At 40.3% G+C, this 70,984-nt stretch overlaps 8 protein-coding genes across 8 annotated transcripts in view; 3 read left to right on the top strand and 5 right to left on the bottom strand.

The window, feature by feature from the left end:
• The window catches only part of vps37ba (VPS37B subunit of ESCRT-I a), a 19,876-nt gene extending 6,363 nt beyond the window's left edge, over nt 1-13,513 (bottom strand). The window contains exons 1-3 of the mRNA XM_083910929.1: nt 13,302-13,513; nt 6,948-7,119; nt 1-22 (exon numbers count right to left, since the gene is read on the bottom strand). The exon at nt 1-22 is cut by the window's left edge and continues 61 nt beyond it. Of these exons, the coding sequence (XP_083767055.1) occupies nt 1-22; nt 6,948-7,119; nt 13,302-13,406 (299 nt within the window). The 5' untranslated portion in view covers nt 13,407-13,513. The remainder of the gene's footprint in view (nt 23-6,947; nt 7,120-13,301) is intronic.
• Nucleotides 13,514-15,438: 1,925 nt separating this feature from the next.
• On the bottom strand, nt 15,439-23,377 carry abcb9 (ATP-binding cassette, sub-family B (MDR/TAP), member 9; the record flags this gene model as incomplete). Its single annotated transcript, XM_083910931.1, has 11 exons — nt 15,439-15,798; nt 16,582-16,718; nt 17,314-17,473; nt 17,856-18,029; nt 18,175-18,363; nt 18,473-18,601; nt 20,086-20,283; nt 20,375-20,580; nt 21,172-21,302; nt 21,493-21,607; nt 22,705-23,377. 11 exons carry the CDS (start codon nt 23,375-23,377, stop codon nt 15,481-15,483), a joined length of 2,430 nt encoding a protein of 809 aa, XP_083767057.1. The 3' UTR covers nt 15,439-15,480.
• Nucleotides 23,378-25,245: 1,868 nt separating this feature from the next.
• LOC310944099 (gypsy retrotransposon integrase-like protein 1) lies at nt 25,246-30,825 on the bottom strand. The gene is made up of 8 exons (XM_083910930.1): nt 30,550-30,825; nt 29,608-29,801; nt 29,053-29,164; nt 28,821-28,959; nt 27,320-27,374; nt 26,980-27,237; nt 26,774-26,890; nt 25,246-25,744 (listed from the first exon to the last, which is right to left on the bottom strand). The coding sequence occupies exons 1-8, from the start codon at nt 30,716-30,718 to the stop codon at nt 25,484-25,486; spliced, it is 1,305 nt and encodes a 434-aa protein (XP_083767056.1). The 5' UTR covers nt 30,719-30,825; the 3' UTR covers nt 25,246-25,483.
• A 1,017-nt stretch (nt 30,826-31,842) lies between these two features.
• Nucleotides 31,843-36,357, top strand: ogfod2 (2-oxoglutarate and iron-dependent oxygenase domain containing 2). Its single transcript, XM_083910924.1, has 7 exons — nt 31,843-32,030; nt 32,155-32,211; nt 33,233-33,343; nt 33,447-33,546; nt 34,564-34,688; nt 34,767-35,024; nt 35,635-36,357. Exons 1-7 carry the CDS (start codon nt 31,893-31,895, stop codon nt 35,965-35,967), a joined length of 1,122 nt encoding a protein of 373 aa, XP_083767050.1. The 5' UTR covers nt 31,843-31,892; the 3' UTR covers nt 35,968-36,357.
• Nucleotides 36,358-36,738: 381 nt separating this feature from the next.
• On the bottom strand, nt 36,739-45,199 carry ppm1f (protein phosphatase, Mg2+/Mn2+ dependent, 1F). The gene is made up of 8 exons (XM_083910934.1): nt 45,187-45,199; nt 41,640-41,834; nt 40,287-40,417; nt 38,856-39,058; nt 38,570-38,758; nt 38,280-38,423; nt 37,357-37,450; nt 36,739-37,242 (listed from the first exon to the last, which is right to left on the bottom strand). Exons 2-8 carry the CDS (start codon nt 41,801-41,803, stop codon nt 36,839-36,841), a joined length of 1,329 nt encoding a protein of 442 aa, XP_083767060.1. The 5' UTR covers nt 41,804-41,834; nt 45,187-45,199; the 3' UTR covers nt 36,739-36,838.
• Nucleotides 45,200-45,825: 626 nt separating this feature from the next.
• On the bottom strand, nt 45,826-60,019 carry top3b (DNA topoisomerase III beta). The gene is made up of 18 exons (XM_083910926.1): nt 59,782-60,019; nt 55,467-55,598; nt 54,641-54,747; nt 54,365-54,439; nt 54,037-54,233; nt 52,842-52,998; nt 52,633-52,746; nt 52,188-52,278; nt 51,962-52,116; nt 51,740-51,845; nt 50,898-51,044; nt 50,637-50,810; nt 50,319-50,447; nt 49,659-49,808; nt 49,352-49,452; nt 47,345-47,546; nt 47,084-47,271; nt 45,826-46,201 (listed from the first exon to the last, which is right to left on the bottom strand). Exons 1-18 carry the CDS (start codon nt 59,849-59,851, stop codon nt 45,923-45,925), a joined length of 2,574 nt encoding a protein of 857 aa, XP_083767052.1. The 5' UTR covers nt 59,852-60,019; the 3' UTR covers nt 45,826-45,922.
• Nucleotides 56,239-58,551, top strand: LOC310944094 (interleukin-25; the record flags this gene model as incomplete). The annotated part of the gene is made up of 3 exons (XM_083910925.1): nt 56,239-56,253; nt 56,915-57,090; nt 58,338-58,551. The coding sequence occupies 3 exons, from the start codon at nt 56,239-56,241 to the stop codon at nt 58,549-58,551; spliced, it is 405 nt and encodes a 134-aa protein (XP_083767051.1).
• Nucleotides 60,020-70,430: 10,411 nt separating the features above from the next.
• The window catches only part of LOC310944097 (dual specificity protein phosphatase 18-like), a 905-nt gene continuing 351 nt past the window's right edge, over nt 70,431-70,984 (top strand). The window contains exon 1 of the mRNA XM_083910928.1: nt 70,431-70,984. This exon is cut by the window's right edge and continues 351 nt beyond it. Within this exon, the coding sequence (XP_083767054.1) occupies nt 70,474-70,984 (511 nt within the window). The 5' untranslated portion in view covers nt 70,431-70,473.

Below are 70,984 nucleotides of genomic sequence, written 5' to 3'. Positions count from 1 at the left end.
GATGAGTTCCCCGAGTTATGGTCTGTAAAAAAACACAACAATATTATTATTATTCTGTATGAAATCACTGCTGGCATTCAACGTCACACAATAAACAAATTTGACCCACTTTTAAGAACAACGTGCATTGATTTATAAGCAACGAGTGTGCCGCATGCTACGCTAAAGCTAGCGTTATTTTGCGGGTTTTGCATTAGCTTTTCCTACGATACGATTTTGAATAATAACCGTATGCTACACAGAATTTATTGACCTTCAACTGCAGGAACTATGGACGCGTTTGAGATCGGTGTCACAATGCGTCAATCTAACTCTGCTGCCACCCAGTGGTTTTGTACCACACTGCACCACTTGATTCAGTAACATGAGTGTGAATTTCTGGGTCAAACAACAGTATTTATAATAATTTATCCACTACACGAAACTGATTTCTATTTAAGTTGTTCTTTTGTAGCAGGGACACAAAGACCATCTCTTCACACGACCCCACAATCTTCGAATAATCACAAATCTAATCATATAATTCTCATTTTCTCATTCCATGACTGACTCACTTTATTCTCAGTGAATGTCATCTTATTTGGACATTTGTAAGCCAAAAAAAGTGATTCCATTGGCTATTTTACAAAATAATTTCAGCACATCGCGTACCACGTATAAACTTGTGAAAACAGCACGCGGATGTAATCCAGATTAAGTGCAACCCATGTGTATAAAGTCAACAAAAAGCTCATTTGCTACAGGGAAAAGAGCTTAAATGAATGTGTGACTAATAACAGGTTTTAAAGAGCCCGTCACACGGAGCTGAGGCGGCGATGAGGGAAAACCTTCCAGTCATCGACATGAACGCCTCTGTGTTTGCTGTGAACCTGCAGAGCCTGACTGAGTCAACTGAAACCAAACCGGTGTCTCCGAGGAGGAGGAGGAGGAGGAAGTGTGTATTGTTGGTGATCATAAGCAGGACAGAAAAGTCAAACACACTCGTGCTGACGCTGAAACCAGACACTCAACTACAGCGCTGTCATCGGCCCTAAACCAAACGCCACACAACAGCAGAGAAGATCTCTAATTACAGTCCAACGTGATTTGATATTCTTGGCGTCTTCTCATACATGGCAACCCAGTAAACAAAGACCTGGAACCGTGCATTTACACAAGGGGACATGGGTTGAATACAGGTCAGCCTAGATCTTTACCACTGGCTTAAAAAAAACAGGGAAAGAATTAAAATGCGTGTCTATTGTCATGATTTAAAGAGACTGAGAGTGTGATGAAATATTTTAACACCCTTTTCTTGACAATTTTCACACTGAACTGAAGCTAATAATAATGAAATAAGAAAAAGATTATGTTCTTTTCTCAAGTCAGGTCTTTAACAGTAAAATGTCCATTTATCGCATCATGACCAAGAGCAAAATTGGAATTAAAAGTCACTTTTGTGTGAAAAGAGTGTCGTATGATGAAATTTTGGAGCCCAAAAATCTGTAATCTTGAAAATTCTGTATTTGTTTCCTCAAGAAAATGGCAGTAAAGATGCAAAAATGAGTCAAACCAATTATGAAACGTACTGCGATGGCAAAAACGATCTGGTGAGGTTTTTGGGCACATAATTCTTGTGGTTCTGGTCCAAACGGAAACACAACTTTCCCCGTACAATCTTTATCTTTTTATTAGTTCTTAAAACAGTTTGTCAGAGGCTAACGCTGCCACAGAAATGAACCACAAACGGAGATAAAGACGTCCAAACACAAGCACAATGACGTCTACCTGGATTAGAGACGTGGGCGGCGATGAAATCTTAGTTGTACACAATAATGCAAAGCTGGTGTTTGCAGATTTTTTTTTCCACTCCGGGACTCATTTACCATTTTTTAGGGCTCCCAAAATGCCAGTTCAACAATGCCAGTACTTAGCTTCATGTCATAATCAAGAATAGCCTCCATTGTATCAGGAGACAACGCCACGTCACCATCATTCATTTTTAATGCTGCAACATCTTCCGTTACAAATGACTCAGAAACGACTGTGACGACTGCTCCTCCAACACACTTTCTATATTGGTGATGATGTGTGTGTGTGTGTGTGTGTGTGTGTGTGAAAGACAAACAATAAATACATTTTTAAAAAGGTGTTGACAAAAGGTTCGGCCCGAGTCTCACGACGTTTCCTACAAACGCCAACGCTCAGTGCCGTTTCCCAGCTGTGCCTCCACATGCCCCTACACCACCGCGACTGTTAAGGATCACACAGGTAGCGTTTCACACACCTTTGTCGTGCTGTAGAAACAGCTTCACAGAAAGGCAACAACAACAGTGTGTGTGTGGGGGGGGGATTCTGAAAACAAGACTGAAAATGTCTTGTTTTGGTCGATTCAGTGGTGATTTATCTGTGAATTCTTGACTCTAGTTTGACACATGAGCTGAAAACCCTGTAAAGACTGCAGCGTCACTCTCTCTCTCAGAGTGGACTCTCATTCCTCGATGTCTCCTCGCCTTCTTTCCATAACAGGGCGGACTGTCAGGCTTATCAGCGACACAAGGCAACACAAAGCTAGGATTCTCTGACGCACACAACACAACACACCACACACACACTCGGACTCAGAGGCCTGGAGATCATGAGACGGCCATTTAGTAAACGAATCCACGTTGATCTCCGATGTGACACAGAGGACTCTTAAAAAAATGTCAAATTTTGGACGACATAGTATTAGTATGATGTTTTTGTCAAATTTTGGGCCAATTTTTTTTTTTCACATTTTGGACGACATAGTATAGTATGATGTTTTTGTCAAATTTCGGACCAAATTTATTTATTTTTTTAATTGTCAAATTTTGGACGACATAGTATAGTATGATGATTTTGTCAAATCTAGGGCCAAATTTTTTTTTTTTTTTTTTTTCACATGTTGGACGACATAGCATAGTATGATTTTGTCAAATTTTGGGCCCAAATTCTTTTCCCCAAAAAATTGTCAAATTATGAAGGACATAGTATAGTATGATGTTTTTGTCAAATTTTGGGCCAAATTTTTTTTGCCATTTTTTTCACATGTTGGACGACATAGCACAGTATGATGTTTTTGTCAAATTTTGGGTCCAAATTTTTTTTTCAAAAAAATTCTCAAATTATGGACTACATAGTATAGTATGACGTTTTAGTCAAATACCGAGGACTTTAACACAAACAGAACGTTTACTACGCGACCTTTTAGTTTTCTTTACGTTCTCGAAAAGTTCGTAAACACGGAATCTTCATACACCAGGGCCTGCGTGTGGCGCTGTAACACTGCCACAAAAACACACCAGGTTATGAAAGAGATTTCTTTAATCTGGTGCATAATTAAAAAATACTATTATTGATATAAATAAAATGACCCCAACGTAGTTACATTAATGTAATTTGTATTTATATGACAAAACAGTGCAATTCTTACGTACAGTTAGAGAAGATAATTCAAAAATAATCATCGTAAAATCAACTCAAAATCAACCCAACTAAAGACACCAAGTGTCATTCCTACTAAAGACACCAAGTGTCTTTAGTAGGAATGAAGTAATCTGCAGATGTTCACCAGCGTCACTGGAACTCAGAGCTATCGCAGTATGAAGTCTCGCGTGAATTCATTCGCAAAAGTTACAGAAAACAGGAAATTGTACATATTACAAGATGGCAGATTGATGATTTTTTAAAAAAAATCATACGTCGTACACAAGAAATAAATGAGGACAAAGATGGCGACAGTAAATCGAAAAGAGCATGAGAGAGGAGGAGCTATGACATCATCGTTTTTTCTATATGCTAAAACACAAGGGCAGCATTTGGAGATTTGGGACCCGTTTTTTAAAGGATCCCAAAACATCGGCGGATGAAATAAAAACTTTTGCGGATTCTACTAAACTTGTTGTTGTGTGTACAGGCTTTGAGGGGGAAAAAGAGGTTTTTTGGCCTGGTCACTCCCTCACTCCCTCCCTCACTCCCTCCCTCACTCCCTCCCTAACTCCGGCTGTTATACAGCAGCTTGCCTGGCAGCACAATGGCCCACTGTGGTGCTGCTGTTCTCAGAGTCAGTGGGTGGAGGTGGTGGAGGAGGTGGTGTCGTTCCACTCTGGCCTCCAGAGCCTAATGGACAGTGAAGGGTAATGCAGAGGTCCTCATGTTTCCCATAAGAAGGATGGAGCAGAGAGGTGGAGGGGTGGGTGTAAACAGCCGCACACTAAGCTACTACACTCTCATGTTAACGTCCTCTATCTGGGTCAAACGTCTACGTTTCCCCCCTCAGCTCAACTCTTCCCCAGCTGATCTACAACACATAATACACAAGTGCACAGAAGCCAGAGGGAGGAGGGGCAAAAACACTGGGTAACCTACATTTGACAAAAGCCACCGTTTGCTGACCACAAACAAAACAACACACACACAGAGACTTCATGTCCACTGATTCACCGACACGACAACAAGCTGCTTTCACTCTGACAAAGTATTTTAATGTGTCCGTTTAAAATAAAATTGGGATTAGGGATTAGCTGGATGCAGAGTAGTACCATTTATATTACGCACTGACTGGAAAACTACATTAAATGTTCATTTATAATGGTACGTATTCAAATTAAATTACAGTATTTCCGAATTTTTGTGTTCTTGCATCTTATTTAGGGATGTATTTGTGTAAATTTATGGTCCAAATACATGTGAAAATGTTGTATACGTTGAACGTGAAAAGCACTGATTGATTTTTATACGTTTGTGTCCCCAAAATACTTTAAATACTTAAATTCTGATTATTTTCTTCATTTATTTACACAAAAATTAAGAAAGACGTTTACATCAATCTCCACAAAGAAGTGCATTTCTTTAATCAATAATAATTTGTGAATTCCTCTGTGAGATGAATAAAGTATCCATCTATCTATCTAATTATTATTATTACAATTAATATTATTATTTATTGACTTCATAACCCTACACATACTGTTTATTGTATGTTTTAAAAAGCCCAGAGGAGAAACTCTGTTATTCTTATTCTCTTATTTTTTTGTTTAAGAACGAGATTTTCTTTAGATTTATAGAAAAAGAATATTTTTATCCAACTTAATGCTCACTTTTCTTGTTGCTCTAGAACCATCATTACGAATGCGAGTGTGTAAACGATGTGTTGTCATCGCTGCGTCTTGTTTTCTTGGCGTCTTACAAGGACACGCTTAAAAATAAACAGATCAATGTACAATTTAAATTTGTTTTGAAGTTCAAGAACAAGCTGCTCTCAGATTCCTCGATCCTTGTGATGAAAAGAGTCAAAGTCAAACTTTTTTTTATCAGCGTAGCCGAGTCGCGAATATCTCTTGTTGCTATTTTGAGAGAGGGTTGCTTAGCAACCGGCGCGTCAACAAGGTCACGCGCATCGTCACCGCGTCGTTCTTCACACACTGTAAGTACAGTGAAGGTGTGTCACAGAGACAGGAGATCTGAACCCAAGAAGCTTCTTCTTCTGCTGCAGCGACACCATGACGAGCGTAACCATGACAGGGTGTTTGGTAACACGACCGCTGCAGGCTTTTGACGGGAAATGTGGGAACTGGTGAAACAGGTCTCTGCAGCAGCAGAACAATGTGGGGAAGTGCACGACACTGACACACTGTTCAGACAACATAAACACTTTAACTTTAACCATAACCACAACTCAAATCTGAGTCCTAGTTCCTCAGAAATTAGGTCCTGACAAGGTCACTGTTTATGAAGAGGATCACTATAAACTGAACTCTTTTATCTCAGTGCACTTAACAATGCACTAGACGGGATTATGACATTTTCATTTACGCAATTGAATTAAATATATATATATATAAGTTTATTTTTGCTACTAGAGACATGGTTAAACTCCCTGACATGTTGCTTTAATTATGACACGCACTAAGACTAGTTTCATTATCAGTTATTATAGTAGTAGTACTAGATAGTGTCAACTGTTTTTCAGTGACATTACACACACAGTATATACACAGTTAATTGTGCAATTAATTTAATAGCTGTGTCAGTGGATAAAATTACACTTAATTGCAATTACTGTTCAGCCTTTATGTTTATGGTGTGAAATTAAGGCGACACCTATGCTTATTTACACATAATTATTATTCAACAATTGTGTGTGTATAATATACACACACACACGTATATATATATATACACACACACACACACACACACACACACACGTGTATATATATATATATATATACATACAAACACACACACACGTGTGTATATATATACACACACACACACACACACACACACACACACACACACACACACGTGTATATATATATACACACACCCCATGGAGAAATTTAACTTTAGAATGATAATGAAAATCAATGTGTCACAAATGCACATTATCAAGGGTAAAGAGTGTATTCTTCTTCTTCTTCTGCCAATCACACGCTTGTGGCATCAAAAGAAGCTCCATGTTCACTGTTTCATGACGCCGTGAAAGAAGCCAAAGGTGTTTTTAACCAAAGCAACCAAAACCTGGGAGCTGCTAGGACGACTGAAGTTGTAACAGCTGATTGAGAAGCTGCGTTGCGGATGAAAGAAGGTTTCAAATCTCATTTCAGAGTCGACAAAGACCAGTTTGAGCCACTTCTTTAGCTCAGGTTTAAAAAAACAACACAAAAACACAGTGTAAGCTCTCGCTGCTTTGGATTAAAGTGAGATTCTTTCATGTTAGTGTGATGGTGTTGACAGATGTGTTTCCCCGAGACCGCCAGGACTGATAATACCGTTAGACTTCCTCGCAAACCGCAGACTGCAGCTGCAGTGACACTTTAATATTCACTTTCTCGCGTATCAGTTGTCGTCAATGACTTCATACGTGTTCAAATTTCTCAAAGAGCCGACAAACATTAAACATTCAAGACGAGAGCGGTCAATAAAACATGCTGCCGTACCGAGCGTGGACTTGCGGAGCTGGTAGGACTCGAAGCGCTCCTGCAGGCAGCTGTAGTGCTTGGTCAGCTGCTCCTTCTTGTGCTCCAGTCTGGGCTGAAGGTCCAGGTTCTTCTCGGCCAGGGTCCGGTTGTTGGCGAGTGTCATGTCTTTGCTCTGCTGGACGCCCTGCATCTGTGGAAGACAACGAGGAGAAGTGAGGAGTGTCCAAAAAACGTCAAACAAAAACTTTTATCAGGACTGATTACAGTGTGTGGACTCAAATTGAAGAAATAATTCTGTGCGTGTGACTCATTCAGAATCATTTAAAACACCGGAAACACTTAAAGGTTACTGAATATAATCCATGAATCATTAAGCTTAATTTGCCAGTTTTCACATGACGCCCACAGTCGTCTTTAGAAAGACAGTCATCTTCTCGTTACACCGCCAAAATAAAAGAAACCTTCATCACTGAAGCAAAAGAAACCATTTGTACTTTATTCAAATTAAAAAATAGGGATGGATGTAGGGCTGCAACGTCCATTTTTTCATTAATTGCTAACTAATTTAATCACTTACTGTCTTGAGAACGATCGTTAAAAAAGGTGTTTTTTTCAGCTTCTTAAATGTGAATATTTAGAGTTTTCTTTGCTCCATACGACAAAGAAATTACTAAAGCAAATACATTTTGGTCTGCCTAAAAACAGATTTGCCTGTTTCAAACCAATATTCACCAAAATTGCCATTGGTTGTTGAGCAATTCATTCACAATCGAGAGTTACTGATAAGAAGTAGAAATATGAAGAAACATGGACGACAGTGGAGGTTATTTTGACGATCAAAGAAGTTTAGCTTAATTTTTTTCATTGTGCAGATAAAAGAAACAAAGCCAGGCTGCGCGATTTATTGCAAAATACAAATCGGAATGATTTGATAAGTTTGTCGCGCTGCGGGAATTCTGCAAACCCCAAAATCGACCTCTTCAAGTAAGAAAATGTCAAGTTATAGTGATTTAAAAAAAAAATATATATATATATATATATATATATATATATATTTTTTTTTCAATGAAAATAACGGTTAATTTGGACCAGTTATGAAAATAAACACCTGTCCAAATAATAATTAAAATAACTGCATATGAACCATGGCGCCAAAAAAAAAAAACAGCCTCGATATTCTTACACGTTTTTTTTTGCAGAGAAACAAAATCCAGTAAAACTTCCAATAAAAATTAGAGAGACTTTGTGGTTTTTTTCCCGAAAGACAACCTCGACTTTGAAAGATTACACTGAGGCTAATTTTCCCCCATAATTAAGAGAATTTTCTCGTAAAAAACAAACAAACAAACCAGTAGTCCTTCTTGTCTTTGGTGAGGAATGACAGGGTTTAAACAAAGACAATAAAACAAAGGTGTGAGGAACAACGAGCGACTGTGAGAACAGGGAGAAGAGGATTGACATAAAAATGATAATAAGTCACTCTGTCATTTTCCACGACATGTTGTCAGTGAAAACATGAGCAGGAAAGAGGGCGAGAACGTGTGGGAAAAACCCTATAAATACACTATAGTGTAGCTGATGATGATGGAGTATTCTTTAAGTGACACTGTGGTGGTCGTCAGACTGAAATTATACTGCACTCAGAAGCATCATATCCTGGGGTAACCTCTTCATCATGGGCCGCTGAGGAAGCAAACGTGAAAACAGCGTCCATGACCGCAGGCTGCTGCTGCTGCTGCTGCTGCTGCTGCTGCTGCTGCTGCTGCTGCTGCTGCTGCTGCTGTCAAAGCAAACACTTCATTGTTTGCTGCTATGCTAGGTCTTCACTGTCTGTGGAATAATGACAGGAATGTACAGTAGGTTCTGAGCTCTGCAGACGTCTGGAAACGCGATAAAAGTAATAAAACCACAATTAGACGCAGGTGTCTGGAAACGTTGGCTTTTAGTCTCCACTTTTCTTATTATTTTCTTAAAAATAAGTCTGGAATCATGTCTGTGTGCATCGTAAGGGTCAGAGAATGTTGAAATACGCTGATGTTTGTGTTCCGTAAACCTGAAAAACATCGTACATGTCAGGTTCACTGATTTGTTGCTCGCTCTCTCTGGTTTTCATGTATGCAGAAAATTCTTAAAAACGCTTGAATTCTTTAAAACCGGCACCGGCGCTTGTTTAATTTATTAGAAGCTGCCGACATGGAGGCGTGAGAGGAAAACTGAGTCACAAAACATCCAGGGATCAATAAAAGAGTTTGTCTGCCTCTGCCGTTTGGGGACACTTTTGGCCATTTTACTAACACAATCAATACACTAACACACTTATGGGGGGGGAGTACATTAAATTTTTGCCTTCTAACAGTGACACACTGGACCTTTTGTCGACTGTAGAAGTTTCAGGGTCAGTTCTTCAGACATGGACGCACAGAATGCAAACAAATCCATGGAAGCACTATTTGCATTATTTAAAAAGGCCAACACATGGGTGTGTTTTGCTAAATGAGATCATCGTTGCCCCGCGGCAAAGCACGAGCGATGCCGTCTGTGTTCAACACACACACAACAGCTGTAAACTCAGCGCTTCTCAGCACTCTTGGGTTTCACCCACTTTGCCTTTTGTCGCCGTTGTCAGAGCGTTATTAAGACGGAGAGAGTTCCACCTTTGGCTCAGACAGACGTGTCTCGATTTGTCCTCCATCTCCTGACGCAAACCTTGTGACCAAGTTAAAGTCAACAACTGCTGTGTCATGACGATAAACAAGCCTCTCCCTCTCTCTCTCTCTCTCTCTGTGTAACTTATGGGAAGAGGAAAACGAAACCATGGAGACAATCAGACATGGGTGTGGAGCAAAAACACAGAGCTGACAACACAACAGGCTGCAGCCTCACAGCCATGCATTCATCCAGAAAGACTAAAAATATCATAGTGTGTTGTTGCTTTTGTGAGGAGGAAATGGACGCAGCGCAAATACAGTAGCGTACGGTTTCCTCACTCGGTCTGAAAAAGGGCTTTTTTCCCCCTGCTGTAATTTATCTTCCTCACTATTGTCCATTAAAAACCACAGCACCATGACAGCAGAAAGTGTGTTTAATGTTTGTAATTACTGATCTGAAGACGAGAGTGTGTCCCAATGAGTTTGCACTCTGCAGTAAAAGCAAACATCAGGGCTGTGGACAGGCTCATCCGTCCAGGACGACATGAAGACACACTAAAGTTGGGTTTTCTTCAAGCGGAACGGTTCATTATTTTGGAGGGGGTTACCATGAGGGAACAGCACCAGAATAACTAGCCAACTACCAGCACCCAAAGGGAAGGGTGCCAAAAGATTGCACCCTCGAAACAATGCCGTGTTTTCAGAAACCTCTTAAGAACAAAAAAGATCATATAGGGTTTCATAAAAACCTAAACGACTAAGATTTCTGATCGTTTTAGCTTCTTAAATGTGAATATTTTCTTTGTTTTTCTTTGCTCCACATAACAAAGAAATCATTAAATCTGAATCACTTTGGTTTGTGGACAAAAACAAAGACATTCGAGAACGTCGTCATTTTCCAGGTTTGACAAACACTGATCGACGTTTTTCAGCATATTCTGACATTTAATGAAACAAACGATTAATCGATTATGAAAATAATTAATAGTTGCAGCTGTACTGTAGCATACATAGGCCTGTATGTGGCGCTTTAACGCTGCTACGTTGACCATAAACTGCATTTCCCACAATGCATGGCGATTGCGTTACCCACAAAGTGACAGCACTGCCACTAGATCGCAGTGTATCATTGTATATGCATCATGCGACGAGTGAAACTGAATAAGTAATAAATACATAAGGTTATTTAGCAATATGTTACCTTTATTTTTACATTATATTTGGTTACATTTAGTTACATTTATTCTGTATGACAGTTACATCTGGACATTTGAGGGTAACCATTATGCTGATGTGGCCCTCAGTGAAAAGGAGTTCGACACCGCTGGCGTAGAGCTAGCATAGAGCTAGCGTAGAGCTAGGGTAGAGCTAGCATGCCGTGTACAAACTCAAAACACAAGAACAAACAGACAACAACAAAGATGGCGACAGCAAATGAAAAAGCAAGGGGTGGAGCTATGACATCACAATTTTCCCCAAAGTTGCATATTGATCGTATATATACAAAATTAGCATTTCAGGGCTGCGGGAAAAAAACATTGAATCCATGAGGATAAAAAGTCTAGATTGTAAAATGACTATTTTGGACAGCGCAGCCTCATGGGAAATAATCACAAGCACAAATAAAATCCTCTGTTACTTTCGCGTCCAAACGTCTTGATTATCGCGGGAGTCGGACTCGTAATCGCTGTGTGTGCGGAAAAAGTGAGGCTTATCGTCAGGTGCTTATCAGGACTTATGACGCAGTGAGAAGCAGGTACACATTAATTGCGGAGTCCTTGTGGATCTGGAGCGAAGCCACGGTCAGAGAACCTGAGCCAACGCCACGAGTGTGTGTGTGTGTGTGTGTGTGTGTGTGTGTGTGTGTGTGTGTGTGTGTGTGTGTGTGTGTGTGTGTGTGTGTGAGTGTGTGTCAGTCCACGTTTCTGTGCCAACTGGCTCTGAAAACACGCAGCATAGTCCGACAACAGCTCTGCATTTATTTAGTTATTTATCTAGCAGGTGTAGATCATGAACTGTTTCCTCCACAACACTTTGCTGCATTGAAGTTAAAGTTCCAAATGTGTGAATCTATGCAGAAAAACACACTTTTTTTTATCTTCCAACTGTTTCACGACAACAAACAACGCAAAAAACAATGTATAAACATAATATTAAATACATTAAGCAGGTCATCGAAACAAAGTTTTAGTGACTTAATGGCGTTAAACATGTTTCTGGGATTTGATCAACAGTCATTTTGTAATAACTGGCTGATTGTTAAATAATCTGACAACGCAGATTATTTAAAAAATGGCTAACAGTGTATTCTCCCTTTGACTTTGACCAGTATTGAGCAAACACCAAGTATCAGATGAGCTCTTCCAAAGTGCTGATGCCGTGAAATAGTCTTGGGAGTTGAATCAACATTTATCCGAGTATTGACAGAAGAATAAAGAACGAGCAGAACATGTTGGTTAATTTAAGAAGCATCTCGAGTCAACCGTGTTGTTCTCAATATTTCTCTATATGTAAAACAGAGTGGTGCTTTTTTTTGAATGATTTTCAGACAGCACACCTCCATCTCAGCCAAAAATGTTGTTGTTTTCAGTATTTTTCTGTGAACAAATAAAGCTTGAATAGCAAATAAATAATACTAAAAAGGTCATGTGTGGGAGACTTTGGGATACGCCGCTGCAATAAACCAAAAATTACGGCAAAAATGAAAATAAATAGCAGTAACAACACTTTGGACGCAGAATAATTGTCGCGATGGTGGAGGATTACGCTTTTAAAATGGCGGCTAAGTGGTTAGCTCAAATAGCAGCAATCGGTATCGAAATGTTTCTGCCATTAGCCCACGGGCCGCACTTTGAGAACCAATGCTTTAAAAGCTGCTGTTTAAGGCTTGGTGTTCATTAAAGATTAGGAAATAAACGTGTAATTATATTATTGTGACTCATTTATAAACACACCACGTTTTCTGACGCATCATTAACGATTATATAATCGAATCGTCACCCTGTCAATCACAATTGAACCGAATCGTGAGACTTGTGAAGATTCTCACCCGCGCAGGTGTAAATTATGAATTAGACACAGGTTTTTGTCCGCATTACAAAACATAGTGCGTTTAATTAAACGCTATTTTTGTCACTCGGTTGCGTGTGAAGTCTTCGGCTGGTCGTGTTTGCTGAGCCGGTGAAAGAGGCCCGTTAACCGGGGCTGTTAAGTTGTGTTTTCCTCGGAAGCGGCCGTTCGTGTCCACTGTGAACTCGGCCGTAAATTGGTGGATTTGTGAGTGAAGTTTGGTCAGAGACGACCTGACTGTGACTGAGGGAGTGTGAGCTAAAGGCCGGTCAGTACTTGGGTTGTTCTTTTTAACAAAGACTCAGCATTAAAGAACGCCATTATTAACACACAAACGAGCCTGTTGTGTTGAAGAAGAAGAAGGAAAACGGGGCAACGAATGTCGTAAATTGTGGGGGGGGGGGTAAAAAAACAAACCCTGTGGTAAAACTTAAGACAACGCTTTTCCAAGCGCTCCGTGTCGAGATTAACGATTTAAAAAAAGACGGTTTAATACTTCGAAGATGTTTATCATCGAAATGCTAACCACGAAGACAGTTAAATGTTCTCTTAACGTTAGCTAAGGTAACGTTCAGGAATGGACAACAAAGGGCTGACGGGAAACACACAAACACACACACACAGTGGACCACAAAAGCCCAACGGCTTCACGTACCTCGTCCATTTCCTGGATCATTTTCGTCAGTTTCTCGTCGTCCTCGAGGAATTCGTTGAGCTGCGTCATCGTGTGAGCGATGAACTTGTTGTTGAAATTAGACATTTTCGCTGTGAGTGTGTGTGTGTGTGTGTGTGTGTGTGTGTGTGTGTGTGTTGTTCTCTCTCTCTCAGACTGTGACAGCTGACTGAACTGAACTGAGCTTCAGCTTCAGCTTCGTCGTCTTCTTCTTCTTCTTCTTCTTCTTCCTTCACAGTCAGGAACTACTCACAGGCTGAAGGCCCAGTGCTGCGTTCACGGGCATCACGGAAACCCCGCAATTATCATCGACACTCACTCAGAGCAGAGCGACGTCACGTGTGCGGCTGCTTTTGTGTGGAATAAATCGTCACAATTATTGTCTTTGGTAATAATACATTCAATTCAATTATTTTATTATTGATTCATTTTTTTATTATTATTTTTTTATTATTTTTTACAAAAGTTGAAACATTACAAAAAAATATCATAATAAAATAAAATATATATATATATTTTTTTTTTTTTTAAAGACAAAAGTTGAAACATTATATTTTTGGAAAAAATATATATTATTATTATTATCTAAGAAGTTGAAACATTCAAAAATTAACAAAAGGTTAAATATAACTTTTAAAAAAATACAAAAAAATTGACCAAAGTTGAAACAATTTTTTTTTTTTTCATGTGGCCCCCAGGTTTCAAGTCTGGTCGGTAGGGGGCAGTCAAGTGAAGAAAAGTGGGCCATGCTAGCTTAAAATGATATCACATTAGTCCATCGTGATATAACAACAACATTTGTGACAATATTTTGCATAATTTCAAAGTAAAAGGTGTTTGTTTTGATACACAAACACACAATATTCACAATTAAAAACCTATTGGTGATGTAAAATATGTAAATAATGAATATGTAAATATCAAAAACAAAGATTTAAGTGGCGGGCCACATGAAATCGATGGAAGGGCCGCGAGTTTGAGACCACTGACTAACTTGTCAATAAGTTTTCTTACGTATTTTTATTATGTAAAAATTATGTATATGTGTTCTTATTCTGTCCTGATTGTTTGTTTGCACATGCAAAAACTCTTTTGTCTCTATTAAATGAATATATATTAAATAATACATTAAGAAATTATGTTTTTTTAGCAGTGTACTATTTTATCATACAGTATATAAGTTCATACCTTTGAAATTCCGACTACAAATGGAATGCACTAAATAAAATGAGCCAAAAGAAGATTAATTAGTTTTATAGTTTTGAGCTAATGTCACATTTTGGTGTAAGTTGCAAAATTTAAGCCATAAATAATCAGTTTTAGAGATTTCTTTTGTGTTATATGGAGCAAATAAACCAGAAAATATTCACATTTAAGAAGCTGAGAAATCAGAAAACCTGTTTTAATAAAACAAATAAATAAATAAAAACTTTCCATTCGATTGCACCTAAACATTGTCAAAATGAATAAAATTTGTTGATCCCGTTTCTGTAGTTGCACCCAAATGCTATTCGCCATCACAGTTAATTAAAGCGTAACATAGTTAATTATTAAATTATATGATTAAACAGAAATGTTTCATCGTTTACCAGGAGACAGTGAACGCAGCACGAGGCTTTAATGCAGCATGTTTGTAACCATGACAGACAACAGACATAAACTTCATATTATATACAGTAGATTGTTCATTTTACAGGAATGATGATACAGTTACTTTGGACATGTAGTGACATTAAATGATTCTGAATCTTCATGAGTAACAATCATAGATCTCTGTATTGTGCAAGAAATAAATAAATAAATAAAACAACAAGCAAACAAACCAATGAGTTATTAAACGGTACAACCATATTTATATATCCCTTGTCTCATCCAGGTGTGAGGCTCCATAAACATTCAGTAAAATCTCTACAGTATATACATATATATATACACATATGTACATATACATACATAAATATATATATATATACATACATATACATATATATACACATTTCCAATTTACAAATAATCATAATTTCACCATTCGTTAAAAAAATATAATTGTGATTTCCTCTTTTTTTGCACAGTATACATACAGTAGATACCCAGCACCCTCACCACCCACAGGGTTCCCACTACTTGGTCGACATGAATTTCAAGGACTCGCCGTTCCTTCTCAGTACCGAGCTTTGAACTCCGACTCGCTGCCACCGCTGCCGCTGCCGCTGCTGCTGCTTCTTCTTCTTTGTCTCCTCCACTGCTGACGCTCAGGTGGGTTCAGGAGCTCCGCCCCCGTCTGGACGCCCAGGACCTGCCTTTGCACCAGTCTGGAGTAGAGCCCCCCGCTGGCCATGAGCTGAGTGTGCGGGCCCTGTTCAGCCACATGGCCCCCGTCGATCACCACGATGTTGTCGGCCTTCTCCACCGTGCTGAGGCGGTGGGCGATCACCAGCACCGTGTGCTCCTGCAGGATGTTGTTCAGAGCCTGCTGAACCTACATTAAAGAACAAAATCATCACATTACTTGAAGAAAGTCTTAATATTACGAGAAAAAACTCTGGCTGCACGCAGAGCGTCTTGTGAGGTTCTACTTTTGGTTTGGTTCTTCACAAACAAAAAGGAAATACTTCATTTTTAATCAAAAAGACTGTGTTAGAAACAGAGTCTCTTCTGGAGAAAGGACCGCACAGGGTTAGGGTTAGGGTTAACCCTACCGCTGGTTACATCTGTACCCTTTTCACAGAGGTTTCATAGTTTCTCGAACAGTTTCGGTGAGTCACTGGGACCACTCGAAGGACTCGCATTTCACAGAGTTCTGTTTACGTTAAAGCTTTCGAAAAGTGGAATTTTAAAGTAGTTTTCCTGCCATTTTAACGTCAAACTTGGCCACGTCTTTTGACATAGAGAAAATAATAATTATAATAATTTTAATAACCTTTCATCAGTAACTTGTCTAGAACACATGGTCAGAGTTTGACGCGGCTAGCTCAAAACCTGCTAGCACGGGTTTGTTCAAATACGTAGATTTTAGATTTTCCAAAATGGCCGACTTCTGGGTGGGCGGAGCTAATGGAAGTACATAAGACATTTGTTTGGAATCATGAGAGCAACGAGTGTTAAGTTTGCTTAACATCGGAACAACTATGCGCGACTTAGACACGATAGACCAAATCGTAGGAATTTAGCATTTTCCGCAATTTTATCCACGTTCTCTAGCGCCAAAAAATTCCTCTTGAAACTTTGGAGTGAGCCTGACAACCTAACGCCGTTTACTCACAGTGTGCTCGCTCTCTGCGTCCAGAGCGCTGGTCGCCTCGTCCAGAATAAGAACGCGAGGGTTGCGGACGAGAGCCCTCGCGATGGCCACTCTTTGTTTCTGGCCCCCGGACAACTGAGTTCCCTTCTCTCCAACATCTGGAGGAGGTGGAAAAGTAGAGATGATTAAAGAGTTATCACACATGCAGGAACCTGCTGGACCTTTTCATTTTCTACTGAGACGATTGGTCATTCAGGATATGACGGATTATATCGACAATATAGTCTGGGATTAAAAAAGTCCTGTTAAGATACAGGAAAAGTTTTTCCCATGTTTACACTTTTCAGTCACGGAAAAGGTAAAGAATAATAACATCTATGTTCTTTATATACAATATAAAAATATGGATTATAAGAATAAAACAAAAATAGAATATGCTGAAAACAGACTTCTTCAGACTGTGATCAGTCCAAGGAAGTTTGGTTCAGATTGGAACAGGATTTGCAAAGTTATAACAGTTTGGTTTTTTGCACAGTAAATGGCATAGTCTGCCGTCACCAGGGGGCGCTGTTTTGGACATTGAATATTGTTATATAGACTTCTCCAGGGCATCAATCCAGGGAAGGACATTGGATCCTCCATCGCAAAGTTATAAGCGTTTCGTTGTCTGTTTTTACAAATCAGAATGTTTGCCAACTTTGGCGCCCCCTATCTCGTATGCCATGCGACATTTTTAAATATAATAATAATGACCTGTGTGGTAGCCTTCGGGGAGGCTGCTGATGAAGTCGTGAGCGTTGGCTTTGGTGGCAGCCTGAACCACCGTCTCCATGGAAACGCCGCTCAGGCCGTACGTGACGTTTTCCTCGACCGAGCGAGCAAACAGCGCCGGCTCCTGCCCCACGAGAGCCACCTGCAGCCACACACAGGTGTGATAGTGTTATTATTAGTGATATAAGTCCATTATTATTACAGTTATTAGTGTTACACTCTTTAGCAGACGGGATTAACGTTGTGGTTTTGTTTATTTTCTATCTCTTTTGACAATAAAACCACACAAACCTGGACATTAAGTTTCTTTCGCCTGCATAAAAATTCATACCATACGGTGTAAGAGTCGTCCTTAGATTAGGTTTAGTTTGACTTTCAAGTCCAGTTGTAAAATAAACATTTATTTTGAAAGTATTTACAGACGTATTAACACTTTGTCGGTTTGCAGAAAAGGTAAAAATAACACGTCCGTCTCCTCTAAATGAATAAATATAAATATATATGTATATATAATATATACAGACCCTGGAGTGGAGGTAGTGGTGCTGAAGGGTGTGAACAGGTTTTCCGTCCAGAAGCACCTGACCCTGCTGAGGGAGGTAGAAGTTTTCCAGCAGACTCACACAGGAGCTCTTTCCACTGCCTGAGGGACCCACGAGAGCAGTGACCTCTCCTGGCCGCAGAGTGAACGACACGCCCTATACAAAAAAAGAAGGGAACCAATTCAAGTGAGGTCATATAATATTCTTCACACGTTTACACAAAATCTGTTGAACATGCAGCCACAGTCACAGTCGGATAGAAAGAAGAAGATGCTTCAGAAGAAGATGCTTCAGAACAAACCTTGAGAACATCAGTGTCAGGTCGCGTTGGATAAGCAAACGTCACGTCTTTAAACTCCACCAGACCGGTGCACGTGTCCGGAGCCTCCGTGCCGTCAGCGGGGTGTTTGGGTTCCCTTTCCAGATACTCAAACACCTTCTCCGCGGCTCCCACTCCCTGCATTAATCCAGTGTACACTGACGCAATGTTCTGCAAGACAAACAAAAACGTCACACCTAAGCATCGCCGTCTCTCGTCGTCGTTTTTTGAACACTTATAATAACATGATAAAAAGAAATCTACAAAACTGATGACACACCTCGAGACATTCACCCAGCTCGAGCATGTAAATGAATATAGATATCAAGTTACCGCTCGTCAGCTGACGGGTAATTACGAGGTGACCCCCGTAATAGAGGACGGAGACCTCCAGAACGAGCTCTGAAATCTGAAACGCAAACACACACAGGTACTGTGACACACAGCTACAGATTTGACAAGAAATAACAGTGTAAACGTTCACTAATTTAATGGAGAACAAGTAAAAATACATAAAGCGTCATTCTGCAAATACCTGTGACTACTGGGTTTTTATTAGTCGTATTTAAAAATCATTCTCATGCTGTGCAGGCAGCCTCTGTAAAGCATGGCCCTCGTCTAAACTACAAATAAATGGCTACATTTAAGGTGAAGAAAAGAAAACAATTTATATTTTCATCTGGTTTAAATCATGTGTTTTCCTCCTCTGAACCACAGTCTAAATACATTAGGAGGTAAAAAATGTCATAAATATGCAAGTAAACTGTTTTTCTGAGTACATTTATGAACGTCTGTGAAGGTCTGTGAAACATCTATGAACGTCTGTGAAGGTCTGTGAAACATCTATGAACGTCTGTGAAGGTCTGTGAAACATCTATGAACGTCTGTGAAACATCTGTGAAACATCTATGAACGTCTGTGAAGGTCTGTGAAACATCTATGAACGTCTGTGAAGGTCTGTGAAACATCTATGAACGTCTGTGAAACATCTGTGAAACATCTATGAAGGTCTGTGAAACATCTTTGAACATCTATGAACATCTATGAACGTCTGTGAAACTTCTATGAACGTCTGTGAAACATCTGTGAAACATCTATGAACGTCTGTGAAGGTCTGTGAAACATCTATGAACGTCTGTGAAACATCTATGAACGTCTGTGAAACATTTATGAACGTCTGTGAAACATCTATGAACGTCTGTGAAACATCTGTGAAACATCTATGAACGTCTGTGAAGGTCTGTGAAACATCTATGAACGTTTGTGAAACATCTATGAACGTCTGTGAAACATCTATGAACGTCTGTGAAACATCTGTGAAACATCTATGAACGTCTGTGAACGTCTATGAAACATCTATGAACGTCTGTGAAACATCTATGAACGTCTATGAACGTCTATGAAACATCTATGAACGTCTGTGAAACATCTATGAACGTCTATGAACGTCTGTGAAACATCTATGAACGTCTATGAACGTCTGTGAAACTTCTATGAACGTCTGTGAAACATCTATGAACGTCTGTGAACGTCTGTGAAACATCTAAGAATGTCTGTGAAGGTCTATAAAACATCTATGAACGTCTGTGAACGTCTGTGAAACATCTGTGAACGTCTGTTAACATCTATGAACGTCTGTGAACGTCTGTGAAACATCTATGAACGTCTGTGAAACATCTGTGAACGTCTGTTAACATCTATGAACGTCTGTGAACGTCTGTGAAACATCTATGAACGTCTGTGAAACATCTGTGAACGTCTGTTAACATCTATGAACGTCCGTGAAACATCTGTGAACGTCTGTGAAACATCTATGAACGTCAGTGAACGTCAAAATCATGGCACGGATCCTAAACGTGTCGATGTGTTGTCGAGGTGAACGTGGACACCTACCTTACTGGACCACATGTAGCAGGCGTAGGCCAGCGCCTCCTTCTTGTTGATCTGGTACATTGCTAAGAGCTTGGCGTAGTACGAGGCGTCCTCCCCACACTCGTTTGCAAAGCTCCTCACTGTCCTCATGGACGAAATGGTCTCTTCTGCAACTTTGTTGGCCTCTGCCAGTGTGGTCTGGACTTGTTTGGACAATTTCTGGAACAAACAAAAACAGAGAATTTGTTCATTTGTCTCACAATCACTTGGAGACCTGCGCTGTTAGCACACACACACACACACTCTATACCTTGTAATAATCTCCGTAGAGTTGCGAGACGAGGCCGATGAAAGGGAAGCCCATGATGGCCACGAGGCTGAGCTTCCACGAGATACCGAACATGAAGAAGAGGACGCCGGTGGCCTTGACCGTGCTCCGCAAGAAGACGTTGACGTTCTGGTTGATGAGGTCACTCACCTGCATGGTGTCGGCTGACAGACGGGACATGATGTCACCTACAGGGTGATGAAGACGGGGAGAAAAACATGAGAGGGACAGTGACCACTGAGTCTCTAAATCAAGATATTATCATCAAGTATTGCGATAAAAAGCCCTCAAAGTAAGTTGAGTGTAGTAAAAATGCCATTATTGTCATAATCGCGATCAAAATCACTCGTCACACACGCCTTTATTTTGAAGGGCTACACAGGGGAGCCGCCGTCTTTCCTGTCATTCCAGGACCAAATCTATAGAAAATTCTCATTGTGTGTTTCGGGAAACTGAAGTTTGTATATTCACTCACTCTCCCACACCAAAGTCCACAGAGGGACACAGGAGCTGTTGGTTTACTGCTGCCTCGTGTGGTCACTTTGTGTCACTGACGTCACAAAATAAGACATTTGCAGCAGTGGATCAACAACTCCTGTGTGACGTAAAATCACAGATTTTCTCTACAGTTTTAACTTTAAAACCTTTTTAACTTTTTCCGAAGAATATAGGAACCACGTGAAGGTATGGACAAAAGTCTATTATAGCATATTATAACATTAGCCAAAAACCACCTGCTCGCAGACGTTTTAAATAAAGTCCTGATACACATGTGATACCTGTGTGGTTTTCATCAAAAAAGCCAATCTCCTGCCTCATCAGAGTTCTGAAGAGCTGGCTCCTGAGTCGAAGGTTAAAACGAGAAAACGTCAGGGTGAAGATGCCGCCGCGCATTCCCATCGCTAATGAACTGAGGCACAAAAAAACACACAAAATCCGCCATAACGTTATCATTTCTTTTTGTTTTCAGAAGACACAGATGCTGTTTTGTCAAACGTCACTAACTATATCACCAAATAACATACTATAATACCTACTTTCATATATTCAAACACCTGTGAGACTTTACATTTTACTGTTAGTGTAATTATGTCACTCACCTGACGAGCGCCAACACTCCCAGGATAATGACTGGTTGTGCAAAGTGCTCCATGCTCTTGTAGCTCACAATGCTGTCGATGGCTCTGCCATAGTAGAGCGGTATGAAGGCTTCACCTGGAGGAACACACACACAGATTGTGATTTATATACAGTATAATTCAGTATAAATAGACGTTTCACGTTCTAATTTCTGACCAAATGGTTCCTTTGAGAAAACATCGAGCAGATTAATCTATAATCAATATTCTGACCTTGAGTCTGATGATGAATTATAACAATAATCATTAACTAAAGCTCTTTGTCAGAAGGTGACGCATTCATGGTAAAATTACACATAAATAGAGACTTTAGACTTTAGAAGCTTGTTACATGAGTCACTAATGTACATAAACATGACACAGAGAGTGTTCATGATTCAGCAGGTCGTTATTTAGCTCATGAAAAAAGATAAATGTGTTGTATAACGTGCAACGAGTGACACAGTCTTCACTTCAAGGCAAGACCTTGCAAGAGTGACGCAATCTGGTGTAAGAGGGTGACTGTACAGGTTCACCTCACTGTGTTAAAGGGTGAGTCAGGAGAGGATCTAGTTCATTGGTTCTCAAAGTGGGGTTTTGGCCCACAGAAACATTTCTGGTGGCCCCGCAATGAATTACAGTTGATAGTTTTAATCCAGGAGCGACTAAGCTTGTTAAATGTTTATTGGACATCACTGGATACAGACCAATTAGTGTAAACAAAAATACTGGGTATTTACATGGTTTCTATATGGTGAATTTTAGTGTATTATTGTGTTATAAGCTGGTAATAAGCAGGTAGCTACAGCCCCCAATTACTAGCTATTTACCCAGTAAATATATGGTAACAGAAATGTGTTACTTGGTATTAACCTGTAATTAGAAGGTAAGAACAATGGCCAAAATACTGGGTAATTACCCAGTAAATTATAAAGCGTTATTATATTAACGCTTAAATTTCATTATATTAACGCTTATATTACTTAACGCTAAACTGTAGAACTGTAATCTGGTCATAAAGTTATTACAAATGGGATTTCCTTCTGTGTTTTTTTTTTTTTTTTTCTTTGGCGGCCCTCAGTCCAATGTTGGGTTCCTAAATTGGCCTCAGGTATCAAAACTTTGAGAACCCCTGATCTAGTTAGAACATCTAGATACCTTTATGGGGTTCATCTACACTTGAAGTTCACTCACACACAGCTGAGATGACGAGGAAGAAGAAAGCCACACACAGCAGACCAGCGTCTTTCCTGGAGAAGCTCATCAAACGTCCCACTGTAGCTCCAGAGCTGTTCATCTCCTTCTCTTTCTTCTTCTCCCTCTCACATCCCACCTCCTCCTCCTCCTCCTCCTCCTCATCACCAGCTGTCGCCAACAGGTTCTCAGTCTCCTCACAGCTTCCTTCCCCTCGGTCGTATCTCCTACGTTGACTTTTCTCCGGGCTGGACTCCTTCCCCAGCAGACTCCACAGGAGCGTGACGCCCACGGAGGAGGCAAAAGTCCAGCAGATGAGACTGAGGAGCCAGGGCTGCTGCGTCAGAGGCTTCACCTCGGTCAGCATGAGCATTTTAGCCAGGGAGTAAGTGATGACGACGAGGCAGATGAAGATAATGAGGCTGGTGAGCGCCGAGACCCTCCGCGGGCCGTGCTTCTTGTTCCACGACACGCCTACGGAGGCTCCGAGCAGAAGGGCGGCTCGCAGCAGGCCGAGCCCCCAGAGGTCCATCGCTGAGTGGAGGATGTTAAAGTTCAGGACATCTTCACCGAACGTGTCCAAGTGTGACCCGTGTGCGTAAAGGACAGTGGTGAGGACAACGTCCAGGAGTGTAAACAACACACTCGTGCTCACGCTCACTTTGATGCCCATGCTGGTGATCAGGGAAGAGAAACAGGAAGTTAAAACATCAATATCAGGATCAGGAGAGAGAGAAAATTCAATTTGAAAACCCTAAATATCAATAAATAACAACATTATTATTATTATGTTATTATGATAAACAATTCATCTGTCGATTATTTTCCTGATTAATCGAGTACTTGTTTGGTCTGTAAAAGGTTGATCTGTGTTGTGTTGTTTAAAATGATAATGATGTTATTCAAATGTCTCGTTTTGTCCACAAACCAAAAGTTATTCACTTTTAATGATTTTTATGTTATCTGGAGTAAATAAACCAGAACAATCAGAGAAACTTGTTTTAATTACTTGGGAAAAACACTCAAACCAATTAATCAACTGTCATTAATTTAGTCATCAATTAATCGAATATTCAACAACAAATCTGGTCAGAACTTAAAATTCATACGCACTGCACTGTTATATGGCCACAATTAGTTTAGATGTTAACGTTTATTGGCTCATAAGAGAATATTATAGATTATACTTACTTTTATTTTGAAGGAGTGCTCTTCCGGACAAGTACTTGGATGAAAAAGAAAACGTGAGTTAGTAATTTATCTTTAGCAGTCTTATTAATGTGTAAACGCGAAATAAATGATATAACAGTGACTGCAACACTCGTTTACTAAGAGATGACAAAAAAGTTAGCCGTTAGCAGGCTAAAAGAGTGGAGTGGCGTCAGGTTACATGTGCGTCCATGATACGTTACGTCCAAAACGTAGTGTAGAGGTAGGTCTCCGCAGAAAGCGTAAATCATTTACCATAGTGTTTGTATAATGACTGTTAAAATTGCACAGTCATGCTGCGTAAAACAGCAAAAGTACAGAATAGCGTACTTGCTAACTCGAAGACAAATAATCCACAAACTGAGCTTCCGTAGCGAAGTGAAGGCACCGGTGTCAAAGATCGTCTATGTCACAGACGACTCACACGCTTGTCAGACAGGCGCTGTCTTCTGCCACAAACACGCGAAATCGCAAACTCAAACGTAAAGAAAACACAATCACAATCTGAACCACACAATTAAGTTTAACATTGTTATCATTATACGACGCTGTCAAAACGCGCCTACCTTCACCCAGCGGTGGTTTAGAGGCTCGGAAAAGGCGGCTGATTGATACATCTGTCCGTTTTCATCCCATCTTGACGTAAGGCAGAGATTCCGGAAGTCTGCGTGGCCACGCCCACTAACACCAAATTAGGAGAGAGGTCTTCCTCACCAAGTCTTGGGACAAAACAACGATTTTTAATCTCACGATTTTTTTCTCGATTAATCGAGTAACTGCGTGATCTTTAAAATTTCAAAAAGTGTCAATCAGTGTGTTTTGAACATTGGAACAACATGGAAATTAGGAAAAATTATATATTTGTTATATAGAGCAACGAATCCAGGAAATATTCACATTTAAGAAGCTGAAAAATCACAGAAACGTTTAAACGTTTTAATTACGGATTAACAGAGTAATTGTTTCAGCCCTAGGAAGCTGAATGGAACTCAGCCATTAGTCATTCCATTATTTACACCTTCGTTAAAGATTATAGCTTAAACAATTACTACGTTGATCGATTATTAAATGCATCGTCAACTATTTTGATAATCATTGAATCAGTTTGAGTATTTTATCAATAATCAAACCAAGTTTCTGGGTTTTTTTCAGCTTCTTAAATGTGAATATTTTCTGCATTCTTTGCTCCATATCACAAAGAAATCATTCAAACTGAATATTTATCAAGTTTCCGAGAACAAAATATCAACTTATGATATAATAATCGGCCTGATTTATTAAATAACAATGAGGTTATTGTATTAAAAAAAGTCATCTTTCATGTAACGGCTGCTCACGAGGCTTCACAACTGAAACAATACCTTTTATTTCTAAGTATTGCAGGCAGCTCAATGAATGTGTTTTATGACAAAGTGAAAATGAATAAGTTAAGAACGTTTTTTTTATGAGGAAAATGAGTCGATGTTTTTTTTCCACTGGATTTCCAGCGTCTTCTGTCCAAGACAAAGGTTCAGACACCTCAGTGAGACGCCGCCGTGCTCCGTCTGTGTGTGTTGACGTCTCAGTGAACTCAGTCCGACTCGGGCAGGTGATACACCAGCTCGGTCTTGATGTCGTCGGAGCCGCTCTGCTCGGCGGACAGCACCGTGTCCACGGGGAAAGACAAGTACAAACTCTCGCTCTTGACTTTCTTTGGCGAGGGCGAGTCTCTGTCGTCGAACAGAGGATCCTCCATTTTAAAAGTCATTGAGGACGCGTTGGACGTCCTGTGCTTGGCCTTTTTCTTCTTCTTCTTCTCTTGTTTATAGGCTGCGTTCATGTTGGTTAAGACCTGTGAAACACAAACACATGTGATTTAACACAAAACATAAATAATGTTAACATTTGAAGGCCTGTAATCATTATTGATAACTTTCTCAATTATTTACTTGATTTAATTCTTTTGTTCATTTGGCCAATTAAGGGTGGAAACTGTCGATTTATGCGTTTTGACTACTGGAACTTGAAGATACAGGACATATTTAACTTTAATTTCATTGTTTTTTATTCTGTGGTTTCGTCTGTATCTCGTGTGACAAAGACAAAAGTGAGACAGCAGATTAACGACATAAGAAAGATGTCTGTATTGCAGGAATAATAAAGTGGATTACAGTGGATTAATTGGGTTGAAAGTAGGATTTATATATGTGATATCTGCATTTAACACTTGGGGAAACAAACCACAGTAAAGGTTTTTATGGTATTACATTCTTATTATTCATTTTTTAACATATATATATATTTATATATATATATATATATATATATATATATATATATATATATGTATATATATATATATACACACACACATATATATACGTATATATATATATATATACACATATATATACACCTATACGTACGTATACCTACATATATATATACATATATGTACGTATACCTACATATATATATACGTATACGTACGTATATATATATACACATATACATACATATACATACAAACATATATATATATATACATACATATATATATACACATTATATATATATACACATATGCATACATATATACATACATATATATGCATATATATTTATACAAAGACATATACATATGTATATATATATATATATATATATATACACACACACACATACACATATGTCTATATATACAACTGAACATATATATACACAACAGGCTCTGTGGATATCTATATATATACATGCATATATATATATATATATACACACACACATACATACATATATATATACATACACACACACACACACACATGTATTTACAGAGCCTGATTATTTCAGAGTTTTAAAGAACAATAAGATGATTTACCAGCTGTTTGACACAGTTCTGCTGCGCCTGCATTACGGCCAGATATGTGGACGCCTCCTCCTTAGTGGAGTACATGTCCTGCTCTAGTTCTTCATAATTCACCGGGCTCAGTAACGTCTACAAGAGAGGAGATTTAAAGAGACATTTAAAGAGGAGACACTAAAACACAAACACACACACACACAGTCAGAGAAGTGGTATTTTACCTCGTTGGGTAAGTTAGCTTTCCTGTTGAACATGAGCGAGTACGGGGTGAACTTGGTCGTGGGGTTTGTGGACGTGCGGAACAGAAAGAGCACGGGGTCCAGGAAGTCGTCCCACTCGCTCTGCTTCTCCGTCACCATCTGCATCACGGCTTCCCTCAGCGACGCCCCGGTGCAGTCGTGGAGAGGGTTGAGCTGAGGCTGATCCACGGGAGAAACCTTCTGCACCAGGTTCCAGCGCTCGGCCAGCTGCTTCGTCACCTGAACAAACAAACATCTGTGGTCAACGCTGAGGAAACAACAACAGTAACTTTACTCACAATATCGTTTTTGTTTTCCTCACCTCGTCGCAGAAGTCAGAGTCCTGCGAGCACACGATGGTTTTCGGGGCTCCGAACCTGAACAGAGGACATTGGGTTTGTTCAGTTTCAGGTTAAAAATATGTACAAAAGTCTTTCAGAACAACTGAATCATTAGAATCAGTAGATTAAAAAAGATTTTGTTCACAGAATGGTTCAGTAGTCTCAAACCTGGAAATGATGAAAGCAAACCAAAATAATTTAGTTGTACAGAGCAACGAAACCAGGAAATATTCACATATTCACACATATGTGAATATTTTCTATATTTTCTTTGCTCCATATCACAGAGAACTCATTAAAACTGAATATTTTTTGGTTTGCGGACCATAATTTCCAGGTTTGGGAAACACAGATCGACATTTTCCCACATTTTATCGACAGATTCATCAGTTATGAAGATGAATGATTAGTTGCAGCCGCACTAAAGCATTTAAAACGGTTTAGATTAATATAGACGGTCTCTGTTAAACACCGACATTTTATACATATCCTTTGCTCAATGTTGTTAAATTAACGTTAATGTTTTCAGGGATTTTTAAGTCTTTTTAACTGAGCTACAGTTCAGTTTGATTCTTTCTATCCGCAATGTCATTCTTCCTATCCATGACATTCTTCCTATCCGCAATGACATTCTCCCTATCCGCAATGTCGACATTCTCCCTATCCGCAATGTCGACATTCTTCCTATCCGCAATGTCATTCTTCCTATCAATGACATTCTCCCTATCCGCAATGTCGACATTCTCCCTATCCGCAATGTCGACATTCTTCCTATCCGCAATGTCAACACTCTTCCTATCCGCAATGACATTCTCCCTATCCGCAATGTCGACATTCTCCCTATCCGCAATGTCGACATTCTTCCTATCCGCAATGTCGACATTCTTCCTATCCGCAATGTCGACATTCTTCCTATCCGCAATGTCAACACTCTTCCTATCAGCAATGTCAACACTCTTCCTATCCGAAATGACATTCTTCCTATCCGCAATGTCGACATTCTTCCTATCCGCATGTCAACACTCTTCCTATCCGAAATGACATTCTTCCTATCCGCAATGTCAACATTCTTCCTATCCGCAATGTCAACATTCTTCCTATCCGCAATGACATTCTTCCTATCCACAATGTCAACATTCTTCCTATCAGCAATGTCAACATTCTTCCTATCCGCAATGACATTCTTCCTATCCACAATGTCAACATTCTTCCTATCTGCAATGTCGACATTCTTCCTATCAGCAATGACATTCTTCCTATCCGCAATGTCAATATTCTTCCTATCCGCAATTCATTCTAGATATCCAGAATGTCATTGTGGATAGGAAGAATGTCACTGTGGATATCTGAAATGTTCTTTTTGACGAGGAAGAATTGAATTACAGATATCTGTAAAACATATCCAGTCTAGCTATTAAATGACGGTTTGCCATAGGCTCACCAGGTTATATCACTGCTGGATGTAAACTCAGGAGAATTTACCTGTAAATACATTTAGAGACACATCTTGCGATCGAGAGGACGTCGGCCTTCAGCACCGGAAACACTTCAGGCCATTTACTGAAGTAATCGATGAGGACGACGACATACGAGTTTCCCTGCTGCGTCTCGGGAAAAGGACCTGGTGAGAGACGAGAGAGAAACACAGTCCAGTGAAGAGTTAAAGAGTCAAAAGGTAAAATATCACTTTCATTTCATTTTGTGGTCAATTCACCGATGATGTCGATCCCGACGATGTCCCACGGCGCGTCCACTTTGATGGGTCGCACGGTTCTCGCCATGTTTTTGTTTCTCTCCATGTGTTGACACGTCTCACACACTTTAATCTGAAACAGGCAGAAAATAAACCACAAAAATCCCACATGACCGTCCAACTGTGGAGTAAAAATGTACAAAGAAAGGAGGAAAAAACAAACAGTACAACTACATCAAAACTATCAGAATAATACTGAAAATGTGTCTTTACCTCGATGTAAAAACACACAAAAAAAGCTCTGGAAATGTATTTAAATTGACTAAAGACGAGCAGTCAAACAGGAAGGAAAGGAACAGGTGCAACAGTCGTAAAACAGACCTTTAAAATGCCAGATTTCTACAATAATGTGCCAAAAAGCATCACCACGAGTGGTTTGACACCAGAGCAGCTCTATTAATGTGTTTAATCCCCACTAAAGTGTTTTGCGGAATTTAATAACGACTTGAAATCCAATTTTGTGAGATATATCTTCACTTCACACCGTCATTAAAAGGTGTGATAAATAATAATTACCCAGTCCACCACGTCCTTGATGATGCCGAGCCAGTAGTACTTGCTCTGGATCCGGTGAACCGTCTTCTTCTGGCCGAGGTGATGGCCGATGTCGTTGAAGTGACAGTCGAGGAAAATCTGCCTCTTCCTCTCGTCCTCGATCACCACCTCCCTCTTCTCCTCTTTCTTGGGGCCCACGTAGTACAACGTTCCGTCTACAGGAGGAGGAGACGAGGGAAACGCGAGAAGGTGTTTTAATTATTTAAAAATACCTCCGAGTCAGTGATTTACACAGTAAAAAACATCACACACCATGGTGCATTCAAACATGTTTGCGTTTACACTTGGAGCTGCAGTTATACAGAACAGCAGAACCAAAACATTAGCGTTTCTGGCTTATTTTTATGTTACAGAACACAGAGAAATGAAAATCTCGATCAAATTCGCTGTACCCACAGAAAACCTTTTATAAGTCACTCAGTGACTTTATAGATTTTATGTTGGGCTTTTATTATGGTATTTTTCATGTGTGTTCTTTCAAAATAAAAGGCATAAACTTAAGTTGCAATTCATTTATCAAACCCATGTGTTAGAATTTGGCTAATCAACTACTGAAATGAAAGAATAAGTTACATTATGCTTGAATGAATGTTATGAGGAAATGTTTTGCTTTTTAATTATTTCAAAATGTGACATTCGTGTTCTCATAACGCTATTACAACAAGCATCAATAGTTTACAGGCTTAGATGGACCCGTCATTCAGTATGAATCACTAAATAAAGTGAGCCGAATTCACTAAAACGTCATTTAGATTCATAACATACATTCAAGTATGTCATAGGAAGAACGTGGCTGAAGAAAACCCGCAACGAATGTATATTTGTAAGTTTTGTTAATGGGATTTCGTGACGTGACGAGGAAAAAGGACGTAAAACACGGGGTTTTTCCGCACAAAAACTTACCGTCAATGACGAATTTCTGCGCGTATCTCCGGAGATTCTTCTTCCGTAAAGGATTCATAGTCTGAGGAAAACAGCCTTTGGCAACAAAAGTGTAAATGTCACCGAGTTTGTTGGAGCTGGACTCGACCACCTCCTCCTCGGCGACTTGCAGCGACTCCACGCTCAACATGTTAGCTCTAATGCTAAAGCTCACTTTTATTAATAAAAAACCTCAATAAACGTCGACTTTCCTCAGAACGAGCCGCATTTTTAACAACGAAGACGAAATAATCCACAACAATTGCAGGTACAAAGCATGTATGTGTGTGTGTGAGAGTGTGTGTCGCCCCCTGATTCTTCTTCTACTCAGAGTTTAGACGGTTTTTTAATTAGCGCCCCCTGTCGACCAAGACTGGTAAAGCACCAGCACCAGCACCAGTGTTTCTGTACGGAAGCCCCGAAGGGCAAGTAAAAAATAATAATTTAAATAATAATAATTGAAATATAATAATTTAATAATAATACTTTTAATTATAATACTACTACTAAAAATAATAAAGGTTGATTTTCTTTTCTTTCTTATTTTCTTTGGTCCGTTTCTGTGAAACAAAAATATATAGATTTAATCCAAGTTATATTTAAATTATTCATATTTATGTTCCTTTTAAATGCTGGCGTTCAGGAACACACATTTAATTATTTGCCTTAAAAAATTAAACTTGTAATTAAATAATAATAATATAAAAAAAAATAATAATGTTATCATACAAACTATGTATAACGATATACTGTATATAATGACATTGTAGGTGTTTATTCAGTAAATACTTTCCATAAATAAATACACAAATCAATAAATATTGAAGTGTAGTAAGATACCTTTTTTAAAATAATTTGATAATAAAGTAACTTTATAAAAATTATAATATAAAATGTATAAATAAATAAACTGTTCAGTGTTATACGTTACATGAATGTATTATGTATTTATTTACTTGTTCATTTAATGATATAATATACATCCATGCACCAGACTGATGCTTGAAAGTCATACATGAAGAAATTAATAGTATATATACAAAGTGTTTACTTACGAGTTTGCTCAAAAAATAATATTATTAAATGAACAAGTAAGTAAATAAATAAATAAATAAATAAATAAATGTAACCACACTGAATCTGACCGTGAGGACACTGCAGAGATCAACTGTCACCAGAAGATGGCAGTAATGTGCGCGAGTAGTAAAAAAAAAAACTACCGTTGATCCCAAACAGAAGAAGAAGAAGAAGACGAAGTAGCAGAAGCAGAAGAAGAAGACGAACTGTCAGGGTCTGTTGTTGTTGTTATTGTTGTTTATTTAGTGATGAAAAACGACGACGAGGACGTAAAGCGTCACTTCTTCACGTGCAGCTGCTTCAACACAGACAACATTTACCTGCACAAATACAAACTTCACGTTCGCTTCGTGTGTGAGCGGCAGTTCATGTTGGACTATGAGCGCGTGAGGACACACACACACACACACACACACACACACACACACACACACACACACACACACACACACACACACACACACACACACGGGAAGTGTTTATTTGTTTATTTGTTGTGTTGTTTATCAGGTGCTCAGGAAACTCGGCTGCGTCACTGAACTGCACTTTACTGAAGTCCTCAACGAGGTAAGAGTGTGTGTGTGTTTGTTCTTGTACTTGAGGCATACTGAGGACCAGTGAGGGGTTTTAACCAACAAAGTGAGGTCATTTTTACAAAGTGAGGACATTTTTACAAAGTGAGGTCATTTTTACAAAGTGAGGTCATTTTTACAAAGTGAGGACATTTTTACAAAGTGAGGTCATTTTTACAAAGTGAGGACATTTTTACAAAGTGAGGTCATTTTTACAAAGTGAGGACATTTTTACAAAGTGAGGTCATTTTTACAAAGTGAGGACATTTTTACAAAGTGAGGTCATTTTTACAAAGTGAGGACATTTTTACAAAGTGAGGTCATTTTTACAAAGTGAGGACATTTTTACAAAGTGAGGTCATTTTTACAAAGTGAGGACATTTTTACAAAGTGAGGTCATTTTTACAAAGTGAGGTCATTTTTACAAAGTGAGGACATTTTGTCTGGTCCTCACTTTGCTTTCATTTAAATCACTTCCTCATGTCGTAAACATGTTATACTCTGTTTTTAAACAGCTCCTCAATTACACTCAAGTACAAAAACCCGTTTTCCAGTCCTGGTGTTTCACACACGTTTTGCTCTGGGGCTCCACCTGCAGACATGTTATGGTACTGCACCCAGTAGATCTTTTATAGATAGATAGATAGATAGATAGATAGACAGACAGACAGACAGACAGACAGACAGACAGACAGACAGACAGACAGACAGATAGATAGATAGATAGATAGATAGATAGATGCTAGCTTAGATAGATAGATAGATAGATAGATAGATAGATAGATAGATAGATAGATAGATAGATAGATAGATAGATAGATAGATAGATAGATAGATAGATAGATGCTCGCTAGCTTAGATAGATAGATGCTCGCTAGCTTAGATAGATAGATAGATAGATAGATAGATAGATAGATAGATAGATAGATAGATAGATAGATAGATAGATAGATAGATAGATAGATATGTTCTGTTAACATTGTTTCTGGACTGTAATTGAAGTCTTCTGCGTTCAGGTTTCACAGGAAGTGGACAGACGAAGGCGTCTCAGCGCGGCGTCTGCAGAGAGAGCAGCGGTTATAAAAGACACTTACCAGCCTCTCCATCCTCACGTCTACCACCTGCAGGTTATTTACTGCTCACTATAATAATAATAATCATCATCATCATCATCACAGTGAGTCAGTGACAGCTGCTGCTGTGACTCACGCGGTCTTTGCTTCGCCACAGGATTCTCACCTCGCTCCGAAGTTCAAGCAGATCGTCGAGTTCTGCCGAAGCGGCGGCGCCAGCGAACGCGGTCTGCGAGGCTTTCTGGAGGAAGCGACAGGTGAGCACTGCATCTGGAACACTTCATTGGAGCTGCACGGTGAAGGGAACAGCAGCAGCTGAAGAGGTTACAATTGTGTCGAATTCACTTCTTTTGGGCGTTTTTTTAAGACATAATACTGCGTTATGAAGCCGTCTCGCCATGTGCTTTTTCCACCTTGCCCTCTTAGTCGTGACGTAAAAGGTTTTAAAGGTGCCATATGTAAGAATGTGGTCATTAACAGTTACTACATTCAAAATCAAAATACCGAGGTCTTTTAGGTTTAGTTTCCTGACGTAACTGGCAACCCGTGGTTGGTCGACAGCTGGGACTCTACTGACTGCAATGATGGTAGACGGCGGTAGGTGGCGCCACATGACGCCAAAACATGATTTCAAGACATAAACATGATTTACAGTCTGCAAAATATTTTTTAAATGCAAATATTTTGTCTGTACTGTTGTTGTTGGTGAGTTCAGTTTGTTATATGAACATTATTCCTGAGTCTCTGTGACATATTTGGAGGATTTTGTGATTTATTACATAATGCACCTTTAAGATTCAAACGTCCAATTTCATCAAATTAGTCCGTTAAAATCAACATTTCAATATTTGGGGATAAAAATTAGGGGTAAATGATCTAAATTGCGACTTTTCTGATATATTACAGCTGCCAGACGTATATATTTTGTGTTTAAGTGAAGCTTTAGCTTTAGCTTTCAATAGTATAGATTTAAAATATGATAGAGCCTCACTGCATGACATAAAACATTAAACCACTCACTCTCCCCACACCAAAGCCCGTGGAGAAAATCAGTGATTTTAGCTGCTGGTCTACTGCTGCCCTCGTGTGGTCAGTTTGTGTTACTGACATAAATCTGAATAAAGTTCTTCAAACAAACTCCTGTGAGCTGTGATGTAAAAAAAATAAAAAATACAGATTTTCTCTATGGACTTTGGTGTAGGGAAAGTGAGTGGCTTCCATCCAAATGTTAACGCCTATTTGATGAATCCTCTTTTGTTAAATCCCCGCTTTAGCTCCGAGAGTTTACCGTTTCCCTGTGTTTGAGAGAAGCTTCTGCGAGGAGCTGGTGGAGGAGCTGGAGCACTTTGAGCGGTCGTCAGCTCCTAAAGGACGACCCAACACCATGAACCATTATGGGGTAAAAACAATCGCTTTCTGCTGCTCACTGAAAAAAGCCTCTAAAACCATTTTAATACATTCTTTTTTGCATCCCTAGATCCTCCTGAACGAACTGGGCTTCGACGACACGTTCGTCACGCCTCTCCGCGAGCAGTATCTGCGTCCGCTTGCCGCGCTGCTGTACCCAGACTGCGGGGGGCGCTGTCTGGACAGCCACAAGGCCTTTGTAGTGAAGTACGACATGAAAGAAGACGTGGACCTGAGCTACCACTACGACAACGCCGAGGTCACGCTCAACGTTTCCCTGGGAAAGGACTTCACCGAGGGGAACCTTTACTTTGGGGACATGAGACACGTGAATATGCTACATTTTTAATCCTCAACTTGCAGACATAAAGTTATTCCTATGACGAAAATAATATGTGTTCAAAGATATTAAATCCCACATATCCAACAAAAATATTCATATTATCTTATTTAAATGTAAAACAAATACCATACGATCATTTAAATTATGGACACTTTCACATCATATGCTGCTGTTTTATGCCATGTTCTTTTTTTTAAAGTTATCGTTTTTATTCTTTTATCTTTTTAACTTAACAAGTTAACAAGAAATGACAAATGTTCAATCTCGGTTCTTAAAATGCAAGCTTTTTTTCTGGAAAAATGTACATTTAAATAAGATTTTTTTAAAAAGGTTGATTTTATTCTTTCTTATTTTCTTTTGTCCGTGTCTGTTAAACAAACAAAAAATATAGATTTAATTTAATTATTCATATTTATTTGCTAAATAAAAATGTACAAAAATGTAATTTGCCATAAAAAAATAAAACTTGTAACTAAATAATATAAATATGAATTTTTTTAAAAATCCAAAATGATACAAAAACCCTAAATATCTCATATAAAGTATATAATGTAGGAACCTTACTAAGCACTTTGTGCTCTGTCGCCCCCTGCAGGTTCCTTTAGAAGAGACGGAGTGTACGGAGGTGGAGCACCGGGTCACCGAGGGCGTCCTTCACCGCGGTCAGCACACACACGGCGCTCTGCCCATTGTCTCCGGTCAGCGCTGGAACCTCATCGTGTGGATGCGAGCGTCGCAGGAACGTAACCGACTGTGTCCCATGTGTGACAGGACGCCGGCGCTGGAGGAAGGAGAGGGTTTCGCCGACGGCTTCACCAGAGACTCTGCTGCTGCTGCTGCTGCTGCTGCTGCTGCTGCTGCTGCTGCTGCTGCTGCTGCTGCTGCTGCTGCTAACGCTCTGCTCGACGTCTCCTGTGTGTTAACGTGACTTTACCTCGAAGTTTTACTCGAGGAAAAGTGACGGTCTCTAATCCGTCCGTAGGAAGCTCAGGAACTTGGTCACGCGTTCAAAACGCCTGAATGAAAGGTTTTTGTGAATCCTAACACTGTGCACCAAATCTGTAAATCTGAGAATCACAGAATACTTTACAATTATCTCGTCTGGCTGCTGGATTAGCGAGGATTAGGAGAGATTTTTCTGAATGTTTGTTTCGGTGTTTAAGGGTTGGGCCTTTTTGGAATTTAATAAGATTTGTTTTTAATGAAAATAATGCGCTTTCTCTTTAAATCCCACTGCCTAAAGCTGCCCTTTGGCTCCTGTAATTAAGATATGATTTATTTATTGTGTATAATTATGCTTGTATTTTGTTGCACTTTATCCCCGAGAGGAAATTTTGTTTGATTTCTTCAAGGGAAAATAAAATCAAAACTTGTTTGTAATAATTTCTTTGTCTTTTATAGATGTTTTTAAGAAGGTTTGGTGTGGAGATAATTTTTTATTCATATCGGTCAGCTCTATTTAAGGCGCTTTTATTTTGTAGTCCGTTTCTTCGTGTTGTTTTAGACGCTCTTCCTTTCTTTCCGATAAATTTATCCCAGCACTTCAATATTCTGTTTTACATCAAAGTCAAATGTAAGATATAACAAGAACAAGTTTATTAAAATGTCAAAATTAAATACTGACATGTTTTTTTTAAATGTACATAAGAAAGTACATGGAATAAACTGGTAGAGCAGGGGGCGGGGTTATTAAGGTGTGTGTGTCATATTCAACAAAACTTAATACTGGTGTTGGATCAGTTGTTGTTCACTCACACGGGCAGTGTGGCTGCTCTCATCGCTCAGTTTGATTTCCTCCCTCACTGCTGCAGTGCATCCTGGGAGGTGGAGTCCTCCCCAGCCGTGGCGTTTTGAGACGACGACGACGGTGGCGACAGCAGCTGCTGAGGTGGACGCAGGAAAACCACCATGACGGTGATGTTGTCACTGGAGCCCGCTTCTTTAGCGGCTGCGACCAAATGTCGAGCAACTCTCAGTCCTTTGGCCTCCACAGATCGCCGCAGGGGAGTCTTCTCTTCTTCGCCTTCCTCTGGCTCGTCGTCAGGCTCCCACAGACCCTCCAGGACCAGACCGGGAACCTCCGAAGGTTTGACCGAGTCAAAGAAGCCGTCGCACGCCAGCAGCACGTAGTCCTCGTCTCCCAGCAGCTGCACGGTCGCGCAGTCGGCGTCTCCGGACACGTACGGTTTCTGGTCAAAGTCGCCTGCAGGTGTGAAGGGAGCGGTTTTGAGACTGAGATCAGATCTTACGTTTTTTGGGAGCTGGTTTCCAGAGAACACATAAAGCACAATAAACGCTGTCACAAAAACCCACTCACCGATCGCCCTCGACACGGCGTATGTGCCGTTAACGCGCCAGCAACCCATGAAGGTGACGCATCCTCCAAGATCCTCAATTCTTTGTTTCTCATCCTGGTCAGAGAAAGAGAAAGAGACGGACGTTATCACCTGATCACCGTCCTACCTTTATTCATCTGGACATATATCATTTAATTTAATTTAATAGTCATTTATCTGATGATTAATGTTTTTATCACTTTATCACCTGTCTGGATACTATTTGTTTTGTTGCAGGAGATTGGTTTACTTTATAATTACCTTCCATTCACTGTACCCACATGCCTGTGTATGTATATGCATGTGTATATATTTATATGTATATATATATATATATCGTGTATAATGGTTATATATATATATTTGTATTTTATTTTTCTCAGTCGTGTCTGAGCAGTTCTGTGTATCGTTTGTTTTGTGTTTAAAAAAGGAGGAAATCTAATAAAATATATAAAAAAAAAATTAAAAAAAAATCATAAAGACATTACAGGCAAACAGACAGTGAAATATTAAAATGCAGCTCGTTTCTTAGTTCCCAGTATATTCATAAAACCACCAAAAAATGGCCAAGAGTTGTGTTGTTCCAGAGCCACCACTAGAGGGCACTGTGAGGTGACACATAGACACGGGCACCATCATTTTGAAGTAAATACTGTAATATCTTATCATTATTTTAATCACACACTTTAATGTGATTTTACGTGTGTATTTTATCTTGTATTTGTATATACTTGTACACAGAGTTTGTCATCTTCTATTGACAACTAAAAGAAATATAAAGATAAGAATAACTGATGCCATATGTACAAAAATAGAAAGATTGGGAGGGAAAGATGTTTGTTTTTATGTGAATTTTAGAAAAACTAATTACGTGTGTGTGTGTGTGTGTGTGTCACATGCGTACCTCTCTGTCTGGTTTATGGGGCTCCATGAGCGTTACCACCTGTCCTTTCCTGACCATCATTGCCTGAGAGTCTCCGAGCCAGGACACAGTCAGCTCCTGACCCTGGATCAGCACCACCACTCCTGTAGTTCCACTGCGCAGACGCTGACACAAACACACACACACGCACACGTCTTTAAATCAGTTACGATTAAGTTTTCTGCACATTTATCTACTTTTACTATTGCAGTTTTCACCATTTTAAAGGAGTGTACCGTGTGAACTGAGACTCAGTGTCTTTGCGTCAGTACCTCTCTCTTAGCTTTGGCTCTGAACATGTCGTCTGTGTGTTTGAAGGCAGACTTTAAGGCCGCGGCTGCGTCGCTCTGCAGCGTCTCCTGTTTGCTCAGAGCAACGTGGAGGTGGGTGACGGCGTAGTTGGCGGCGTCCACGCCCCCGTGTCCGTCAAACACGGCGTAGTAGGCGAGCTCCACTCCGTCCTGGAGCGTGACGGGAGAAAGAGCGAGAGAGAGAAAGTCAGATAGTGACGGTCAGAGACTGGACCTCAAACCAGCGACCGGTGCAGTGCTGCAGTACCTGGATGTCAAAGAGCTGGTTGAACTCAGCTAGTGCCAAGTGTTTGTCCTCCATCTTCCTCCGTGTGTTCCTGATGGCATGAACGGAGCAGAGGCGGAGCTGAGTTGGAGGCGACGGAGGCTGAAAGGACTTCTGATGCCATTCCAACGCGAGAGCAAACAGTTTGTTGAGGAAGAAACGCTGGACTGGCACCGTCTGGAGTACTGATGAGGGGGATGAAACAAGAGGTTGAACTCCCGTGTCCTCCCGCAAAACACACAATTCAACAACACGGCACAGACAAACGTTTATTGTGGAATGTCTCGAGACGATGCACACCAAATTTGGCGTCAATCAAACTAACCATGTAGGAGGGGTTTGGAAAAAATGTTGAAATGGACAAGATCATAGCAAAAACTTGGCTTAATTAGGTTTAAAGGTGAAGTAAGTAGTTTATAGTGACATCTAGAGGAGAGGCTGGAATTTACAACAACAAACTGCTCCTCTGCTCACCCCCCTCCCTTCCCTGAGCGCTACGGTATCCTCAGCTGGTCAAATGTTGTCCTTGTCGTCTTTCTCCGTGTCCGCAGATGAGTTTCTAGTATTTATTCAGATGTATAAGTGTGTCAAGTAAAGCGACGCTTGATTTTTTCTCTCGCGTTTGTCCTTACAGGCTCCCGTAGAAACATGGCGTCTCGCTGCTAACAGTGGCTATGCAACCGCGGCCCACGACCATGTTATTTTACATGACTTTTTGAAACACTACGAAAATGAAACAAAAGCTATTAACCACGACTAGACAATGCAGGAGCACATAATATGTATAAAAAAGGGGATTTTGGGTTATATAAACCCATAAATACTAGGCAGTGTCCCTTTAAAGAGCCCATATTATACCCTATTAACCCAAGTTAAACTAGTTCCTGGTGCCCTAATAAACATGTCTGTCATGCTTTAGTCAAAATATAAGGATGAAGCACAATAACAGTTCAATAATCTGCCAAAACAGCCTTTTTCAGAACGTTTTGTGCCTGATCATTTACATGTGAATGAGACCCAGATAAACACACATCACTGCTTCCAGGGGAGTGTTGATCTAACTGTCACCACTTATCACCTATTGTCATGCACTGTCGCCACAACCCCCGCTCCATATACCCTAGTAATGTCCGTTTACCTGTTGTTACTGCGTTTCACCGTAATGCATAGAGTGACCACGATTTTTTTCTGTTTTATCGCCTATACTTACACTAAGTGGAACCACTCAAACATGACTGAGTCTTGTTTTTCCACATTTTGGGGACTGGTATGGCCCCCTGAGTCCCAAATATCAGTACTAAAATGATTAAAAAGTTGATTTTGCACAATATGGGCCCTTTAAGTCATTTGTTCGGCTGTAATCCTGGTAGACCTGTGTGCCTAATGTTGTGTAACACAGATTTTAGCACTTACACACTGCTTTTTCTTCTTCCTCCTGGTCGGCCCCAGCTTCCTGTTGGCAGTAGAAAGGTGTGAGGTCACTCTGCAGCAGCTGGGTCACGGCTGTCTGACACAGGACGGCACTAAGAACTGAAGGAGCTAATCTGAAACACAGAAATACAGAAATGTGTGTGTGTTTGCTTGGTCAGGATCAGAACAGGACCAGGACCAGGACCAGGACCAGGACCAGATCAGTGAGCATCTGACTGTGAGATCAACTGTGTGACTTTACCCCACAGACAGGAAGTGTGGAGAACAATAGTGTTCCTGCAGCGAGGGTATTAATACTTCCTGATGGGGCGAAAACACATGAGCTGCAGAAAGAAACACAGACACTTTTTCATGTGGAAATACTTCTGGTTCTACATCACAGACGGAAAAGCATCTGCAGACACAGACACAGAGGATGAATCACAGACGAGCCTCTGTCATCACGTGAGAAACATCTGAACATCCTCCATTGTTAAGCGTCACCAAATAGTTGTTTAAGCATTACTTTATCGATGAATCGAGTCATTGTTTGGTTCATAGAATGTTAGAAAAACGTTGAATGGTGTTTCCCAAACCTCAACATTTTTCAGTTTGAATTATTTCTTTGTCGAAAAAAGCAATGACACCAGCAATTATTCACATTTAAGAAGCTGAAGACTTGTCTTGATTATCAAAATAGCTGATGATTAATTTAGTATTTATATTTCTAATCAAATAAATCGGTGCAGCAACTAAATTCAATATCTGGGATTAAAAACAGTGTGAGCAGCAGCTGTTCTGTCCATGCATGCTGAAAGAACAGGACAAGAGCAGAACTGTCTGGAATGATAGGAATGTGCGCATACACACACACACACACACACACACACACACACACACACACACACACAATGTTGTTCAGCATTCTCAGTGAGGACACACGTAGAAATAATGCATTTCCGAGCTCCTGACCTTAACCATCGCAACTAAATACCCAACTTTCACTCTTAAACGAACCCTAACATAGAGCCAATGCTAACCCGCATATTAAAACCAGGAATTAATCCACAAAAAGACCTTAAAAGATGTCCTCACAGCCTATTACAGTCACGTACACACACACGCACAGTGGCTAATGCAAATTACACCATGTACTCCTGCATTTATTCAACTCAGGCTGAACTCCATGAACATCAATAGTTGGAACATCACGTACCAAGCTCCTGAAAAGTCTGAAAATCAAATAAACGCAAGCATTTTGTCCACAATATCAGTGGATTAAAAACGCTCTACTCTGTGTACAAATGACTTCACGTGACACTAATACGACAGAAGTGAGTATGTGTTCGTTCGTACCTGTTAGCCAGAATCCTCATGCCCATCTCCAGACTCTCTCCGTGCAGCTCCTCCAGGGAAACCGTTCGACTCAGCGGGTTGAGAGGAAGCGCGCTGTCCTCGTCCAGAGTCGGAGGGTGATCCTCCACGAACCCGGCCAGGAACTTCTTGGACTTCTCGTCCATCCCGACGACTCCCGACGGCAGCAGCAGAACCCTGACGGTGAACGGAAGACGGAGAACCGGGAGTGAGTGACGCCACCTCCGAGTTGATCACATTCGTTGGAAAACAACACTGCGAGGGTTTGCACCAACTTTTCCGAGCTGGCGTTCCACTTAAAACGTCTGACTTCAAACTCGGAAATTCAACTACCAACTACAATGCTTCATTACATTATTACTGTGATCCACTGTGCGAAATACAGGGGGGTCTGGGGGGGTTAGACCCCCCTGATTAACACTCGAGACCCCCTGAAAGCCTCAAAGGCAACATTTGAAGGGGGTCTAAACTAGGGCTGGACGATAAATGTAATTTTATTCATGATTTTGATTTTGGCTTCTCACGATCATAAAAAGATTATAATGAAAGAAAAAAGAGTAATGCGTCGCACGGCGCGGCGTGTATGTAAATTCCTATGCTACAAAAACACCTTGAATGCACCAGCGTTACGTGTAGATGTAGCTAGCGAGTGTGTGGATCAATAATATGAGGAAAATATCAGTTAACTGGAAACATTTTGGGCAACACGACCAACTTATTCAATCACTTAAAGTTCAAACATAAAGTGTCTATGACTTGGCGATAAAGTTTGTCAGTCAGCGCCAACGCTGTCCTCTATTAAGGACACTCTTTACAGTGCCATCCCATAATATCCCACCACATCCACAGACATCAAGAGATAACGGAGGCTTTTAGTGTGTTTTGCATGTTGTAAATTTTTGCTTTCCAAATGGCGCCGTGGAAAAGGCCCACACAAGCCCACATCTGACAGGGATTATTAATGTGTATTTCACACACTGCTGTGATCCATTTCCTTATTATACAAGTCTCACTCTGTAATACTGAAGGCTGAGAATTAAAGACCAAAAACATCACAATAACACCAACATTAAAGCTAATAATAACACCATTTCCAGTTCAAGATATCTTCAGTTCCTCTGGAATGATGATGACCAGTCATAATTACATTACATTATGGAAAGTCATAATTAATAACGTGGCAGCAAAGTCAAAGCCCATATACACAAACCAGAAGTCATTTATCCTGAGAGAAATTTCGTTGTGATTGTGTATATCTGAAATGATTTAATTTAATCCAGATTAGCTATCAAATGTAATGAATGAGCCAAACTTTAATGAAAGTCTCGTCGTCACCACCAAAACATGGCAGACCAAAAAAAAACAAAAAAACACTGCATCCGGCCGGACATGACTGACTGGGAGTTGCCTTTTCTCACTCAGACAAAGAGAGTGTGTGTGTGTGTGTGTGTGTGTGTGTGTGTGTGTGTGTGTGTGTGTGTGTGTGTGTGTGTGTGTGTGTGTGTGTGTGTGTGTGTGTGTGTGTGTTTGTTATTCCTGGTTTCTAATGAGGCAAAACCTCATTTCTGAGGAAACGGTTAAGTTTAGGCCTAAGATTTGATTTGTGGTTAGATGAAGTTAGGGTTAGGCATTAACTTGTGATGTTAGAGGTGGAGGAGAATGCTTTGTTTACACTGTGTGTTTGTGTGCTAGGCAGCAGCATCACTATTAAGAAACAACACAATAACAAAGGGCTTTACAAACTGTAAACACGATTATGTGGCGCAAGAATCAAGGAAAATGTGTCATGTGTATTTTCTTGTTTTAAACGTGCAACTACGAATGATATCCGACATGCCTATAAATCGGGAGTATTTCGGTCAATGACTTAAATAATTTTAAAAATAATTTTAATGAATTTTTGAAATTCAGGAAATGATCCATTTGCCCTGATGCACTTTGACATAGAGCGGACTTTCTTGAAAAAAAAAAAAGAAAAGTATCTCCGAATGACTTGAAATTTACCATCATAATAGTCGACATCGCCCTGAACAAGGATCTGTTGAAAATATTTGCAAACCTCTTAAGGAATAATTTTAATGAATTTTTAAAATTCAGGAAATGATCCATTTGCCCTGATGCACTTTGACAGTGAGCTGACTTTCTTCTTCTTCAAAAAAAGTATCTCCTAATGACTTGAAATTTACCATCATAATAGTCGGCATCGCCCTGAACAAGGATCTGTTGAAAATATTTGCAAACCTCTTAAGAAATAATATTAATGAATTTTTGAAATTCAGGAAATGATCCATTTGCCTTGATGCACTTTGACATAGAGCTGACTTTAGTTTCAAAAACAAAAAGTATCTCTGAATGACGATACTGATATTGTTTTTTATTTCCCTGCACACAACTGCAAAGGTCATTTAGTCTCTTTTCTCATGAAATAAACATGATATTTTGCATACTCCTGTCACAGCAAATATAAATAAACATTATAGAATAATAGTTGCAGAGGGTGCAAGCTTTGAAGTCATGGTAGCAGGCAGCAAACAGTTTTGTCATGAGGTGATCGAGACATGTTTGCTAACATCAGTAATACACTTTAAAGCCAATATTGAGCAACTTAATCCAGCTGGATATTGTTATTGACTTACCACATTACAAATTACACATTTTTGTTCTTACAAGTAAATAAAGCCTAACATTACCACAGAAAGGTTTATTTTTATAAGTTTTCTTGATGACCTGGGCTGTTTTCTATGTATGTAATATTAGGTTTATTATTGAAAATTACTGATTAGAATTGCACAAAAGTGCATTCATAAAACAGATTGTAGAGACAGATAATTTGCGTTGACCAATAACTTGTTTTGTGTTATTTGTTATAATTTATCAGTTATATTTAATCAGGTGGAAGGGGAAAAAAAGGAAAATCAGCTAAATAAATAAACCACAATTTCACCCAACTTTCACACAGAAACGTAACAAATTTTAATTAAATTTTATCACAATAATGGTTTATTTCAACAGTTTTGAGCCAATCATCGACAACTTTTCTCTCTTTTTTCGTTATAACAGCTGGAATAGACATGATTTGCTAATATTAGGCCATTAACAGTTCTAAATACTAGTTGGATATTTTTTTTTTCAATAAATTCTTAAAACAAGTCAATGTTAGTTTTTGACTGTGTGAATATGACATTAACGCATATTTAATTTACAACGTCATTTTAAATCACAGTGACATTTGATGTAGCATTAGCTTGATGTTTGATGTGATGGTTTTAAATGGAGTTTAAACACTTACCACTGCAATTCACACGCTGAATTATTGACAGTTTCAGTCACTAATAACTGTTAATAGTTAATGGTTTTAGGACGCCGTCATGTCACGTTAACCGGTGGTTTTAGCTGAAGTTTAAGTTTGGACTTGGAGATACGCCCACACACACATACATACGCGCGCGCGCACACAGCGGAGGGGGAAAACACGTAAAAACACGAGTAGACAAAGAGATAAAGTGATGAAAAACACACACAGACGAACCTGTGTTCGGAGTCTTGCGGGTGAATCACTGCAGATAACAATAAAGTCCCAGCACCAACAGTTTCTTCTGTGAACAGAGCGGACGGCAGCGTCCCCACACTGGATTGGACCACTTTCCTGTACGTCATCACACTTCCGCCCGACTTCCGGTGTCACATTTAAAGGGCCAGACCAAGATATTTGTGAGAGCGCTTTAGTTCCATTTGAATGCGACACCTTTGCTTTGTTTACCCTGGGAAGGATTTTTTATAAAAAAGTAAACTACAACGATGCACTGTAGTCAAACTGCTTGTTTTATTAAACTATACTTCATATTAATATCTTTATTAAATCCGAATACCAATTATAACCTTAAACGTGGTTCTAGAGATGAAGCTGTGGACATTTTACTTTTGTTTTGGTGAATATTGTATGACTTATTAAAAAAAAAAAAAAAAAAAAAATCATATTTAAAAACTTTTTAAAAAGTAAATAAAAGTATGCATTGCACTTACCTACAGGTTACATGTTATTATTGTAGTCAAAATGCCCTTTATTAAATCCTAAGACCCATAATTGTCATAGTGTAAGTAAAGTACTAAAGTCATGTTTTTCTTACAAATTTATTGCATGTATGAGTGACATTTTTCCATCATGGTGGACAAACGAGCTCACAGAAGACTTTTTTATTTTAAACCAAACACAATAAACAAGAGGTCTATTTACTGACATGTATGTTTTCATACTGTATCAGACACTATACAAAGTAAGCTGCCAAGGCGGCCATTTTGTCCTTTGGTTTTTTGGGATTTCCCCGGCGTCCTCGTCCTCTTCCTCTCCCTCCTCCTCCTCGCCTCGCGCCGCCTCCCCGGTACCTCATGGTGGCGTGCTTCAGCTCCACCAAGTCCTGGAAAACCTGATCGCAGAACACGCAGCCCGTGTGCTGGGTCTCGCCGGCAGGAAGCGGAGTGCGAGACTTGTTGAAGTCAACCGCGACCAGAGAGGCGTCGCAGGCGTCGCAGCTCTCTGGCGCCACCTGTGGGAAGAGAGAGAGAGAGGATTGTTAGAGGAAGCAAATAGTGGAGGAACAAGGAAGACATGGAAAATACAACATCAGGTATAAGAAAAGAAGGAGAATTTAAAATGTTTAAATCCGGCTTATTGTGTTGTCCGGTAGACAGTGTTAAATTTTAAATACTTGCCTGACCCTCTTTTTGGAGTCCCCGCTTGGAAATGACATGCCCAAACTTAACAGAGTTAATCTCTGCAGTTACAAGGTCTATGTGGATTATCTTGCTATCTAAATAAAGATAACACCAGAGGTGTATAGAAATATTGCATTTTAAAGCAAATATCACCTTTAAAATATGCAGTAGGAGCTTAAAAAACGCACGGAGGTCATGAACCAACATGAAAGTCTGATGCTGCTGAAGTGAAGCAGAGTAAAATGACAGAGGTTTTAGTAAAGAGATGTCTAGGCGTTCTCTCGTTTGGCACAATCTGCGCCATTTGAGATTTCTTAAGTACCAAATTATTAAAAACCCATTTCATTTTATTTAGTCTAATAATAACTTGTTTTGAAAAACAAAAAAAGCATGAAAACACACACACTTATCTTCACTAAAGGCCATACATTTTTTTACAGAATATTTTGAGTGGAATAAATGAATAGTGTTCTTGAAATTGTTTTCTTATAGACTTTTCCATTAGCACCACCTGGTGGAGTTCAGTGGAACAACTCGTTGCGAGTCCTGATTTGCCTCATCAGTAGGAACCATTTAGTTCCTTTAAATAGGTCCCTACTACTTAAGGCTCCTGGTGGAAACATGGGTTTTATTAAATCAGCTGCTCATGTATTTGCGACAAATTAAAACTATTACATATTATGCAAACATGATGTCAGTGACAGTTTCCTCACCTGTACTTTGTGTGCGTGCTCAAAAAAGTGCACCACGACGTTGCATTTATTACACGCCATCCTCCACTTTGGTCCAGAGGTGGGATCCAGCACCAGAACCCCAGACTCACACTCCACACACTGTCCGATGCCCAAGGAGTTTAAAGAGTGCTGACAGGTGGGATGTGTGCACTCATTACATCCCATACCTGGAAACCAGAATTGAGATACGTTATAAAGCTTGCGTCGTAATGATAATAAAGAATAATTCACACACGGTACCTTTCTTCATGTCCCTGAAAGGCGGGTTGCTGTAGCAGTAAGGACACAGCGGGTAGCTCTTTCCCCGGGCGCCTGACGTCCACAGCACCAGCTCAAACTCGTCCAACGGACATCGCAGCTCCTTGTACAGCTTGATGGCTCCGTTCTGTGGAAGACTGTAGGTCTCGTCACAGTGGGAGCAGTGGAGCCGGCTGGGCTTGGCCTGTGGGGATCGAAAGAATGAGTAAATGTAAGAAACCTGCACTCGACTCACTCCCTCTGCACCAAACCTCACAGAGAAAAGCAGCGTTTTGCCCTCACAGCACACAGGAGCTGTCAATCCTTTGCTGCTTCCTTTATCAAATTCAAACGCTTTATATTGTGACTTCAGAGTTTCAAATCCTCTGGTCAGATTTACAACAAATGTATTAAAGGGGACATATTATGCAAAATCAACTTTTTTATAATTTTAATACATATTTGGGACTCTGGAGGTCCTATGAGTAGGCAAAATTGTGAATAAAGATGACTCAGTCATGTTTTTGTGGTCCACCTCAGTTTAAGTACAGGAGATAAAACACGAGATGTTGACTTTCGTGGTCATTGTGACGTCACAGTTGTTGGAATTGTTGTCTCGCGGAGCTCTGCTTTGTCCGTAAAAAAAAAAAGCAAGAGTGCAGGCGAGGACAACAGTATCCGGGAAAGAGCGGCAAAGTGTTCCATTCTCGGCTGCACAGTGCAGCACAGAGTTCTACACAAAATTCCAGAGGATTTACGTGTCCATTATATATGACGGCAATGTGCCGGCTAGAGTCTGCAAATGATGGCTTTTCCAATGCTTACTGCTGTTAGCTGCCGGAGCCTCAGTGACAGTTCCCTGTGTCTCATTTGCATTTAAAGAGACAGGCACTCAAAACCAAAGCATGTTAATTAGGACACGAGCGAACTAGAGTAACGACCGTGTTCCAGTGAGCTAAAAATACACTTTTGTGCAGAAGGGTTTTTGAGTTACAAAGTGAAACTTGCTGTTGTTTAACTGCAAGATAAAGCAGGAAATGTACACACTAGCAATTTAGCTTCTATAAGCTAAATCTGTGTTTCCATCAATTAAAGCAGTACCAAATATGTGTCCGTCCTTCATAAAGATGAACACTTCCTGTCGCGGTGGGGGTGATGGGGGAAGAAGCACAAGATGAACACCACGTGACTTCCAGTGCTTTCAGTGATGCACGTCATCGGGGGGGGAAAAAACGTGGATCTATCTCTAATATAAACCCACGTCTCTCGTCCACCAGGGCTCCCAGATGACTTCATACAGGGGTCACCTTGTGGTATCCACGAGAACATGCCACTTAACAGGCACATGCGTAAGCCCTCGCCACGCACATCTTCACATCTGCAGCCTCATGATTCATTCATGACTTTAAGAGTGGCTCGTTCATCAGGCAAAACATGGTAATGAAGATGAACTTTGAAGGCCAGAACTCTGCAGCCAGACATCATGTGACATCAGGAGAGGGAAATGAATGAAGCCTGGTGGATCTGTTATGGGCCCACAGTATTTTGCCTACAACAGGTTGCTGTCCTAAGTGAACATCTGCCACTGCAACTTTATTAGCCTGATGTACAAATTCATAAGAAGCAGCATTCAGGTATTTGTTGACACCTGTCAGCTCACACTTTTGACTTTGGCCTCTTTTTCTCGTTTACTGCAGAATCAATCAGATTTTCAAGCATATTCAAAGAGTAGCTAGCTTGATTTTTGTGTATTATAGTGTATTCAATCCACATAGAGAGGTGGTTTTCGAATGCAATTCTGATTGGATTTTTACAGATCTTGTTTGCTCAGATAGGATTTGAAGCGTCTTCCCCCGGGAGTCCACTGAATGCATCTCGTTGCATAGCGTCTCCAGTGTATATATGTCACTTAGTTTGTTTTATAGTTAATTCATGTTTTGTTTCTTCTACTTTAACACTGTAGTAAAGCAGTATTGTACGTATCACGGTGTTTCTGGCTGTTCTGCTGACCTGGATGTACTTCATGAAGCGGTGACACTTGCCACAGCGGGACAGCGGCTTTCCAGAGGCGGCAATGGGAGAAAAGGAGACTTCCATCAACTCATCCATGCCTTCAAAAATAAAACACACAAAACAGACACATGCTGTGGGGATACGGCTTCACAGGAGTCAACCACATTTTTCTTGGGAAAATTTAGATTAAAAAATGACAGAAAATTCTATCACGTGATGATAAATAATAGCATATCAAAGGCCCATTAAGAGTTAGTAGGATTATCCCCAGGCACATGTGGCACAGCAGCTCCGGGGAACTCACTGTTGATGGAATCCACAAAGTAGTGAAACTTCCTCTTGAAGATATCCAGCGTATGCTGCAGCACCTGCTGGAAGTTAGCTTTGCCCTGTGCAATAAGGTTCAGCTGTTTCTCTACAGCGCTGCGTATGGTCGGCAGAACCAGCTCTGCATCTGCAAAACAACAGCAGCACACAGTGACACCATGAATTTGACTCTTTACTTTGGCGTCACCTATACAATTTTTCTGTGTTTTCCATTAAAAGTCACACTTTTATTCATAACTTCTAACTTCTTTTCCTCTAAATGTACATTTTTTTCTCCAATTTAATTTCCTCAAAATTTATTTTTTTCTCAATTTTTTTCAAAAAATTGTAATTTCTTGCTGAAAAATTCTTTTTTTCTCAATTTTTATTTCTTTCTCAAAATTAAATTTATTTTTTTTTAATTCACAAAATTTTTCCTCAAAATGAATATTTTTTTTCCCCATAAAATTTAAATTTCTTCCTCAAAATTTTTTTTTTTTTTCTCAAAATTTTATTTTCTTTCACAAAGTGTGTTATATTCATTGAAATATGTGTTTTTCCTTCAAAAACAAGGACATTTCTAAGTGAGCCCAAACCTTTGAACGGTAGTGTACATCCTTAATCGATAACTAGAATACGAACAATAATAGAAGCTGACCTGTCTTGTAGTAACCGTGCACCAGGACAATGCCCAGGTTTGTTGGCTTTAACTTGCGTCCATTTTCTATGGTGACGTAGTTCCTCTGGCAGATGTTGTTGATGTGGACTGGGATGCTGGCGTCTGTACCTGGAGGAGGAGGAAAGAGGAGAATCCAACATCAGGTGAGTGAAAACAATGGAGGAGGAGAATGTCTGTAATTGAATAACACAGCAGCCTATGATCCAAGGCTGCTCAATAATGTTGATATTCTCTCTTAAACTTTCTACTTTTAGACGTAAACAGAAGACTGAGCCATCAGTGAGTAGCGAGTTGTACCAATGCCATGTTTCTCCATGAGCGTGATGAGCTCGGCCTCGGTCAGGTAGTCCGGAGGGTTGGTCTGCTTCTCCACCAGCTTGATCTCGTCGACGGTGTAAGCGTCTCCTCGCTCACAGTCGGGCATGGCCTCCTCCAGAGGGATGCCCTGCCACGGCATCACGTCTGTGAAACCTGGGAAAACACACGAGTAACACTCTCAGGAAAGTCCTTTTCTACTTTTACTGCGTCTATGAATGAATGAGAATGTGGCGTCAGTACCTGGTGAGATCAAAGCTTTGCCGCTGCAGGAGAAAGATTCCAGGCCGATGCTGAATTCTATTGTTGTCTGTAGGTATTTGCAGTCCTGACTGACCGTGGCGATGAAATGGCGCGTGATGTACTCGTACAGTCGCCAACCATCACTGCCTGTGGAGGAGAGGACAGAGAAGAAGGGTTAAAGGCTGATCCAGGAAGAGAAAGGAGTTTTCCATGGAGGTCTATGCTACTGTTAAGATTGGTCAAAATCTACATCAAGATCCACATCTGGTCAAATACCTTAGTGTCATCAAAATTTGGACGACATACTAATGTATGACTTTTTTCACATTTTGGACCAAGAATTTGGACAAATTTTTTTTGACAGAATTTGGACGACATACTAATGTATGACTTTTTTCAAATTTTGGACCAAAAATGTGGACAAATTTTTTGACAGAATTTGGACAACATACTAATGTACAACTTTTTTTTCACATTTTGGACCAACAACATGGACACATTTTTTTGAGTCAAAATTTGGACGACATACTAATGTGTAACTTTTTTCAAATTTTGGACCAAAAATGTGGACAAATTTTTTTTTGGCGACATGCCAATGTATGACTTTTTCACATTTTGGACCAAAAATTAGTAATAAAATTGTTTTGGACAAAATATGGACGACATACTAATGTACAACTTTTTCCCTTTTTGGACCAAAAATGTGGATAACATTTTTTTTGGACAAAATTTGGACGACATACTAATGTATGACTCGTATCATGTCGGAGGAATGAACATGTGACCACAGCAGGAAACACAGAAAAAGGACAGTATGGAGAGAGATTAGCTGTATGACTCACCCAGTTCTGCCTCTGAGGCCGCACGCATGGGAGTGATGGGTGGATGGTCTCCTGCATCGCTTCCTTTCCTGGGTCGGTTTAATCCGGATGAAAGTAGAGCCTTCACCTGAAAGAGGGAAGGAGTATTTTTTTTTAGAAACATCTGAAACACGCGTGTCCACTTCCTGCTTACGTGGCTGCCGCTGTGGACGCGTGTCCATGACGACCACGGTGAAACCTCACCTCCTCTGCCCAAATGGGATTGTTGGTCTGCTGCTTCAGGGTTCCCTTCAGGTCAAAGTTCTCGGGGTAGTGGGTCGTCTCTGTGCGGGGATAGCTGATGTAGCCCTGGGTGTAAAGACGCTCTGCGATCTGCATGGTGTGCTGAGGACCCATACCTGCAAGATGAAGACAGATGTTTTTCTTCTTCTACGAGTTACTGAACAACAGCAAAGACTGGCAAATATACCTAAAGCAGAGCTGGCCACTCTCAACATCTCCACCGTGTTCAAGGCCTGAGGTCTTTGCTTGGCCTTTTCCTTCTTACTCACCGACTCCACCTGTGAAAAAGAGACATGATACAGCTTAAAATATATATTATTCTGTTTTTACCCTATTTTTTTTCCAATTATTTTTATTTAATTTAATATTATTCTATACCTTTTAAGCATAGATACACATTTATTATTCATTACCTTTACTTTTGCCACACAGTGCTATTAACTGTGTGTAATCTGTGTTGTGATGCGTTTATTATATACATTTTTTGCATCAAACAGGTGTAACAGATCAGCTAGCTCATACTGTAATTAAACAGTGATTACGTTACATTATGCATGTTATTTTACAACAGTTCATGGTAATAATGAAGGTTAGAGCAGAGTAAACTTGGTATAGTGAGATTTTACTCGTACCTTTGCCTCCCTGGCCGTTTTAGCCAGATTAACAAACATCTGACCCACGTCCCGGTCAAAGACCCTCACCCTGTCCCAGTCCAGCGTCAGTGGACTGTCCTTCCCTTTGAACACCTGGAATCAAGACAGAAATCCACACCATTTCTGTTACTAAAGCAAAGAACTGAGAGATTATCGACAACGCGAAGAGAATGGAAACAGAGAGTAACCTTGGCCTGGATGATCCAGTAAGTCTCAGGTTTAAAGGACTGGATCTTGTCATGGCGTTCTACACAGAAGCCGAGCGTGGGCGTCTGACACGGTCCAAATGAGATCAGGGAGGAGTCCAGGTTGCCGTACTTGCCCTGAAAATACTTGGTCTGGAACCTGGGAAACATTTGACACAGAGAAGTCACAGATTAAGGCTGAATCCCAATTCCACCCCTCAAGGGCTACGTAGCCCTACGGCTTGGCCCTAGCCCTTAACCCTAATGAGAAATGAGACAGCCCTACCGCTCACATGAACGCGCAAAAACAAGGGGTAGGGGGATTGGGATTCAGCCTAAAGCTCTACTACTACTGCTAATCCAGTTTCTTTTTGCTTTTTAGAAACTTTTATTGAATTTCACACAATAAAACACATGACACATTACATCTCTACGTCACCTGAGTAACCGGAGATGCAAAGCAAAAAACATACAAAAACAGTAAAAGACAAGACAGTGTATAAGATGCAAACAACAATATGAAAAAGTGCAAAACAGTGCTAAATACATATAAAGGTCCACATTTTAAAGATTTAAATTTTCCCATGGGAGGAGCTGATCTCTATCAAGAGATTTCCTCCTCCTGAGCTCTGTTAAAACCTGTTTATATACTGTGTTGCTGTCTATAATAGTTTGTTTAATGACCATTGCACATCTTGTTTTCCATAACTTTGAGCCTACGATGCAGATGACTAACTGCATGAGCTCTTTATCTCTCTGGTTTATTGTTTTATCGACAAATGAATAAATGATTGTTTTGTAATTGATGTCTATGTTAAAACCATTGCTTTTCAGTTTTCCCCAGACTTCCTGTCCTCAGTGACAGTCTATTAAAAGGTGCTGTTGTGTCTCATCATCGCTGCAGTTAAACATGGGACATTGTTTAGTTTTAACAAAGCAGCTCCAAGACACAACAGCTCTGACAGGAAGTCTGTTCAGAGACAGAAGCCTTCTCTGGTCTTTGATACTCTCTGATAAATGTTTCATTTTAGCCGGAAGGCCGCTCCAGTCTATGTTGAGATGTTTGTATTTATCAATAAAGTCACCATATATGAGTCTGTGTTCAGGGCCATTTCTGGCTCTTCCTCTCTTCTAATCCAGTTTCCTGGACGCGCAATGAGCAGCGATGACAGTGATAACAACATCACACTTCTCGTACCTGGTGAAAGCACAGCCGATGCGCAGATCCAGCTCCTGCCGAGCGTCCACAGACAGAGCCTCGTTGCGGTTGGGCTCTCCCAGGCTGTTCATGGCTTTCCAGATGTCGGTGTCGGTGATGGAGCTGAACTTGGCGCGGTACACCGTCCGTTCCCTGACACTTCCTTGGTTCATCACTGGCTCGACTGCATCCAGGACCTTCAGTGGGAGAGAAATCGTGACATTCTTTTGAGTGACTTCACCTGGTATTACAGAAGAAAAACAACATGTATTGTGAACGGGTGTATTTTAAAACCACATGTAAACAGCAAAGCAGCCGTCTGATTTACCTCGAAACAGATGTTCTCGCCCTCTTTATCACAGTCCAGCCATAAAACCACATAATCACTGCCTCGGCCTTCAACCTGTCAGTATAGAAGAAACTTGGGGTGAGCATTGAAGATGACACGTGTATGCACACCAGGTTTAGCGGCTATTTTATTGATTCAAACTTGTCCAGAAACACATTTTCCTGCGCGTTTTCATCTCTTTACACAGACTTTAACGACAGTGAAGAAGCTAAATAAGAACAGGGTACAGTAGCTGAATGAGGCAGAACGACCGACCTGAAGGAACTTGACCATGTTGAGTTTGGGGTTGGCCTCCTTCTTCTCTGTGGGAGCTGTGCTAAAGAGTTCTGCAGGATCCACTTTGTCCCAGTTGTTGTACTTCCCTGTAAGAATATAAAGAAGTCAAGGATAATCCAAATTGTTTTTTAGACACTGAAGAAGGGCCAATTTAGGAACCCAAGATTGGACTGAGGGCCGCCAAAGGAAAAAAAACAGAAAGAAATCCCATGACCAGATTGCAGTTCTACAGTTTAGCGTTAACTAATATAAGCTTTAATGTAATGTAATTTAAGCATTAATATAATAACGCTTTATAATTTACTGGGTAATTACCCAGTATTTTGGCCATTGTTCTAACCTTCTAATTACAGGTTAATACCAAGTAACACATTTCTGTTACCATATATTTACTGGGTAAATAACTAGTAATTGGGGGCTGTAGCTACCTGCTTATTACCAGCTTATAACACAATAATACACTAAAATTCACCATATAGAAACCAGGTAAATACCCAGTATTTTTGTTTACACTTATTGGTCTGTATCCAGTAATGTCCAATAAACATTTAACAAGCTTAGTAGCTCCTGGGTTAAAACTAACTGTAATTCATTGCGGGGCCGACAGAAATGTTTCTGCGGGCCGCCATTGGCCCCCGGGCTGCACTTTGAGAACCAATGCCTTAAAGTAAATTGAATTATTCTCATCCGAATTGACAACAGACGACAGCTCTCACACACACCACATTACACGAGTATTGTCTTTACACAGCTGTGTGATTTAATTGCTTTAAGTGCTAAACAATAGAAGAGCGATGACACTCACCAATGAAATCCAGACTCATGACGTGTCCACAGACAGACGTCATCTTAAAGCGCACAGTCTGACCCTGGAAGCTGCCGCTGTACTCGTGCACCGAACACGCTCCGTTAAGTCCCTTTCGACTCGTACAAGTTCCTGAAAGCAAATAAGAACAGATTGTTATTGTACAAATATTACTAATAACACCATAAATAGTTGCTGGGATACAATTTTCGTTAGTAGCAAGAAAATAATTGTTTACATCGTATTCCAGTATTTGACACTTTAAAATGATTAAAACCACAATTTAAAATGTGAATATTTGTCTTTGCTCCATATCACAAAGAAAATGATTAAAAGGGAATGATTTTGGTTTGTGGACAAAAACCGGACATTTGAGGACATCATTATTTCCATGTTTTGAGAAACACGGATCAACATTTTTTTCAACATTTACTCACATTTTACGGTCCAAACGATGACTCAATTAATCCAGAAAGTAATGGACAGATTATTCAATTGTGGATGTGGGAGTGAGTGGGCACCCCGTTTCAATGCTACATGCTAATGTGCTCTTTGGATTCAACCATTCTCTCAAGGCTAAATGCTAATGCCAGGAAGATGATGGACTATGACAATTGTGATGGGAACCAAAATGGACAACGCACACACACGTACACACACACACTCAATGAAATGCTCTATATAAATAGAAGGTGATCCACGGGTTTGGAACCAACTCATCATCAAGACACAGAAGAAACAGAAGCTTCATCACATCTCCACATCTCCAAACATGGAACAGCTGCAGGTAAGAAACATCAGCTGATGATTACGCCTCAGCCAAGGGTTTTTATACTTATAAATTATATTTATTTACATTTGTAGAAGGTAACAGCTTGTTTTGACCCGATATTGCTCTCTTTCCAATTATTATTATTATTATTTTCTCAGTGAATCGTTCGGTTCATAAAATGTCGATCAGTGTTTGTCAAACCTGGAAATGATGATGATGTTTCTCAAATGTCTTGGAGAAAAGAAACCAGAAAAATATTCACATTTAAGAAGAAGAAGAAAAATCACAATTGAATTGAACTTAGCAACAACTAACTGATTATAAATCAATTACTAAATTAAGTTGGCATATTTTGAAGAAATTCCCCTGGTTTCTTTGCTCCTTTATAGCAAATAAACCAGCGAAAATGAATAGTTCTGGTTTGTGAACAAAACCTGATGTTTCAGAAGATCTACATTAACATTTTTCAACACTTTCTGGACCAAACATCTAATCGAGGAATTGTGAAATCCCCAAACTTTAGCTGCAGCTCTATTTTTGTGTGTTTTTGGGAAACACCGACCAACATTTTCTGACATGTATGGACCAAAACTGTCCAAAACAATTAACAGGATGAATGAATCATATCTTCAGTAACTCAGAAATTGTGTGTGTGTGTGTGTGTGTGTGTGTGCAGCTGCTGCGCGTCTTTCTGCTGTGCCTGTTGGCTCTCCAACAGTGTCAGGCCATCCCACTGGGCAGTCAGTGTGTGGACGAGTCCTTCTGCACATACAGCCTGCAGGACTACTACAGTCAGCTGGTCAACCTGCCCAGCCACATCAACGAGCGCAGCATCGCCACCTGGAGCTACGTGTAAGTGCACGCCGCGTGAATGATCGCAGAGTGGGGTTTTCATCAACGTTTAAAGGGCCACAACACCATCACTGCTCATTTCATAATTATAAGTTTAGGGTTCCTGTACAGTGATTTAAAAATACCCAATAGAAAAATGTTAATTACCACCAAATTTACTGATTAAAAAGGTATAATTACTCGCTTCAGTGGGGACCAAAGTCTGTGTGTGTCCATGTCAATGTTTGAACAGAATATTAACCCTCCGCTATCAAACTTCCTGTTTAACAAACTTGTAGAGAAGCTACATTATCAGTAATTTGGTGTCACTTTAATGATGAATATTGAACGCAGACACAGAGCTGGTTTAAAGTGGACCTAGACCGGAAGTTCCTATTAACGCTGTTTTTTTAGTGTGTATCTGCGTCATTACCTTTTTTATGAAGCCCTGAAGGTTCTAAACAAACAGTTCAGCCACTGCTGAGAACGCTGTGTTTTATTGTAATCTCGGGCTCAGAGAGATCTCTGAACAAACCCGGAATAGTGGTTACAGATCGTCCTGCTCCGGGCACTAGTCCGGGCACATCCGGTTGCGTACATTGAACCACAGAAGAAGAATAACGTCCGTTGTGGAGGTGTTTCACGAGCGACAGTGTCTTCTGACTCTGGGTCTGACTCTGGGTCAAAGGTCGTCAAAGGGACTGCGGTGGGGAGTTGTGACGAAGCTATTTTTAAACACTGTTAAAACAATGTTTTGATAATGAGGAGCAGTGCATCCACTGTTCCAGAGGGGGGAGCTGTGCTTCTGAGAGCGGGTGTGCTGAATAGTACTGGCCAATCACAAGCCTCTGTCTTCTGGGGGTGAAAGTTCACTCTGAAATATCGCGGCTGAAGAACAGCGTCAGAAAATTGGATTTCAATCAGCTCGTTTACAGCAACTAGGAGGTTTTTGACCATAAAAACAAGTTAATGTATGTAAGTAGACCTCCATAACTAACATATATGTGCAACAGGACCACTCTATGTGACCTTTAACTAATGTCCTGCTCTCCGTCTCCCTCTGTCTCGATCAGAGATAACTGTAGCCACACAGCAGGAATCTGCTCTTCTTTCTCTTCTTCTATTAATTAAACCATATGCATGAAAATCTTGACTAAATCTGTGGGACGTGAAAAGAATCTCTCGTCCCAGCCCAGGAACCACTGCTCTCCACTTTAAGCCACAGATAATTTAAATACTGTCTCTAATCTGTCCCGCTCCGTCTTCAGGGAGAACATCGACCTGAACCGCGTCCCTCAGGTCATCCACGAGGCCAGCTGCCACACCAGCCACTCCTGCCGCGGACTGGACGGCGCGTTCGGCCTGGAGACCATCCCTGTGTCCCTGAGGATGCCCGTCCTCAGGAAAAACCCCAGCTGCTTCTCTCTGGAGTTTGAGCTCATCACCATAGCTTGTATATGTGCCATTTCCAGACACAGCTGAACAGGACTGGCTGCGCTAATGTCAACAGATGAAGGTTTGATGAGACACAGAGCAGGGTAAAGACGGCATTTTCTGCCAAATCATCCATTTCACTCACTGCTGTCGTTTTCCAGTGGACACTGAAAATGTCACCATTCAATATATAGCACATGTAATTGTCAAAGCTATTTTAGATTAACTGGTATAATCATGTCTGCGTGGAGTATTGTGGTTGCTACCAATCATTGAAATCCCAAAATGTTTGTGGGTTTTTCTGCCAAAATACCAAAGTTATTTACTTCACTGTCATAATGGAGCAACGACTATAAAATAATAAAAGGGGGTTCATTGGTAGATATTGAATATTATACCCATAAGTATGTTTTTATAAGTGTACAACTGCTTCAAAATACAAAACTGTTTGGATTTCATCTGCTTAGATTTTGGGATGGGCATAAGTTTTCCATTATTCACAGGATTATTTATAAAAAAAAAAAAAAAAAAAGTTGCATTCATAAAAGCAAATACACACTGTAGATCCTGCAGAAGTGAGGACATTTACCAGGGTATGATACTTCATATTGATCCCATACTGGTCAAAAATCACTGGATCAGATATTATATATCACATATATATCACATGCTTCACTATGCACGGAATATAAAAATGTCAATAAAAATCAGTAGCTGAGTCATGTTGTGGGCTATTGATTTCTTCTTTAAGGGAGAAGAAGAATGGAGAATAACATATTTGATATACCTTGAAATGGTTTAAAAAAAAAGGTCTAAAAATGACTAATAATAGTCAAAATATCGAATTGGTGATATATCATCATCCTTCCTCAACTAATACAATAATCATTTTAATTAATAACTGAAATACAGCGGCAGTGTGTGTGACGTCGCGAAATACACCAGACTCCTCTGTTAAATATTGAGATTTTAGACATTTCCCTGGTAATTGTTGGAGATTAACCCACGTTTTTAGACTTGTTAACGAGTCTTTTAGCTGATCTACAGTTCGGCAAAGTTCGGCAAAGTTCTTGAAGTCGGATGTCTCTTCCTGTGACGTCACACTGACCAATCAGTGGCCGGGCGGTCTGACGTTTGAAACCATAGGTACCACTATGCTAGTATCGTAACACTAAAACTACACGTACCTATTATTAGACTAGACTAAGATGTTGTCTTTACACAACACAACACAACAATACACTACACAACACTACACAACGGTCAAGTGGAACTCACCTTTAGAGAGGATTTTGGCGATGGACTGAGCCAAAGACGGTTTCTCCGCCACCATCAGAACAGTCCTCATGATGATGGACGAACAGAGCCAGCGACTATAAACACCACTTATCGACGCCCAGTCGGCGACACAAGTTGGGGCGAAAGTCTCACTGTCTCTCTGTCACACACCGTGTCAATAATAGTTTGAAAAAGCACCACTGCGACAGAGAAACATCACAAAACCCCAGTTGTTGTCACCCTGGCCCATGCGCAGTAGTGTTACTCCCATAATGCATCTCGGTCCGCGTTCTCGACATGCTCGGCGCGTCCATGAACAGCGAAAGGCATGACGGGAGTACGTTCATTGAACCATGGAGCTGTAAATAAATGATATTAGGGATTACAGCAAGTATAATGACGTCATTAAAGATTAAAATGATCAACTTAATGGTTAAAATGTCAAATGTTGATTTTTCCATTCACTCATATACTGTATGCTAATAATCAATAATACTGTCCAAGAAAAGAATGACAACATTAAGTACTTTTATGATTATAAAAAACACTGACATTGAATATTAACCATGAATAGGATTTATAACTAAAACCTGCTTTGTCGTAATATTTTTTTAAAATGTAAACGAAAAACCCTCACTGCCTTCATTTATTCACATTTCTCATAAAGTTCATACAGTAAAAATTTATTTTATTTTTTTATTTTAAATTATTATATATATATATATATATATATATATATATATATATATATATAAATGTGTGTGTATATATACATATAAAAAATAAATAAAATAAAGTAAAACATTTTTATTATTTTTATAATTATATATATATATATATATATATATATATATATATATATATACAATTATAATAATGTTATTTATATTTTTTATTTTATTTTATTAACTCATATTTATATATATATATTTTTTATTCTTTACTTTTTTGCGCTGCTTTCAGAAAACCTTCTGAGCAGCGCCGTTCACGAGACGCCACATGACCGCGCTTTGCTGTGCTCGTTCACAGCAGTGACGTCACTCTCGGAAATGATGAAAATATTTGTCCGGGCTTTTAATGGCCTTCAGGAAGACTTTTCAAATACGAAACTTGATGAATTAAAAATATAGAACATAAAGATATATAAACGCCCGTGTCCATGTCTCGAGGTGTCCTGTGGACACTTTTACAGGCGTCTCTTTTACTATTGCAGTCAAGGGGAAAATTGCTTTTTGGGCCCCTTGAGTATTTTTGTTGCAGTACCCAGAGTGGCCACCACGGCAGAGGGGGCGCTGCTCTATCAAAATACAAATGTAATCGGAGATTTATATTTGCATGTTTTTTATTGGCCTAATATGTGAGTGTTGTTTATTATGACAGATAGACAACAGTAAAAAAACATCCAGGAGATAACAATCAAAAAGACACTTTATATAAACAAGAGGTTTATTCAGTTTATTACAAAACTAAAAAAAACAGCTGGTAAATTACTAATAGAAGGGATATGTACATTAAATTTAATATAATTCTACATGCATGAAACACAGTTTACCATTAGAGAGGTTCTTCTTAGAGATGATGTAGTGACTAAATTACAGCCATATCTGTATATGTGATTGAAAACATTATAAATCTTGACTAAAAAGTTGGGAAAATACAGCTCATTTATGAGAATAAAAAAATCCCTTTGACCAAGATGATTCTAAAAGAATGCAATGGTCACACGTCACTTCCACGTTCACAGACATTCACATTCAACCACGTCATGAATATGTCAATCTTGACTTAAAATAAACCGGGCAGCTTTGCTAAAATCTGCCGCTCATCACACAGTTAGTGGTTTAGTTGTGTTTTGTTTGTGTTATTTATTAGTTTATTAGTAGGTTAGTTTGTTAGTTTGCAGGGAGTTAAAGGACGCTCCCCCGGGTTAGTAACTGTTAGTTAGTTTAACTTTTAAGAGAGGTTAGTGTTAGTAGATTATCAAGAGAAACAGAACTGCTGAGGGAAATTAAACTGTTAGGATTTGTCTTGCCCCTTTGGTTAGACTTTTGGATGAAAAATAAATCCCATGCAGTGTGATTTCCTGAACATGACGGCTACTGAAAAGGTTAGGTTTAATCAAAGGTTAAGACAAAGACATCGGTGCTGCTGAAGTGATGTTTCGGTCGAGAGAGAGAAGAGATGTTAGTACAAGCAACGGCTTTACAGCATCAGCGATGTTGCGCCGCATTTCATTTGAAGTCGGAACTCGGAATTGTTTTTGCGTTAAAGTTCAGGATTCTAAGGTAAACAGGGCTTTTTTTTGATAATTAATAACTTGTCTGTCGTACAACAACATGTGCGGCATTGTTAGCAACTGGTATCGCTAACAATGTCTAATAAAGGCACGTTTGCATTTCTGACGGTTCCTGCTTTCCGAGTTCCGATGTAAATGGAACACAGCGTTGTTACCAACAACAGCAGAAGTTAGTCGTGGCGTTAAGGCCCATTTATACTCCACTTTAGTTCCATTTTACATCTATGAATCCGTCCCGAACTCTATCACTGTCACGACTTTTATGTTGGCATTGACATTTACCCAATACTTCCTCTAGAGGGCATCGATAAAAACATAGCAACGATTAAAAGAAGTTATATTTTTTGTGCTCGAAATAGAGTGAAACGCAAGCGTGACGTTTTTTGACAACTTGCTCAGACGGCTAGCCCAGCAAACCACCACCGCCATCGAGTGTTGCTAGCACTTGACGGGACCGTACCTACGTTCCCCGGGTCCTATGTTCCCCGCTTTGTATGTGACCGGGGAACATAGGACCCTTTCTCTAACCCTAACCCTAACCCTACCTATGTTCCCGTCACATACAAAGTGGGGAACATAGGACCTTTTTTGGAAAAACGGGGAACATAGGACCCAGGGAACATAGGTACGACCCCCACTTGACAACGACTCAGTGTTCCTAGCCTCACGATTTCCAGTGGTAATTGCTCAGTTTCGTCCGTCATTGGACAAAATGAACCCAACGTATGGACAAAAAGGCTCCGTACGTCTCAGTCTTCTGCGTGGAGTATAAATGGGCCTTTAGGAGACGTTAGCTTGGCTTGTGTATCGCCGCGCAGCGACGCCGCGCCATAGACACTCACCTGTGTGCACATGCTAACCACAGAGTTCACGCACAAAGCTGGTCTCACGTCAGACTCAGCATTGTGGGGGGTCCTTTAAAGCTGCAGTGCGTAACTCTTGCGGAGACGTCTATGTAAATTAAAATGTCTTAGATATTATTATTATTATTATTATTATTATTATTAGGGTCCTCGTTACACTCGTGACGAGGAACCTATTGTAATTATTATTATTATTTAGCCTTTTGTTCTTAAGGAACATTATTAGCCCTAACCCTCAGGGCAAAATGTTTAATGACTTTATAAATCTAGTGGGACATAGATGCTAATATTTGCCATTGGCTTCCATTCGTGTGGACACGGTGTCAATGGGTTAAATTTTAACCCATTGACACCGTGTCCACATGACTCTCCGTTTCTTTAGTAATCCCAGTAGCTATTGTGTCGCCTGGTGACACGAGGGAAGCGAATGAGACACCCCAGACGATTGAAAACGCTCTTGAGAAGTCTGAGACATAAAGTATACTTATCCAAAATAAAAATAAATAAAAAAATGTCCGATAATTTTGCTTGACAGGGACAGTTCGTATCATCGTCCCTGTATGAAAAGTCTTCTGGTTTGCCAGAGGAGGCTGACCCAGAAGTAAATAATATACTCAATAGCCACTAGAGGGTGAGTTTGAATGGAAGCCAATGGCAAATATTAGCATCTATGTCCCACTAGATTTATAAAGTAATTAAACCATTTGTCCTGAGGGTGAGGGCTAATAATGTTCCTTAAGAACAAAAGGCTAAATAATAATAATAATAATAATAATAAAAAGTCCCGTACTGCAGCTTTAAGTGCTGTGGACGAACCCTCTTTGACGTCAGCAGCTGTTTCTGCTTCTTTTCATCTTTTCAGTTATTAATAATAATAATAATAATAATAATAATAATAATAACAACAACATTTCCCTTCCCATGTCCTGAAATCCTTCTCCACATTCTCACATTTCAAATTTTCTTTCTGGTTTGATCCACTGTTTGCAGCAGAAGGATTGCAGGATGATGAGAGAGGAGTGTGAGCACAAAGCAGAGGGTTAGTCAGTGGGTTAATAGACAGAACCGGCCAATCAGCACTCAAGAGTAAAGGTTAGTAATCGCCCGACTGTTAGCAGACATTAGTACTGTTAGAGATTAGATCGTGTTAGTACAAATCCAGACTATTTGCAAATAATTATTAGCATTTTTTTTTTTTTTACGTCATTTGCTTAAGTATCATACAAACTGTTAATTAGTGCCAGCAGGCGTCGTTTAGAAAACCACACACCATTAATTTACCCCATCGTTCTTGCAATTATCCACAAATGAGGCTGTAAAAAAATGCTAATAATCAGTTGTAAATATTTTTTCGTCCCATTTTCCGGGTCTTAAACATTGAACTTTTTTCTCCCGTTAAAGCTGTGAGGGAAATCACTGTAAAGCAGCTTCACACGTCATGCGTATACTGTTTTTGCGAGGTAGACAAAAGACATGCACCTTTATGGGAATGACCACACACACACTCACACACACACACACACAGACACACAAACACACAAACGCGACAGTAATAAATATAATCATGTAAAAATAGACAAAATATGTGAGAAAAAAAACATTATCTCACACTTTAAATATTAAAGCTTTGTTGTTCTGTTGGTTGATTCAGACGTTAAAGGGTTAGTTCAGGTTGTTGTTGTTATATAAGGTATTGTCCACACTGGTTTCACATTGATTTTAGCCACAGAATAAAATATATACCTGCTTTGGTCTTTTTCTTGCTGTAAACCACTCACTCACTCTCCTGCACCAAATTCCATGGGGAAAATAAGCCGTTTTACATCACAGCACGGGCGAGTTGTTGATCGACTTGAGCCTCCACCAGTGAGCGTAAATACGTTTATCTGGAGACTTTGGTGTTTGAAAGTCTTTGTTCACTCATCAAACATCATTTATCAAAGATAAAATCACAGATTTTCTCAAAGGAGTTTGGTGGAGAGAGAGAGAGAGAGAGACAGTGGTTTACAAACGTTGGTTTACTCTTAAGATATTGCAGATTAAATCTATTATTAGGTGAGACCTTTTTGCTCATCTGTTGTCTGGCAATACCTCATACATACAACCACACTTAAAAAGAAACCTCGTCTCTGGAGGCTGACTCCGCCCCCCAATGCCTGATTGTGGATAAAAAAATGCCAAGAAGCGGGCTGAGAATGAGAGAGAGCGGGGGCTCTGGCGTTTATACGTCTAGGATAACATGTATAATTTCAATACTTTACATCATCCAGGTATACACAGGTCGTTTAGGAGTTTAGTTATGCTTTAAAAACAAACAAACTGGACTATCCCTTTTACCACAGTTGGAACACACCACTCCTGGTAGCAGTGACTTAAGTGTTTGTAACCATGGCAACAGCGCAGGTCATTGCACACAGCAGCAGAAGGAGGCGAGTGTGATGTGTTGGATGGCTGCAGTGTTTTTGATCAGAGAGAGAGTGGGAGTGGATGAAGCTCTAATGGTTTTAGGGGGGGGAACAACACTGCAGTGAATCATTTCTGAAATAACCTTCCTGCTAAACGTGACCGTGCTCACAGTGAATTATTATTATTTTTTAAATCCGTCTCCACTGACACACAAAAGGTGGCACAAATCATCTCCCAGCTGTGTCAACACACGCATCCACATGGAGCTTCTTCTCCTGAAGGTACGGGAACGTTATGGTGGGCATCGCGCTTCCATCACTGGGGGAGAAACGACACAAGACGCTAACGTTACAGGCTAACGGCCGTCGATCCTGTACCGCTATGGATGGAAACTGGAGAAGCCAGAGAAAAGCCACACACACACACACACACAAACACACGGGGAGAACATGCACAACTCACACCGCATTTCTTATCCAATTTACTACCATCGTTGCCACGGTAACCCACATACAGATGAAAGAAAAAGGCGAGGCGGCATCGGGCTCCGTTAATTTCTCCACGCGTGACGACGTAAGCGCCTCGTTTAGAGATATATCTGAATTCTGACGATTTCGCTCGCATCATTTGTCATGGAAACGTAAAAAGTCAGCGCTGCACACACTGGTGCCCTTATGGTTTGATTTGGTACACTTCTATTTTTGGTACAGTACCAAAATAACCTGCACCAAACGTTCCATTCTTTGGCAACCTTTCCCTTGGGGTATCAGAGTAAAATGGTACGGCCCACGACAGACAGTTAACTGTCCCTTGCTATCTGTGTGTGTTGATGTCTTGTTGAGCGTTTGTTGTCGTCACAGCAGTACTACGTCACCCGGGCACAGTCCACACCACGCATACCAAGTAAAGGTAACTATTCCAGGTCAAAAAGCAAGCCTGACCCTGGGGCTTTAAGGCCACATTATACTTCTACAACTGCTTAACCACATAGACCCCTCGAGCCTTCATACTTCTGCGTCGTGGTGACGGATACGCACTGCAATTTCCCGCCCGATCAGTAGAGGCCGCTGCACAAGGTTGTTGTGCTTCTGGCTACAGTGAGCAATGGCGTCCGAGAGAGAAAGAATGTTGTTGTTGTTGAAACAGTGGCCGTTTCTCACTTTTATGTGTCACGGAACGCAGTTTTAAGATCATTTGAGGCGAGAAATTGTCCATTTAGAGTCTTAACATGTGCTGTGTGTGTTAAGATATGACGTATTTATAGTTTGGCAGAGACGTTTTTGGCGGTCATCAGCTCCGCCTCCGTGGACGCTTGGTGCGGCACTGTGAGCCGGCACAGAGCAGCGTTAACTCGGCCTGTCCTGAGGACCAATCGCAGCTCTTGCCGTCTCCGTTGACCCTTGACGGAGTGACGGACACTTAAAAAATATTTTTTTGCAGTCGGAGACGACGCAGAGGCTCTACGACAGACGCTGCGTCGACTTTACGCAGGAGTATAAATTGGGCTTTACTGTTACAAACCAAACTGTACCGTGATGTAAAAACAGCATACGTCACCTCATAACCGTTGACCAGTTACGAGACCATCAGCTGGACATATTGAGAGCACTTACCAGGCCGTGTTGGCAGCAGCAGCAGCAGCAGCAGAGGTCCTCGGTAGCGAGTCCGTCAGGTGAGCGATGCAGCATCAGTCTCTGGCGCGAGTCCCACTCTACTTCGTTTTCTCGTCGGTGTAACTGGAGAGGAACACACAAAACACAAAGCAGCAGAAAAGTGGAACGCAACCCAACTGTCCTCCCAAAACGCCCCGCGGGCCATTGCCTGTTCCTTTGCGTCAATGAGAATGAAATAAAAGCCCAAATGCGTCGAGATATAAATCACTGTTTTTCTGATTTCTAGATTTTCTATCTGATGTCACTCGTCTTTCTTGTTTGTGTTAATAAAAGGTAATTCAGCCAGTACACATAACCTGTCATGATGATCTGGCTCCTCCCACTGTCCTGACCGGTCACACGTCAGCAGCTCTGTAGATGAACACAAAGTAAAAAAAATACAGTTTTTAATATAAATGTTCGTGTTGCTTTATATTTACATTGAAATTAGGCCGACATGTTTACAGCCACTTTATCAGGTACAGCCTTTCAACTGCTTGATAACGCAAATATGTCGTCAAAACAATCACATGACAGCAACTCATTTCATATAGACATGTATATGTGGTCAGGAAGACTTGGTGAAGGCCAATCAGAGCCGTTTCTTGCTATATGCGGACTATGCAGCTGCATAGGGCCCCACAGCCACCAGGGGGCCCCCAAACTACAAGTTCAAACTCATATTTTATACCTGTCTTTATTTGCATGTATTGGATGCATTAATTATGCATATATTTGCAAAGTATGTAAGTGTTTGTGGGGTAATCAGAAAAAGTTACGAATCTCTACCTCAAGTTTGAAAAAAAATAGGGGCCCCCAAACAGCTAGAAACGGCCCTGAGGCCAATTCAGAATGAAGGAGAGGAGGTGATTTAAGTGATTTTGTTGGTCGTTGGTTTGAATGTCAGAAATGATTCATCCATTTAGGATTTTAACCCACAGAGAAGTGTCCAAAAAAAGAAGCAGAACAGAAGACCACACCTTCTTCTTCTTCTTCTTCCAATAAATTCCTGCAGGATGCTCTCCAGATTTTTAAGTTCAGACGTTCTTCAACAAAGATGGAAGTTGAAGAATGTTCTCATCCCCATTCTTAATCCCTCTGGATCTCTGCTCTTGGTGAACCTCGATCAAAGTTCTCTATCACGTTTCTTCATCTCAGCTCAAACATCTCCAACCATCTGCTCGCTCATCTCCTCAGTCTCTTTATCACAGTTCGAGGTTCTCCCTTGTTCCCTAATCCTTGTGGATTATTACTCTCTCTCTCTTATCTTCTCAGCACCCCCCCCCCCAGGACCACATCCAAGTGTCTCTTCTACCACTTTAACACCTCATAAATAAATGAATAAATAAATATACATAATAATGTAGCAGTGACATTTTTGTTTGGCACATTCAGGAAGTCGCCAAAGGACTTCATTTGTCTTTATTTTAAATCATCGCAATAAATTTGTACCATATTTCTGTTATGAAGGAGATTTTTTTAAATATCATTATATCCCAAAAATATGGTAATTTTAACAAACGAATATGCAAACTTTTCATGGACCCCTGCGGCATTGTGCCATGGGCCCCCCCATGGGTCCACGGACCCCTTTTTGAGAACCCCTGCTTGGCTATTATATCTAGAGATAAAAACCCACGTAGGATTCTATACATATACACACATTCAGGACACTTCTGTAACATTTACATTTTCACAAATTATGACACGTTTATCTGATTAAGTCAGGGAATAAAAGAGGAACAGAATCTCACGCACCTGCACATCCGCACCAAAACGTCCAGAAACACAACAAAAATATCCTTCTTCTTCTTCTTCTTCCTCTGCTTTTCTGTTTCTTCTCGTTCTCCATGGACCTTCATCATCATCACCACCACCGCCGTGTGTGTGTGTGAGCAAGGACTTCATTCACCCGCAGTAAAACGCAGGAGCGTCGTCCTCGTCTATGGCCGCCGAGCAGATCCGATCCGAGCTGAGCTGAGCTGAGCTGAGCAGAACAGCAGATGTAGCAGAGTCAACAGCAGCTGCGCACTGACACGAGTTCAGTCCACAGAGATAAAAAAAAAACACTCCACACGCAAGAAAGGCCGGGACAAAGAAACGCTGGAGGCTGGAAGGTTTAAAAGTGAACAGCGACGCCCTTTAACTGCACCGCGGGCCTGGATGAATGGATGAATGGGTGAATTGATGAGCGCGTGAGTGCCTCGCTCTCCAGCTGCCGCTGCCACAGGTTTTTCACGCTCTTCCGTCCACGCGCCCCTCATCCACCATCTGTTTCTTTGGTAACAGAGGAGTGAGTCTGCCTGCAGGCAACAACAACACCAACAATAAGAATAAGGACACAATAACAACAGCAGCAACAACAAAGACAACAAAGCAAACTGTGTCATTTTTAAAGGTACATTCCTCACAGTTTTACTCACATTTACAGATGAGGACTTAACTTAACTTTAACTTAAAACTAGAGCTGCAACTAACAATTACTTTCGTAATCGATTAATCTGTTGATTATTTTCTCGATTTATCGATGAATCGTTTGGTCCATAAAATGTCAGAAAATGTTGGAAACCTGGAAATTATGATGGTCTCAAAGTCTTGTTTTGTTGACAAACCAAAATGATTCAGTTTTAATGATTTCTTTGTTATGTGGAGCAAAAAAAACAAGAAAATATTCACATTTAAGTAGATCAAACAATCAGAAATTCTTGTTTTAATAATGATGAAAAAAGCTTCAAACCGATTATCGATTATCAAAAATAGTTGTCGATTAATTTAGTAATCGATTATATTCACATTTCGTTTCAGCTCTACTTAAAACTATACATTCTATTCTATTTTACTCTATATAACTTTTTTTTAAATATGGTCTCAGTGTTATTATCTTTGTATATTGTACTTTTCTTGTTAATGCACAGTTATAATTTATTATCCTTATCTTTACTGTCTTGCTGCTGTAAATTTCCCCACTGCAGGACGAATAAAGGACTCTTTTATCTTTAGTGTCCCACTTTGAAATCTGAAAATCCACAAAATAAACACCTCACCCTCAATTTCACCATGAACTAGCCAGTGTTAGCAATAACAATGCTCTACAATTGTATTTTTTAAAGCACACAAACAGAGCTAAGTGCTATTAATGGTTCAAAAAAAGCTGTATTTACACAGTGGCCGCCATCTTGGAATCCTAGCTTGGGGTACGTGAAGTTTCCGAAATTACATGTTAAAAAACACTGAACTGTAGTGCGGAAAAAGAAAAGAAAAGGCCTGAAAAGAAGAAGACAAAGAAGAGGGGAAGAGGTGGAGGACAACAACTATTCCAACCAGCAGAGGGCGATAGCCCGTTTGCTCACTAATTTTTGGTCTTCCTGGGTTGCCGTTAACAGATCACATCCTGTCGTAACTCCAGTAGTTGTTGTGTTCACATCTCGGTCCTCTTCGTCCCTCTTCGTCTTCTTCGGTCCATTTATCACAGTTTATGAACCGGTCGCGTCCCGCAGGTCTCTCCGGCCTGTGTCCGGTCACCGAACATCTTTATCTGAGTAACGGCAGAGCCGCGGGCGACTCCGTGCAGCTGAGTCGCTGTGAAATCACCTGCGTCGTGAACGTGAGTGAGAGTAGGAGGAGCTGCCCCTCTCCTCCCGTGGTGGAGTACGTCCACATCCCGGTGCCGGACTCCCCGCTCTCCCCGCTCTGCCTTCACTTTGACCCGGTGTCAGAGAAGATCCAGGCTCACGCCGAGGGCGGAGGCCGCACGTTGGTCCACTGTAACGCCGGCGTGAGCCGCTCCGCCACGCTGTGCATCGCTTACCTGATGAAGCACCGCGGCGTGACTCTGCTGGAGGCCCACGCGTGGGTCAAGTCCTGCCGACCCATGGTGAGGCCCAACCACGGCTTCTGGAAGCAGCTGGTCCAGTATGAGAGGCAGCTCCGTGGCTGCAACTCTGTCCGCATGGTGTCGTCGTCCATCGGGGAAATACCGGACATTT

The sequence above is a fragment of the Microchirus variegatus genome (assembly GCF_963457635.1).
Source record: "Microchirus variegatus genome assembly, contig: SCAFFOLD_69, whole genome shotgun sequence".
NCBI lineage: Eukaryota > Metazoa > Chordata > Actinopteri > Pleuronectiformes > Soleidae > Microchirus > Microchirus variegatus.
Note: the sequence above shows the minus strand (reverse complement) of the source record. Positions and strands in the feature narration are given on the sequence as shown.

What these genes read in the sequence shown, in the direction of transcription:
- top3b (XM_083910926.1), bottom strand. Translation starts at nt 59,851, where the DNA reads ATGAGGACTGTTCTGATGGTGGCGGAGAAACCGTCTTTGGCTCAGTCC. An exon ending in CATGAGTCTGGATTTCATTG is followed by an intron (nt 54,748 to 55,466) that starts GTGAGTGTCATC and finishes ATATTCTTACAG; the next exon opens with GGAAGTACAACAACTGGGAC. An exon ending in ATCCCATTTGGGCAGAGGAG is followed by an intron (nt 51,846 to 51,961) that starts GTGAGGTTTCAC and finishes TCCCTCTTTCAG; the next exon opens with GTGAAGGCTCTACTTTCATC.
- LOC310944099 (XM_083910930.1), bottom strand. Translation starts at nt 30,718, where the DNA reads ATGTTGAGCGTGGAGTCGCTGCAAGTCGCCGAGGAGGAGGTGGTCGAG. An exon ending in TCAAGGACGTGGTGGACTGG is followed by an intron (nt 29,165 to 29,607) that starts GTAATTATTATT and finishes TGCCTGTTTCAG; the next exon opens with ATTAAAGTGTGTGAGACGTG. An exon ending in ACTCTGACTTCTGCGACGAG is followed by an intron (nt 27,238 to 27,319) that starts GTGAGGAAAACA and finishes TTGTTTGTTCAG; the next exon opens with GTGACGAAGCAGCTGGCCGA.
- ppm1f (XM_083910934.1), bottom strand. Translation starts at nt 41,803, where the DNA reads ATGGACGAGAAGTCCAAGAAGTTCCTGGCCGGGTTCGTGGAGGATCAC. An exon ending in GGAAGAAGAAAAAGCAGTGT is followed by an intron (nt 39,059 to 40,286) that starts GTAAGTGCTAAA and finishes CCCCCTCATCAG; the next exon opens with TACTCCAGACGGTGCCAGTC. An exon ending in GAGCCAAAGCTAAGAGAGAG is followed by an intron (nt 38,424 to 38,569) that starts GTACTGACGCAA and finishes TGTTTGTGTCAG; the next exon opens with CGTCTGCGCAGTGGAACTAC.
- ogfod2 (XM_083910924.1), top strand. Translation starts at nt 31,893, where the DNA reads ATGAAAAACGACGACGAGGACGTAAAGCGTCACTTCTTCACGTGCAGC. An exon ending in ACACCATGAACCATTATGGG is followed by an intron (nt 34,689 to 34,766) that starts GTAAAAACAATC and finishes TTGCATCCCTAG; the next exon opens with ATCCTCCTGAACGAACTGGG. An exon ending in ACTTTGGGGACATGAGACAC is followed by an intron (nt 35,025 to 35,634) that starts GTGAATATGCTA and finishes CGCCCCCTGCAG; the next exon opens with GTTCCTTTAGAAGAGACGGA.